At 49.7% G+C, this 59771-nt stretch overlaps 3 protein-coding genes and 3 long non-coding RNA genes across 12 annotated transcripts; 3 read left to right on the top strand and 3 right to left on the bottom strand.

The window, feature by feature from the left end:
* Positions 1 to 7304: 7304 nt before the first annotated feature.
* On the bottom strand, positions 7305 to 11931 carry Dok3 (docking protein 3). The gene is given in 6 exon segments (XM_028863524.2): positions 7305 to 8190; positions 8295 to 8467; positions 8558 to 8654; positions 10668 to 10933; positions 10936 to 10972; positions 11847 to 11931. Coding segments are annotated over 6 exon segments (1329 nt in total). The 5' UTR covers positions 11913 to 11931; the 3' UTR covers positions 7305 to 7500.
* A 188-nt stretch (positions 11932 to 12119) lies between these two features.
* LOC119087994 lies at positions 12120 to 13229 on the top strand. Its single transcript, XR_005091548.1, has 2 exons — positions 12120 to 12204; positions 12629 to 13229. It is a non-coding gene; the product is annotated as an uncharacterized LOC119087994 (long non-coding RNA).
* A 594-nt stretch (positions 13230 to 13823) lies between these two features.
* Ddx41 (DEAD-box helicase 41) lies at positions 13824 to 19809 on the bottom strand. Its single transcript, XM_028863516.2, has 17 exons — positions 19619 to 19809; positions 19433 to 19543; positions 19004 to 19163; positions 18850 to 18924; positions 18661 to 18721; positions 18414 to 18550; positions 17481 to 17553; positions 17211 to 17364; positions 16997 to 17133; positions 16050 to 16212; positions 15505 to 15636; positions 15189 to 15260; positions 14990 to 15086; positions 14702 to 14851; positions 14544 to 14615; positions 14321 to 14431; positions 13824 to 14150 (listed from the first exon to the last, which is right to left on the bottom strand). The coding sequence occupies exons 1-17, from the start codon at positions 19643 to 19645 to the stop codon at positions 14014 to 14016; spliced, it is 1869 nt and encodes a 622-aa protein (XP_028719349.1). The 5' UTR covers positions 19646 to 19809; the 3' UTR covers positions 13824 to 14013.
* A 76-nt stretch (positions 19810 to 19885) lies between these two features.
* On the top strand, positions 19886 to 21807 carry LOC119087995. Its single transcript, XR_005091549.1, has 2 exons — positions 19886 to 20080; positions 21356 to 21807. It is a non-coding gene; the product is annotated as an uncharacterized LOC119087995 (long non-coding RNA).
* A 1433-nt stretch (positions 21808 to 23240) lies between these two features.
* Fam193b (family with sequence similarity 193 member B) lies at positions 23241 to 57793 on the bottom strand. 7 transcript variants are annotated; one of them, XM_037205692.1, is made up of 11 exons: positions 56390 to 57793; positions 50796 to 50856; positions 40905 to 41147; positions 39084 to 39318; positions 37692 to 38079; positions 34703 to 34886; positions 33602 to 33841; positions 26975 to 27980; positions 26750 to 26825; positions 25700 to 25813; positions 23241 to 23613 (listed from the first exon to the last, which is right to left on the bottom strand). In XM_037205692.1, exons 3-10 carry the CDS (start codon positions 41016 to 41018, stop codon positions 25717 to 25719), a joined length of 2340 nt encoding a protein of 779 aa, XP_037061587.1. In that variant the 5' UTR covers positions 41019 to 41147; positions 50796 to 50856; positions 56390 to 57793; the 3' UTR covers positions 23241 to 23613; positions 25700 to 25716. The 7 variants fall into 7 exon arrangements, with proteins under 7 accessions (XP_037061587.1, XP_028719325.1, XP_037061586.1 ...); XM_028863492.2 differs by lacking the exon at positions 50796 to 50856 and having other exon boundaries at positions 57466 to 57778; XM_037205691.1 differs by lacking the exon at positions 50796 to 50856 and having other exon boundaries at positions 41042 to 41147; positions 56390 to 57557.
* LOC119087993 lies at positions 24873 to 26404 on the top strand. Its single transcript, XR_005091547.1, has 2 exons — positions 24873 to 25514; positions 25913 to 26404. It is a non-coding gene; the product is annotated as an uncharacterized LOC119087993 (long non-coding RNA).
* Positions 57794 to 59771: the final 1978 nt, after the last annotated feature.

Genomic DNA, 59771 nt, shown 5'->3' with positions numbered 1-59771 from the left:
CTCCCAGCACTATTGGGATGGATTGTACCCCCTTCACACCCCCACCAGAGTACACAGTCCCTCCTATGGATTGGGGTGGGAGGAGCTGCCATGGGGTGTTCTGAGTCCCTCCTTTGCCCTCAGCTCTAGACACGGTGGCTATGACAGGCAGAAGGACAAGCTGCGTTCTCCCTCGGGTTTAAGTAAGTGGTGAGGTGAGCATCTCCCCCTGCCCTGCCCTCCTGCCATCATTACATCCCCGCTCACCATCACTGTCCTGACTGGTCAGACTCCTTTGAAGAAATCCTCCTCAGGAGTCTGCTCTCCTTCTGTCTCCATTGCTTCCCTCTGGTTACCCCTTGTCTCCTACAGTACCCTTGCAGCTTTCTCCAGGTCTCCATGACCTCCATGAAATCAGCTGTAGCCTTCAGGATCCATCCTGTCCTGCTGGAGGAATGCTGGTCAAGGCCAGGTTGGCCACTTCTTCTCTTTCTTTTCTGTTCTGTTAAGATCCAATGCCCTCTTCTGATCTCTTCAGTCACTGGGCACACATGTAGTGCACATATTTACATGTCGGCAAAACACTCATACACATAAAGTAAAAGTAAAATAAAATAAGGTCCCCCGATGTAGACTGGCTGGCCCTGAACATGCATGGATTCCAGATTCTTCTAGCCTCTACCTCCTGAGTGCTGAGATCACACCACCAAGCCCAGCTGCTTCCTCATCTAAAATCACCTTTCTCCCAGGTTTCTAAGGCTTTCTTTCTTCAATAACTCCTCATCTGCCTCCTGTCTGGGCCATCTGATCACTATACTCACATCTTAAGAGCCCATATTGCCTTTGGCTTTCAGGAACACCGAAAATGGCCAACCCGTACTTCTCCCTCAGGAACTGCAGACGTCAATAATTGATACCTTGTCTGGATATCTGCTAGGCAACTATCCCAAACCCTATGTCCCACTTCAAATCTGTGCTTTCTTCTGGCTCCTTCCTGGTCCCAGTCGATGACGTCATTCACCCAGTTGGCTCAGCAGAGCCCATGATGTTATGTCTTTTCTCATCTACGTCATCTCCCCAATTCTGCAGATTCCACCTTTAAGATGTTTTCACAGTTAATCATCGCTGCTGTTCCACTGCCATCTAAAGCTTCAACACCTAGCAGTCTCCTACTGGCCGCCCCGATTTCACCCTTGCCTCCTCCCATCTTCAGGCAGTCGCCTATGTGATATTCTTAAAGCAGAGATCACACCTCATCTTTTAGCATTCCAGTGGGCTCACGCTACATTTAAAATAAAACTAAAATCCTTAAGACCTACGCAAGACTAAGAAACTGGGTCAAGTGTTAGGCCTGGCGGCATAGGCCTGTGTAATCCCAGCTACTGGGGAAGCTGAGGGGGCGGGAGGGTTACATGTTCAAGGCCAACCTGAGCAATTTAGGAAGACCCTGTCTCTAAATAAATAAATAAATAAAACACAAACAGAGGAGAGAGGAAGTTGTGCTTAGCTTCCTCGGCAAGGTGCTAGGTCTAAATCTCTAGTACCAGGAAAGGAAGAGGAATGGACGGGGTCAACCTCCTTCCGTTCCTGCACACGGCACTGACACCTCCCTGGCCTTCTCTCTACACCTCCAAGCACATTCTTGCCTTAGGGCCTCTTAGCATTTCACAATTCCTTTTGCTTAAAACATCTTTTTTTTTTTTTTCCTGGAGATCTAAATAGACTTAAAAAGATTTTTTTTTCTGTGTTTGAACACTGCCTTCTCCAGGGGGTCTTGTCTGACCATCTAAAACACTGGTCCCAGCTGGAGAGATGGCTCAGTGGTTAGCAGCACTGACTGCTCTTTCAAAGAACCCAGGTTTGCTTCCCAGCACCCACACGGTGGTTCATAAACATCTATGACTCCAGTTCCAGGGGATTTGGGCTCCCTGTTCAGGCCTTCATGTGTAAGGCATGTACATGGTGTGCAGATATACAAGCAGACAAACACTTATACACACAGAAAATAATAAAAATAAATTTTAAAAAATTTAGCCAGGTGGTAGTGGCGAATGCCTTTAGTCCCAGCACTTGGGAGGCAGAGGCAGGAGGATAGATGAGTTGCAGACCAGCCTGGTTCAGGCCAGCCAGGGCTACAAAGAAACCCTGTGAAGTTGAGGGGGGACGACACATGGCATCAAAAAATTAAGACAGCAGTCTCAGTACCACACCTGTATCACGGTCTAGTCCCTTAACCTACTGTATTTCCCCACAGCACTTCCCACCCTCTGACATACTGTGTCTTTATTTGTCCCATGAGATCTGGGACTTCTCTGTCCTGTCCACAGTGCCTGCACGGAGTTGATGTGAATGAACAGAAAAAAGGAAGGTTTGCAAAGGTGAAATAAGAAATGAGCAAAAAAGGAACTGGCAGTCTGGTGGCTCCTGGTCTCCTGCTCCACACAAAGGCCTGGGACTAGGTGCTATGTCGGGATCTTCCCAAGAACATACAGCCTTAGGACTGGAACAGGTACTGGACTAGAAAGGATACAGCGCCCCCTGGTGACTGGTGACCTGAATCCCTGAAGCTCCGTGGCCAGGGCCCCACCCCCAACCTCCTTATTTATCTATCTATCTATCTATCTATCTATCTATCTATCTATCTATCTATCTATCTATTTTGTTTGTTTATTTTTTTCCTGATAGGGTTTCTCTATGTAGTCGACTGTCCTGGAATTCCCTCTGTAGACCAGGCTGGCCTAGAACTCACAAAGATCAGCCTGCCTCTGCCTCCCCAGTGCTGGGATTAAAGGCCTAGGCCACCACTGCCCAGTATGGCCAAGTCTCTTAGTCCTAAAAGGCCCAAAGACTATCTCTTCTAAGCTGTTTGGAACATGATGGAAATATCCATGGAACAGAGGCCTTAGTCTAGCCTTTACTATCTGAACTACTGCTTTGTAGGCCCGGCTGGCCCAGAACTCTTTAACATGTCTCAGCCTTTAGAGCTGAAATTACAATGGGCCATGACCCCCAGCTAAGGCTTAGAGTGTTGACTCTTGCAGTGTTGGGGATCAATGCAGGGTCTTGTACATTCTGGAACAACTCTCTACCACTGAGCCACATCCCCAGCCCTGAGGCTTAGGTTTTCAATTAAGGAAAAGGTTACCAAACTGAGGATTCAAGAGTTCTGCATTCTAGTTTTGGTCATGACCATGGCTCCAGTGAGTCCCAGGATTTAATGAACTAGCAAGTGCTCTAGCCACTGTGGGAGACGGTGTCCCTGCCACAGCAATTCACACAGCAGCTCCCTGGACCCCTCTGCTCTGCGACACTGTGATCAGTTGTGGAAGATGTCACGTGTCAGTGCTTGGTGAGTGGTGTGTAGACTTGCCTCTCACAGTTCTAACATCCTTCTAGATTTCGCTCCCTGAGCTTCAGCCCCAGACCTAGAAATGACTTTAGATATCCAGATGTGCATTGTGCTGTTGGATTCTTAAATCTGGAGTGTTGCGGCTTAGACTGCTTGTTTAACTAGGTAAAGATGTGTTGTTGTCCCACCTGGCCTGCCTAAGGCACCTAAATGGCCAATAACTAGGCAGAAGAGGGAGGGTAGGCGGGGCTGGCAAGCAGAGGGAAAAGGGGAGCCAGCCTGTGGCCAGACAGACAGACACAGAGGAAGCAGGAAAGCAGGATGGACATTATATAGATGGGGTAAACAAGCCTCGGGGATCACGTAAATTAGTAGAAATGTGTTGTGGGGTATTTGTGCACTGTGTGAAGATATATTGCTGTGATTGGTTTAATAAAGAGCTGAATGGCCAGTAGCTAGGCAGAAGAGATAGGCAGGACTAGCAGGCAGAGAGGAAGTGGAAGACTCCACTGAGAAGCAGAATAAGTTGGGCCCACAAAATGGGAGAGAGGTAAAAGCCACACGGTAGAACAAAGATTAATAAAAATATGGATTAATTTAAGTTATAAGTGGGACAAGCCTAAGCTAAGGCCAAACTTGCATAATTAATAATAAGTCTCCATGGTGTTATTTGGGGCTGGCAGCCCAAAGGTAAGTCCAATTATAGAAATGAATTATTTTAAGTTAAAAAAAAAAAAAAAGGCTAGTTAGAAACAAGCCTAAGCTAAGTCCACTGAGTCTCTATGTCATGATTTGGGCGCTGGCAGTCCAAGAAAGCCTGCTGCACTGGAGTGAGTGGAAAGCATGTGTGTAATGTGTGTGTGTGTGTGGTATGTGTGTGTGGGGTGATGTGTGTGTTGTGTGTGTGTGTGTGTGTGGTGTGGGGAGGTGGGGGGTGATGTGTGTGGTGTGTGTGTGTGTGTGTGTGTGTGTGTGGTGTGGGAGGTGGGGGGTGATGTGTGTGTGGTGTGTGTGTGTGTGTGTGTGGTGTGGGGAGGTGGGGGGTGATGTGTGTGGTGTGTGTGTGTGTGTGTGTGTGTGTGGTGTGGGGAGGTGGGGGGTGATGTGTGTGTTTTGTGTGTGTGTGTGTGTGTGTGTGGTGTGTGTGTGGGTAGATAGGGGTGATGTGTGTGGTGTGGGGATCAGGGGGTAATGTGTGGTGTGTGTGTGTGTGTGTGTGTGTGTGTGTGTGTGTGGTATGTGTGGTGGGGGTGATGTGTGTGTGTTGTGTGTGTGGGTGGATGGGGTGATGTGTGTGGTGTGGGGGTGGGGTGGGGGATAATGTGGTGTGTGTGTGTGTGTGTGTGTGTGTGTGTGTGTGTGTGTAGAGATTCATTAGAGATAAGAGACCAGGGGAGAGCTGCATTATTCCACGGTGTTGCAGGCATTTGTGAGACACCTCACGTGGGTGCTGACATACAGACCCAGGCCCTCTGTTCTGCACTCTTAACCATTAAGCCATCTCTCCAACCCCAGAAAGTCTACGCTGAAGATGGACATGCCTTTGGAAGTTATCAGCATTTACATGGCCTTTAAATTTGAGTGACGTGTGGGACTGGGGAGATGACTCAGCAGGTAAGAACACTTTTTGGTCTTGTGGAGGACCCAGGTTTGGTTCCTAGCACCCACCGGGTGACTAACATAACTGGAGTCTGTAACACTGGAGCATCCACGACCCTCACGCTCTTCCGGCTGTCGTGGGCACTGCTTATCCTTGATGCACACATACACAAAGGCAAAGAACACACGTACACATAAAATAAATATAAATCTTAAGAAAACGAACCTAGCGATTAACTCCCTTATGCCAGTGGTTCAGCTCAGGATGCATGTTAGAATCATCCCAGGATTTGAAAGACGAAACACTGAAGCCAAAGTTCCATGTATCCAACTGATAAAAATCAGAGCTCTGTGTGTGAGCCTAGGCATGGGTATCCTTCAAAGGTCTCCAAGTGATTCCGCACAGAGCCAGACTTAACTACACTTTTAGCTGAAAGAACTCTGAGAAGAACGGTAACAGAGAAGAAAGAGCTGGTTCTGCAGTTCAGTGGAAGAACATGGGCAGCGTGGACGAAAGGCATTGGCTTCAATCCTGAGCACCGAAAGTGACTCATTATGAAGGAGACATGATAAGGGAGCGGGAAAGCTCCTCGAAGCATCGGGAAGGGGCAAGGAATGCCAAGAAGCAGGGTCTCAATGTGCAGCCTGGTCTGGTAGGTAGCTGTTGACTTTGAAAGGTTATGTAATGGAACCGTAGACAAAGAGGAAACTGAAGTTAGGGAGAGAGGGGTGGTGGTGGGGAACTGGAAATGAGAGTAATTCAGCTCTTTTGAGGAGTTTCGCTGTGGCGCAGAACAGAGAAACGGAACGGGGAGGCGGCAGAAGGAGAGTGTGGGGTAAAGGCAGGTTTCTTTTCAGACGTGGAATCAGAGAGCATCCATCAGTTTCTTACGGCCGGAGATGGTGATGGCAGGATGCTGATGCTGGGGACTGAATGGATGCGTGAGGCAAGTCCAAAAGAGAAACTCACCTTCTTTGCATATGGATGTGTGCAGTATGTATACATGTGTGCTTTGCATATGCATGTGTGTAGTATGTGTACATGTGTGGGTATGTTGTGTGTAAGCCAGAAGGTGACACTGAGTGTCTCTCTCCACTGCCTCCCACTTCATTGAGAGCCTGTCACTGAAGCTGGATCTCACTGACTCTGGCTAGTCTACCTAGCCCGTCTACCATGGGGATCTTGTCTCTGCCTCCCAGGAGCTGGGATGACAGGTAGCAACATACCTCAGCTTTTACGTGGATTCTGGGAATCCCAACTCCAGGGACACATTCTTTATCCACTGAGCTATCTCCCCACCCACATTCTCAATAAAACGCTTTAAAAAAATATCTGTGTGTATTGGATGTTTTAACTGCATGTATGTCTGTGCACTGCATGTGTGCATTGTCCGTGGAAGCCAGAAGAGGGCATTGGTTTCCCTAGAACTGGAGTTGCAGATGGTTATGAGCTCAGGTCCTCTGGAAGAGCAAGCAGCCAGTGCTCTTAACTGCTGAGTCACCTCTCTAGTGCCCCGCCCACCCCAAGTAAAAATTTTAATGATTAAGTCTAATTTAAACTTTAATCTTTGATGTTGGTTTTTTTTTTTTTTTGTGTGTGTGTGTGTGTGTGTGTGTGTGTGTGTGTGTGTGTGTGTAAGATTGAGCGCAGGGTCTATCTCATACTAGGTAAGTCTTGTACCACTGAGCTCTGCCTCAGGTCCCACAGGACTTTATTTTTTAATTTTTATTGCTTCTTTATAGTTGGTAAAGCAGGCAGAGGGTCTTCAGGTGTGTCTGCAAACTGGTTGAGTTCCATTAGGCCCGAGTGTTTTGAATGTGTACCCTCTAGAGCCCTTGTCCTGTCCTTCCCCCCCACACCACTCCCACCTCTGCCTGTCGCCTCCTCCACAGCTTCCCTGCCTTGCTTTCCTCTATCCCCCCAGATCCAGCCTTCCTATCGTTCCCTGCCAAGTCTGTTATCTCTTCAAGGATGACACCCAGTTTACTGCAGGGCAACAAGCAAGCACCTACTACTCTACCCCATGGATGGCCCTCCGGAGCCTGGAAGTGCCAGGCTCCCGGCCTGCCTGGTTGTGCTTGCCCTTCTAACTCAGTGTGGGGCACTTCTGTCGTCAACAGATCTCGTGTCTCCGTTTGGCTGCCATTCCTGCTGCACAGAACCGCACAGAGCCCAAACTACCTGTCTCCTGTCTGTCGGCTCAAGTGGATTTCAGCCCAGTGGTGACTGAAGTCAGGTGCAGGACACTCAGTCTCCGGGGCCCAGCATAAAGGCCTGGAGTTTGCTACAATGAACACAAGGGTCCTGTGTGCCAGTAGAGACCCAGGAGAAAGAGAGATAGTGTGGACTGTGGGCCATAGGCAGAACCAAACGGGGGGGGGGGGGTGGTAGGCAAGCTTTATTATTGGTCGATCTGTACACTGTCCGCTGGGAGGGGGTAGGGCAGCGTGCGGCTTCTCCCCAGGCTGCCTGTCCTGTCCCTGCAGGTCACAGTAGACAGGGGATAGGTCTGAAGTTGCTTCCCTCCAGTTCCTGGGAGGTCACCCCTGTCCTGCTGCCACTGCACAGGCCTTCAGGGCCGGTCACAGGGAGCAGGGCCCTTCTTCCGTTCCCGAGTCAGCAGGGTCACCAGCTTGGCCTTAATGCCTGTCTGTGCACCGGAGCGGACAGTTCCTCCAGCCTCGTCTAGCTCCAGCTCCAGCAGCCTCCGGTACTGGGCTTCCAGGTTGCTGTCCTGGGCCGAGCCCGGCCAACTCAGGTCCTCACTGTTGTGATAGATGGGGCTGGCCAGGGGGCTGTGGCCACCAGGAGGGCCCTCTTGGGACGCGGGACCCCCATTGGACAGCCCAGGACTGGCCTCCAGCAGGCACAGGTTCTCATAGAGGTGCTCCCCAGTGGCTGTGGGCCTGCTGGTCTGCTTGCACACGGATGCATAGAGACTGGATACTGTTCCTTCTTGCGTGGGACTGAGCAGCAGTGGCAGGCTTTGGGGCCCAGGGTCAGTCACAGGCAGCTTTCTGGAAGTGGCCAGCTCAAATCCTGGGGCCACCTCCCGAAGCTCTCCAGGGGGCTCTAGGGAGGGCAGGGAGAGGGCCCGAGGCAATGGGCAGGGTGGGGACGTGGCTAACTCTGGAAGCCGTTCCCGCTGGCGGGCAATGGCGGCAGCCACGGCTCCACATATGTCTGGGGCACGTGGACTACTGAAGGCAAAAAGGCCCTCGCCCGAGTCACAACGGCGGCCAGCCTCAAAAGAGAACACGCCCTGCACACAAGCGACACAGGCGGGGGTCAGTGGCCGAGGAGCCAGGACACCGACCACCTACCACCTTTCCCGACAGGGACCCGTCCCGTTGGTCAGCACCTCACCTTGTCAGAGCCGAACTTGCGCAGGAAACGGTAGGGCCAGCTGTAGCAGGCCTGGGGGTTGGAAGTCTCCCGAAGCTGAATGTCATCTTGGCCCAGCACCAGGAGGTAGGGTCCTTTCAGCTGGCAGCGGGTGGTGGCCTCTGTCCGCTGCACTACCACTGGGAACTCACTCACTGTACTCAGGAAGCAAGGACAATGTGTCAATTCTCAGAGACCACTGCTGGGGTGGGTGCGAGGCTGCCCGAGGGTGTCCCCTGAGTCACCTTCCTGCCAGGAGGAGTAGATAGAGTTTTCCTCCATGGGAACAAAGCCCCTTTTTGGAGTCTCAGCCTGTCCTGATCCGGTACATTCTCCGGTGCCCTGAGGAATAGATTTTAGTCAGCAGTTAGAGCCTGCCTGGCTCCTTTCCCCCACTCCTCCCATGGGGTCAGCGGGCAATAGCTTCCATGCGCCTGTCCCGCTCTGCCTCCCACTCTGCAGGGGCAGCGATCCCCACTGGGCTTCCCAGTGCTGGTCCTGGAGCAAAGCCATCTCTGTAGTACTGGCTATTCCTAGTGCACCAAAGCACCGAGGGGTGTCTCTATAGCCCACGTGTGCGGCCAGGGGCTGGGCTGCCTTCCATAGGGCTCTGACAGCGTGGAGCAGGTCACCCCTGACCTTCCCTGGCTCCCATCCCACAGCCAGTCCCGAGGTTCTTTCTGTTTCTGATTGCCCACCAGAACTACCTTGACCCACAAGCATGGCCAAAGCCAAACCCCGCTTCCTTTCAACCCGTGCATGTCTTAATTTAAAAACAAGTGGTACAAGTCGACTTTACTGTTTTTCAAGTGGTTTACTTATTTTTATTTTATGTGCATTGGGGTTTTGCCTGTGTGAGGGTGTCAGATCCCCTGGAACTGGAGTTACAGACAGCTGTGAGCTGCCATGTGGGTGCTGGGAATTGAACTCAGGTCCTCTGGAAGAACAGCCAGTGCTCTTAACTGCTGAACCCATCTCTCCAGTCCCCAACTTTACTATTTTAAGGTACCCAATTCTGTGGTTTTTAGTCTATTCACCAGGTTGTGTAGTCATAGCAGCACCTAATTCCAGAACTTGTCATCACCACAGATGACAGTCCAGCGCCCATGAGCCGCCGCTGCCCACTCCCCTCCCACGGTCCCGGCAACCATGCACCTGCATTCTGTCCGTATGGATTTGTTTGTTCTGGATAGATCACACGAATTTAAAAAGCATATGTGCTACCTTCTTTCACATTGTATTTTTTCAAGGCTCCTTGTCTTTTTATTGTTTGTTTTTGAGACAGGGTCTCAAGTAGCCCAGGCTGGCCTGGAACTGGCCATGTAGCTAAGGATGACCTTGAATTGCTGAACCTTCTTCCTCCACCTTCCAAATGCTGGGGTAACAGGCCTGGGCCACCCTGTCCAAATTAAGGTTTTACTTATGTCTTCATCAGGGGATGGTCCTATGTTGTCTCATCTCTTGGCAATGGTGGCTGCCATGAGCACTGGTGGCCACATTTTGCCTGAATACCTCTTTTCATTCTCTTGGTTATACATGAATCAGGAGAATTACAGCCATATTGTAACTCCATGATTGGTTTTAAAAAACGTTTATTACCTACTGCTATGTGTATGGGGGTTTTGCCTATATGTGTTTGTGTACTACATGTGTATAGTTCTCAGGGAGGCCAGAAGAGGGTGTCTGATCCCCTGGGACTTACAATTGTGAGCTGCCAAGTGGGAATTGAACCTGGGTCCTCTGCAAGAGGAGCCAGTGCTCTAACCACTGAGCCATCTCACAAGCTGCTCCATGATTCCTTTCTGAGGATCTAGCAGGCTTGTTTGTTTTCCTATCATGAACTCTGCGTCTTCACAACCATTATCCCCTGGCTTTACGACTCCAGAGCCAGCCTTTCTGATCAGTCTAAAACCTCCAACCCACTCGTGGCCCAAGGTGGTTTCAAGAGGCTCTCACTGAATTTCCCAAATCCACTGACTTGTACGCCTTGGCTGCTGGCTGGCCCATTTCTGCTCTTTAAACCATCATCGTGTTTCCCTGTCCCAGGACCTTTGCCCGTGACACCAGTGTTATCAATATGTGTCAGTGTGTCGTAGACACCCTTCTCAAGCCTCTGCCTGATGAGTCCTCACCTGTCATTTCAGGGCTCAGGCCCACTGCCTCCTCCTTAGAGAGATCTCCTGATCTACCGTTTGATTTTCTAGCATGCATGGGGATCTGGAATTCATTCTGTGGGTTCTGAGCTGTTGCCCCGATTTGCCAGGTTTTGGCATGCTTACCAAGTGGCAGGGTCTAACTAAGCAAGGACCTGAGGGTTGAGGTGGTCCCCCGCAGGCCAGTTCACTTGACACTCACCGGGAAGGCCAGCTGGCAGATGGGGCCCATCCATGACTGGCGGTGCTGGGCGGCCAGCAGGTGGCTTCGTTCAGTGGTGGTAATCAGGAAGGCACCAGTGTCCCTGGGACAACTCTCACAGTCCGCAGGCAGAACAGACACACAGTCAGCCAAGCGTATGACCCGACGTTCCCCTCGCCGGCCAGGCCCCGTGGCTCTGTCGCTTGCTGGCCCCAGGCCACCATCACGAACATCCCAGCTTTCCAGCCGAGCTACGCCTGATGGCCTCCTGCATACAGCAGAGCCCACACTTTGCGCCAGTATTTCTGTAAAGAAGAAGACCCTTGGGAAGATGGCTCCCCCTGCCACCTGGCTCTGTACAGCTGCTGAGCAACTGGCCGCCTGGCTTCTGCCTCCCTAAGACTGTGGCAGGAGGAGGCCTTGCTAGGGAAATGGTAAGCAGGAAGAAGTCTGTATTTAGGGTTGGTCAGCTCTGAGTTCAAATCCCACCCTGCCCTTTTCTGAATGACCCCATAGCAATAGCATGCTTCTCTCTCAAGGCCATGAGAATGTGAGCCTGGGACTTCGTCTGGATTATCTGCAAATCTAGTGGTTGGAGCAGGCCAACTGACATGGCTGTTATCTATCTGCCGCCGTCCCCCAACCAGAAAGGGCACTTAGGCCGGGGCTGGGTGCGGTGGGAAGGAGGCCTCAGCTTCGTGCTGGTAAGGAAGGAAACATGCAAATGATATCTAGCAAAGGAAACAGTTTTTCTAGCCAGAGAGCAGCTGCAGCTGAACTGTGGGCCTACAGTCTGATGCTCAAGGAGGAAAATGGACCCCAGCCCCTTTCCTCCCCAGCATCTGGATCGAGACCCAGTCTTTGTCTGCAGGCTGCTGCTCCATCCTTGGAAGGCTCCTGCCACTCAGGTCTTGACCTTCTCCAGGAACTTTGGAGCCATCACACACATAGGTTTTGATTCTTAGGACCCTTCCGTGGTCTTGGCATCTCTACCACTCTCTGGGGCAGTCTTAAGGGATGCTTCAGCCCTCATCTCAGGCCAAGAACCCCCATTCCCAAATCCCCAGGTTTCAGCCCGCCCAGACTCCTTTCCCAGTTCTCTCACTCAGGTCTAGACAGGCTATCTAGCTGAGCAGAGGTTTCTCTCTCTGCCCGTGGCTGGCAGCCTGAGGTCCCCACCTTGCCAAACTTCACGTGCTGCTGGTATAGGATGCCGTCCTTGACAGGGGTCTCCAGAGACTCCATGGCCACAGCTGTTCTGAAGATCCGAGGAGACCGGTGACAGGCTGGACAGGAACTCCTCTCACTTCCCCTTCTGGCCACTTCCCCCTCCCTCTGTCCAGAGACAGCTGCAGGGCCAGGGGGAGGGGAGCCTGGTCTTCACTGAAGGGATAGTAGTCAGGACCAATCTCTCCCTTAGGGTTCTGGCTGTTCCAGAACCACACCTGCCTACTGGGAGCTTGAGGCCACTGGGGGGCCACTGCCTCTTGCGCATGCACCTGGATCAGCTGGTCCTGAGTGTCTGACCACAGGATGGGTGAGTCACGAACTCTGAACCCTCCCCCACCCCCAGGCGGCTGTGCACCCCGAGGATGGGAACTGTACAGCCCTGGCCCTATCCTTGGACCCTCCCCTCCCCTCTCCAGATTGCTGAACTCCTGGCTGCCATTCTGAGGCCTACACGCCTCTCTAGCAGGATCAATCCAGGGCCTTGGGTATGCTAAGGCAATTGCTCTGCCACTGAGCTACACTCCCAGCCCAAACAGAAATATTCCTAAAATTCACTCTCTTCTCCATCCTTACCCGACCTGGGCCCACCCTGGCTGTCCACCAACCCCATTATTCCCTTTCAGTCTAGCCTGGGCCATTCCACCCTGTGTGTTCTTGCCTTGACTTCCTGAGCTGTGTTTCTTCAGATCAGTCCCTTCTGGGTACCCTTACCACTGCTCTTCCTCCCACAGCTGGCTGCTTCTTCCTGGAGGCCTTCCCTGACCACTCTTCAAGGTTCGAGACTGAAGCAGCCCCACAGCACGTCCATCAGCAGCAGTCCACAAGGGCTCCAGCCAGGTTTACTGCTTGTCACACTGAGTGTGGGTGGCAGGCCCCCAGGGTGCTCCCCAGGGAGGTCACATGCTCCTTAAAGCTTTGCTTCCTGCCCAGTGTCTCCCCCCCGCCTTGCTGGAGCCCTCTGTTGTGCATGAGCATGAATTATGGGAAGTATCTTGTCACTCGTGTAATGTCACGTTGGGAAAGAATGCTGTAACCAGGCTGAGAAATGCTCTTTAGGGGTCACACCGTAGACATGGAAATACATTCAAGGGGCCTTTTGGTTCCTGGCTCTTGCCCACTATGGTCCAGGCAGCTCCAAGCGTACACAGCCTGATCCTATCCTTTGCATTCTCACTGACATTTCAACAATGAGGAAATTAAGGCTCAGATATGTTAAGTAACTTGCTGGAGGCCACACACTAGGTGACAAACATGGGTTGAGCAACTGCTGTCTGCTGAATCAGCATGTCTTACAATGTCCTGGCGCAGAGAAGCCGAGAAGCCTGGCGACTGCCGTGCGCTTCTTTGCCCCCTCTTGCTGCAGGGTCAAGTTCTGGTTGGTGGGCTGGGCTACAACAGGCATCTGCATGTAAGACTCTTACCTGTGGCTCCCAGTCAGGGCAGCATCTGCCTGGCTCATTTCTGTCCTTACAGCCCAGAAGAGACTGGGGTGGGGCAAGGCAGAGGGAGAGGGTGTCTGTGGTCGGAATGGCAGTTCTGTGGCATCTACCACTTCCTCAGCAGATGGAGCCAAGGATTTCCGACTGGGCGGCTGCACAGGCAGGGAGGGGTAGCCAAAGAGGCTTCAGAGGCCCTGGCACAATCACGGGAAGAGGGAGACGAGTGGCAGGGTCAGAGGGCAGAGAGACCAGGGACCCAGCCATTTCCCCATGACCCCAACTGTGGCTCCTCTGAGCTATTGGGCATTCCTGACCAGATTCCTGACCAAGCCCCGAGATGGGCACACCAGTCAGTCAGTCAGTCCCTTCTATAGCAGGCTGGCAACTCTGGGAGACGTTGATGTCTTGCCTCAGGGTGGTACTGGAGCAGAGGGTGAGGCTTGTTCAGGAACTGGGGGACGGGTGGGTGAGAAAGAGGAAGAGCTGGTCCGAGATAGAGGGGATTGTGCTTTAATGGCAGCTGGGGAAGGAGAACAAAAATAGTAATTCTGGGGGGCACTGGGATGGCCCAGGCCAGCTGGGCCAAGGGGGCTGGCTTCTTGTCTTGAGGGCTGGTGTATGCATGGCTGGAGTCTTGCGACTGATGCCTCTTGAGGAGAAGAGGGAAGAGAGACGGCTCAGAAGTCCATGGAGCTGTGGGCCAGGTAGTCCTTGCGGCCAATATTGCTGACCTGCTTGGTCTGCATGGCTTCGAGTTTGGGGCAGTCAGTGATCCGATGGCCAAGGCCTCCACAGAAGGCACAGCCACGCTCTCCTGGGAGTGGAGAGAAGGGTCAGAAAGGTCACAGGACCAAGTTTCAGGCCCTAGATCTTGACCCCAGGCTGGCCCTACCAGCCTGGGCTGGTTTCCTGGCATTTCGGTCTACTTGCCTTACCAGCCCCAAGCCGCCCAGCTGTACACTGGAGACGGGGTTCAACACTTACCTCCAATGTCCAGCATGGACTCATCCCCACAGTGCAGCACTTGTAGAACAGGTGGGACCTTCTGCTTGGCCTCCAGCAGCAAGGCTTTGAGGTCCATGAGCACTGACTCATCTAAGGAAGAGGGATAATGGGCACCATCAGGCTCCGTCCTGGAGCTCCATCCTGGATAGCGACATGTGGAGGACCCAGGGTAGAGCCAAGGTAGCTATGGTGACAGACTCACCACAGGCCTTGTTGATGAAGGTGGTGGCAATGCCCGTGTTTCCTGAACGCCCAGTGCGGCCAATTCGGTGCACTGCAATGAAAGGAACCGCTTCTAGCCCGCTATCTGGACGCCTCGTCCCCGTCCTGTCCAGCCCATCAATATCACAAGCTCCCTACCATAGTTCTCGATTTCCTCAGGCATGTCATAATTGATGACGTGCTGGATGGCAGGAAAGTCCAGGCCTTTGGAGGCCACATCTGTAGCCACTAAGACATCCTTTTTGCCTTCCCGGAATGCCTCGATGGCCTTGGTCCGCTCTTCCTGGTCTAGAGTGGATGATGTATGTGTCAGAACTATAGTAGGAATGTTGGGAGTAGCACAGGCTGGCCAGGCAGGGGCAGGGAATGGGAAGGCAGGGAGCTGTCACAGCAGCAGGTCTATGCCAATGTAGTAACTATCCTGACCTTTGCCCCCATGAATGGCCACAGCCTCGACCCCCTTGAGCAAGAGGTATTCATGAATGGCATCCACATCTGCTTTCTTCTCAGCAAAGATGAGCACCTGCCCAAAAAGGTCAACTCTAGTCAGAGGGCATCATACCGCATCCCCCCACCATCACCTCATCCTGAGAAGCCTGGGACCAGCTAGTCCAGCTGTACTCACAGGAGGGGGTGTCTTCTGCAAGCACTCGAGCAGGTACACCATCTTGGCTTCCTCCTTCACATATTCCACCTCCTGCCACCACAGGGGTCAAGTCAGGTGATCTCAAGGTTAGGCTGATCAGTCATAGCCCTGACACTGCAGCTGGGCTCCCAGTGTGGGGTAGCTGACCTGGTAGCCTCTTGCCACTGAGGGCTGGGCAGCCTAAGAATGGCCTTGGCTAAAGGTCACAAGGTGGACTCTTCAGTTAGCATCAGGGGAGCGTGGCTAGCTTTAGCCTGTACTGGTAAGACTCTGCCCATTAGGAGTGCCCGCCTACCTGGATGACATCCAGGCTGGCTGCTCCAGCACGTCCCACATTGATGGTGACAGGCTTTACCAGGGCACTCTTAGCAAAGTTCTGAATCTTCTTCGGCATGGTGGCACTGAAGAGCAGAGTCTGTCGCTGGCCCTGAGGAAGGGTGAAGACTGGGGCTAAGGCAGGTGGTTCTCAACCTGTGGGTCGTGATCCCTTTGTGGGTCCCCTATCAGATATCCTACATATCAGATATTTACATTATAATTTGTAACAGTAGCATACTTATAGTTATGAAGTAGCAACAAAAATAACTTTGGTTGGGGGTCACCACAACACGAGGAACTGTATTAAGGAGTTGCAGAATTAGGAAGGTTGAGAACCACCGAGCTAAGGGCATGCAGGGGTAGATGGAGGGTAAAGGGGGATGGGGTCTGAGGATGTCGACCCTGAAAAGCAGAGGACATGACAGTGCAGAGAGCCTCTGCAGGTCAAGATGGAGTGTGCAAGTGTGTACACTTCTGCGCAGGGGTGCCTGAGGGGAGCAGGGGTTGGCAGGGGTCGGGCACCTTGAAGTAGGAGAAGATGGTCCGGATGTCACCCTCAAAGCCCATGTCGATCATGCGGTCAGCCTCATCCAGGGCCAGGTAGCGACAGATGTCCAAACTGACCATTTTCTTCTGCAGCAAATCCATGAGGCGTCCAGGTGTGGCCACCATCATGTGCACACCACTGAGAACAAAGAGAAATCCTGAGGTCTGGGCTACCTGGCTCTCCCTGTCACCTCCCAGAGGCTACCCCTCGCCTTCTGCTTTGGCCGTTTCCCTCCCTGCCTCTCAGCACTTCCCCGTGCTGCCCTATATGCAGCACATGCTGCTTGCTTGGGAGGGAGGGACTGCACCTTTCTGGCGGGCACTTATCCTGACACACCTTCCCCAAGAAGGCTGTCCTGAGCCTCTCAAGAGAGCCCTGGTTCCTGTGTCCCTTTGTTGGCCTTGCTGGGCTCCCTTTCCTGATAAGGTGACTTTATCTTTTCTGTGCCTGCATCTTCCCCGAGCGAGCGAGCCTGTGGACACCTCAGACACAGGGATGGGTTCTAGCATGACTACGGTCTCAGGGCCTGGTCCAGAATGCTGCACACGTCGACTGGGGATTGTACAACTACTACAGAGGTGCTACTGGGGTCTAGCCCCACATCAGTACCTTAGTGAGTAGCTCTGAGTTTTCTGGACACCCTAGGTTTCAATCTGTGAGCATTCTGCCTGAACTGCCCTGCTGCAAAATTCAAATGGCACCTTCCCTGCAAAGTCTTGACTTCTTACATCCCAGAGAGTGGGACATCCCATCTACTACATTCCCACAATACCTAGCCACATCCTTCCATCCCACCCCAACCTGTCTTCCCTCAAGGGCTGGACTCAGAGCTCTGTGAGGATTATGCAGAAGGTAAACTAAGAGTTCTTTTGCTTCTCGGGGAACTCTGGGAATGCCCGTGGGACGGGGTGTTTGTACATACTGTCGGATGGTCTCCATCTGCTCTTTCACTGACATTCCCCCGATGCAGAGAGCACAGCGCAGTAGTGGTGAGCTGTCCTCCTGCAGCAGACGGCAGTAATACTCCAGGATGCCATGGGTCTGCCGGGCCAGCTCTCGCTACAGGCACAGAGACAAGGCTGGTACCAGAAGTCATCCCCAGGCCTTATCTTGACCCCCAGGCTAGCCTATCTTACTGAGGGGCAGATGATGAGTCCATAAGGCCCTTCACGCTTGGAGAAAGGCAACCGCTTCTCTTGTTCCAGGCAGAACATGATGACAGGCAGCGTGAACACCAGTGTCTTGCCTGACCCCGTAAAGGCAATGCCAATCATGTCCCGACCGGACAGACTGTTGGGAGAGGAGAGCTTTAGGACTGGGCCCAGCAGAAGACAGCTGGACAAATGGGCACCGCTTCTCTGCTCTTCCCTTCCCTCAAGGACCCCATGCCCACAGCCCATACTCACATGGTAGGGATGCCCTGGATCTGAATAGGTGTTGGGTGGAGGATGCCCTTTTTTTTTAGGCCTCGAAGGATGGCTGTAAAAAATAATGGGTATTAGCAGGGCGGTGGTGGCGCACGCCTTTAATCTCAGCACTCTGGAGGCAGAGGCAGGCGGATCTCTGTGAGTTCGAGGCCAGCCTGGGCTACCAAGTGAGTTCCAGGAAAGGCGCAAAGCTACACAAGAGAAACCCTATCTTGAAAAAACCAAAAAAAAAAAAAAAATGGGTATTTAATTAGAGCCCCGGATCCTGTAAAATTAGCTTTTCCCTATAGTTGCAAATCATGAAACAGGCTTGAAGACAGGAAACAGTGGGTCCAATGCCCAGTGGCTGACTGGGGCCACATCTACCTAAGCATAACATAATGTTCTCACTAAAGCTCTATCTAAGCAGAAGACTGAACGTGTACAGCTGAGGCATCTGAAAACAGGCCTAAAGAAACCCTTTCTCTAGCCAGGACTGGTATGCACACCTATAACCCTGAAGCTGGGAGGCACAGCTAGGTAAATCTCTGAGTCTGAGGAAAGCCTGCCCGTATCAAGTTCTGGGACAACTAGGACTCCATAATGACACCTGGTTTCAAACCTACCCACCTTCTCACCTCCACACAGGGCATGGGAGGTCATGCCTACAATGTTAGCACTAGCATTCAGTAGGGATAAAGTAGGACTGCTTTGAATCTGAGGAGGTCAGCCTGGGCTGCAGAGTGAGATCCTGTCTCAAAAGAACTTCCCCCCCAAAACTGACCACCATCACCACCACCACCCCCCACCCACAAAGTGAAATCCCATCTCAAACCTTCCATCCCCACTGCTGAGCTCAGCTGGGGCTGGCACACAATCTCAGGGAGGCATGATTATAAAAGCATGGCATCTCCCCTCTCCTCACATGCGTACCGGCAGGAAACTTCATTTCCTTGAAACTCTTGATGGGTGGTGGGATACCATCTCCTTCTACCAGGATGTGGTACTTCTTCCGAACTCGGTCATGGCGCTCTTCAGACATGCTCAGGACATAACGTGGGGGTGTCCAACTACGGGTGCAGCGCACAGGAGAGGTCAACACGGGCTCTTAGTATGGCTGGGCATCAGGGCATCACTGCCAGTCTTCAGCCACACAGATACGTTGACTGGCAAGACATACCTGGTTTTGATTGGATCATCATATGTGATGCCTTTGGCCATTTCCTTCACTGACATCAAGGCTGAGGAGACAGACATAGCTCAATGGGGTTCCTGCTTCCCAAAAGCCAGACCCCCTGGGACACAACCTGCTTGAGGTTGGGAGGAGGTGGCTCAGCCCACATCCTTTTGTACCAGCTATAATCATTACCTCTGCCTTCAGCCACACTCTCCAGAATCTTTTCTTCTTCCTTCAGTTGCTTTTCCTTGGCCGACTCCTTGCGGGCTGACAAAAGAAGCCAAAGATGTCAGAGAGAGGAGCGCTGCGGCCCAGGCTCAGCCTCTCTCCTTCCTGCTCAGCCCACCTTCAGCCTTCTCTTTGAGGTGCTGGTGCTGATCCAGGAGGCTGACATTGGACTGAGGGCCCAGCGGGATGTCGTCCTCATCTCCTCGGGGCTCACTGCCACTGTCCTGCTGCTCTTCCTCCGCAGCTCCCTTGCGTCTTCGCTGCAGCAGCTTCTGGAGCTGAGGTCCCACCAGTGTCCCTCAGAGTCAAGCCCAAGACTCGGAAGGTGGGGGGCATAGCACCGGGATGGTCGGCGCCGGGACCCTGGCTTTTTCCGGGAGGGGGGTCGTGTGCACTGAAGCGCACGTCTGTCCGGAGCTCAGCTAGGTCCCCCGTCCCTCATCTGCCTCAGAACCGCGCCCCAAGGTACTACTCCGGCTCCCAGGTGGCCCCTCCCGCTGACGGCCGGGGACACGCCCCCGTGGCCCCCTGGAATGCCGCCCCTCACCAGTAGCTGCCGGCGCTGTCGCAACGGCACATAGGGAACGTAGTCCTCGTCGTCTTCATCCTCGTCCTCGGAGCGGCTCCCTCCCGCGGCCGCCTCCTCCGCGCGAGCCCGCTGCAGAGACCCAAGTCAGCCCGCGGCCCCTCCCCCTTCGCGCTCCCCCTCGCGTGGACCCAGCCTCACTCCCACCTTTCGCTCGGGTTCCGACTCCTCCATCTTTGGCCGCGCACATGCGCAATGCCAGGGCAAAAAAACCCACGCCTCATCTGAGCTCCAATCAGATGGAGAAAAACTGTAGTCGTCGCCTAGCAACGCCGTGAGCGCCGGATCGCGTGTTGGGACAAACTTTCTCCAGCGCTTTTGTGGGCGGGCAGCAGAGCTTATTGACAGTGTCTGGCAAAGCTTTGTGGGTAACGGAGGACTTGAAGCATGCGCAGAAGATTCAACACGTGTGATGAAAGGATGAACTCGTTGAGCAACAGCCAACAGCAAGGCGTTCTTCCCCCGCACCCTGTGTGTGTGGGGGTGGTGGTGGTGGAGGGGGGGAGTGGAGTGGAGGGGGAGATGCTGCGCCCTCTGGTGGCCAAGAGCCCCAGCCTTGCAAGAGGGTTTCCCCGGGCTGCCTAGGCCAGGACTCCTCATCTGCATGAGGTAACTCCTCTGTCCCAAGGGTCAGAAGTAAAGTAATGGTCATGGTGGGTTTTTGGTTTTTTTTTGTTTTGTTTTTGTTTTCTCTGTGTAGCTTTGGCGCCTGTCTTGGAACTCACTTTGTAGGCCAGGCTGGCCTCGAACTCACAGAGATCCGCCTGCCTCTGCCTCCTGAGCGCAGGGGTTAAAGGCGTGTGCCACCACCGCCATGCAGTGTTTTTTAACTGTGGCCCTCCCTGTATGTGTAAATGACATAAATCTGAGTGACCGCCTGGGAAACTAGACATAGCTGAGAGGAGACACCGCTCTGGGCTCCTGCGGAAGTGAGGAATCACCACCAGGAGAACAGGAAGGAGGCTGAGAGTGTACAGCAAGTACAAATTCTTCAGGGCACAGAGATCTCTGTGGCTGGAGGGAGGGAGGGAGGGTGAAAGGAAGACTGGACTTAGGTTGTCCGAGTCCAGATCCACTTTACGGAAGAACAGCAGTGGTGCTGGCCGCCCCTTTGTAAGCCTGTATCTGTACAGCAGCATGGATCACCATGCAGTAGTGCCAAAGAGGGAGCGGAGGACAGGCCACAGTGAAGACAGAACCTATTTACTTGCTTTGCGTAACTTGTGATCTTCCTGCCTCAACCCCAGGAGTGCTGGGATGGTATATGCCACAATACCTAGCATGGAATCATCACAAGGGCAATGCAAATCGATTTTTATGATATTGATAGCAAATGGTTTCTCTTGTAGGATGCAAAGGATGAGCAGGAATTGAAAGAAAAAAACCAAAGCCAAGTATGGCGGCACGCACCTCCCCCCCCCCCCCCCCCCCCCCCCGAGACAGGGTTTCTCTGTGTAGTTTTGGTGCCTGTCCTGGATCTCGCTTTGTAGATCATGCTGGCTTCGAATTCACAGAGATCTGCCTGATTCTGCCTCCCGAGTGCTCGGATTAAAGGCGTGCCGCCGCCGCCGCCACCACCACCCGGCAAATGTGTAGCCCAGGCTGGCCTCGAACTCATGATCCTCCTGCCTCCACCTACTGGTGTGGACTACCACAACCGGCATGCAGCGGCACACACCTTTAATCTCAACACTTAGCAAGGCAGAGCAGTAAGATCTCTAAGTTTGACTACATAGTGAGAACTTACCTTAAGGAAAACAAAACAAAACAACCTCTCCCATCCTGGAATTCATAAAGGAGGAGTAATTGTGGAAGAGGGGAATGTGAGCGGAAGAGAGAACTAGGACCACAACCTCACTGGTGACTGCATCTGTGTCTTTGTAGGTACTTGACCAGACCTTCACTTGCGGCACAACTGGAATTTTAGATAGCTGTTCAAAGTGTGAGAAACACAACTAACAAACAGAGAAAGGCTTCACCTGCTGTCTGTACCCTGCTCCCTTTCTTTAGAAGGTAACCAACGATGATGACGCCGCCACCTAGTCCTATGGTGGGGAGAGAGGGAGGGTCCGCCTGTGGAGGGCTCTCTGTCTACACAGTACACCATTAGACCTGTGCTACCCGCGGAAGCTCACCTAAGAACAGCCTTCAGGGAGCAGTGGCTCAGGAGTTAGGAGCATTTGTTCTTGCAGAGGACCCAGGTTTGATTCCCAGCACCCACGTGGTGTCTCACAAACATGTGTAACTCTAGTTCCACAGAATCCAATGCCCTCTTCTGACCTTGGACACCAGGCTCATGGTGTAAGCAAAACACTCTACACATAAATCTTAAAAAAGGCACGGTGTGGTGGTATACACCTTAATTACAGCTCTCCAGAGGCAGAGGCAGGAGGATCTCTCTGTGAGTTTGAGGCCAGCTCTATCCACATAGCAACTTCTAGGACAGCTGGGGCTACATAGACCCTGTCTCAAAAAACAAAAACAAAAAAACAAAACAAAACAAAAATTGCATTTAATAGAAAATAACTACTCTAGGGCAGTTTGGACATAATATATGTGAGGTATTTTTAGCAAACCTATTAAATTACTAATTGGGAAGATGGAAGTGGATTCCTTGACTTTATAAATGTGTCTATGGGTACATGTTTCATTCCCATTAGGCAGGCAATCAGACCTAACTCATAAAAATTCAGTTTGCCCTTAACTGCTCCAACTGTGCTGGGTGTGGTGTGAGTGGGTCTCAATTGGCCATGGCGATAGGTGCGAGGTAGGCAAAGGCCTCAGGGCCTTTCGTAGACCTGGTCTCATACAGATGGAGGAACACCATATTCAGCCTGCATCCACATGGCCATCTTGAAAGGGGAAAACTAAGTGTAAAGGTTAATGTTGGAATCAACTAACAGATATACCTCTGGATGGGTCTGTAAAGGCATTTCCAGGAAGGATTTACTGAGGGGTGAAGACCCTCCTCCAGAATGGGCAGCACTTTCCTAGGTGATAGCCTGGACAGAAGGAGATCCAAGGGAAAAGCTTTTTGCCTGTCTGTTTTCACCTAACGGGTGAATGCATCTACTCTGTTATTGCTACTGCCGCTGACATCAGAGCCTAGCTTCTTCTGCCTTCCAATATGGACTAAAGATCAGGAACTCTCTTGGGGGCTGGAGAGATGGCTTAGCAGTTAAAAGCACTGTCTACTCTTCAGCGGACCCAGGTTCAATTCCCAGCACCCACATGGCAGCTCACAACCGCCTGTAACTCCAGTCCCAGGGAATTCAATGTCTTCCTCTGGTCTCCATGGCAAACGTGGACAAAACACCCATACACATAAATAAAAATTAGTAAAAAGAAATAAAGATCAGCGGCTCTCCAGGAATCCTCTAGGCCTTCAGCACTAGATTGGAATTGCTTCATGGACTGAGCAGTACTGGGTTCTCAGCTTCTCCAATGTCCAGAGAGGCAGCCACTGTTGAACTACTCAGCCCATATAATGTTCCAGGCTCATGTACCTGGGTCCTCCCAATAGAAGGAAGGGCTGGGACAGTGGAGTCCAGACTGTTCAGTAGTTACTTTACTGTCTTGTCTTAGTTTCCTCTTCTTTATGTTGGGCTATCAGTCCCATTTAGGATTGCTTGGAGGACTCTAAGGATTAAGTGAAAATATGACCAATTGTTTATACTGCTCCATAATGTTGACCAAGACAGATCTTCTGTTTGAGTACATATATCCCACCCACTCCCCATTCAGACCAGCAAATCACCATCACACTAACTCTGTGTCCAAATGTTGCTTTATCTTTCTGCAAGAAAGATATTCACAGTATCAAAAGTAAAGAATTAAAAAAACAAAACAAACAAAACAAAACACAAAGAGAGCAGTATTGGGCCAGCAGTACCATCAGCCCTTGGCTCACAGGCCAGCCCATTCCTTGGGCTCTGAGTGTGGAGGCTGCGTAGCACCAGGAAGCGGCTCTGCTGAGGTCCTGTAAGGCCCCAGCACAGCATGGCATCCATTCAGCTTTTGGTTGGTCAGGGTGGTGGGAGCAGGGAGGGTCAAGACAGGTAGAAGGGCACACGGAGAAGAAACTACATCTGCAGCTTGAGTTGGGGCCTTGAGATGACCTGGAGAAGTTGACCTGGGCAGGGCTGAGGGGGGAAAAATGGCAGAATTACAGTGAGCATCAGCTCTGTCCCCACCCCCTCCTCACCCTGGCCCCAGCTGGCCCTGCTGGCTCTGGGCTGGGGATGGGTCACAGCACCAGTCTCTCCCCAGCACCCTGCTGGCTCTGGGTCCCTGTGGAGGTGGTAGTAAGTTTTATTTTTGTTTCTTGGCCTGAAAACAAGCAACAGACTTCCCGAATGAAAATTTGAAAATTTCCAGTGGAAAATGAAGCTTAAAATTGTTGAGGGACAGAGCCCCAGTCCTGAGGTTCTGTCAACATTTGGGACAATCCTTGAGAAACCTGAGGCCATTCCTGCAGCACATCTGTCCAGGTCAGGGCTGAGTGAGAGCTTGGTTGCTGGTTCTCTCACTGACAGACACTGGTAGAGGCCAGTCCTGTATTCAGACTTCTAGTCAGGTTCCAAGGAAACAACCTGGACTAGGGTCCTGAGCCTGCCAGCACTGTAGGCTTCAGATCCTGTCAGAAGAGACTCAAGGACACTCACTCATGAGGGTGGGGAGGAGGGTAGTAGCTTTCCTATCTTGGAAGAGATCAGCCAAGGCAGAAGATGGATGGATTAGGTTTCCCAGAAAACCAGTGAAAATGGGCTTATGTGAGGAGGTGTGACCCTTTTTCTTTCCACAGGGGCAACAGATAAACGCCTGGGGTCTTTGTTATTCCTTGCTCTTGTGGTGGTGAAGAAAGGTAAGAGGATGCCTTAGCCTTCAAAGATGCTCTTGGGGTGTGGTTATCCTGGTGTGGTGGAGGACCAGACTCCTCAAAGCACAGGAAGCCTGAGGTGATTCTGAAGGAAACAGCCTTCACTTGGAGGCAGCACATGCACAGCACAGGCCCTCAACTCTGCAGACTGTCCTGGCTGTAGGCCTCTGTCTGTCCTCCCCCGGGGAGTTGGTCAGGGTTCAGGAAGCTCACTGCTTCACCCCAGAGACGAATTTTTTTAAAGAGCAGAGGAGCATAGAGACAGATGAGGACACCAAGAGTATGCATATAGAGATGAGGCCACCTGTCCAAGCCTCCCACTGTTATTGAGGGCAGCTAAGTAGCTGTCAGACAGAAAGACCTGATCTGGTACACAGCACAAGATTAATACATGGAACTGTGGGGCTGGAAAGATGGTTCAGAGGTAAAGAGCACTGGCTGCTCTTCCAAAGGAACCGTGTTTAATTCCCAACATCCACACGGTGGCTTATAACTATCTGTAACTGGGACCCAACACCCTCTCATTGACAGACACAAAGGCAAAACACCAATGCACATAAAAATAAATCACTAAAAAAAGAAGACATGGAACTGAATAGCCTTGGGCCCCAATACTATGTACAAGCTGCCTATCTCTTCTTCAGTCAAGCGTCTAGCCTGGAGGCTTTCTCTAATTTTGGGCACCCAGCCCCAGAACATTATCTAATATGTCAACAGTTCAGATAAAAGGACTTGTGCAGGTGGCTGGAGGGAGGCCAGAGCTGCTTGTGGGCCAGTTTCTTCCCAAAAGGCAGCTTACCTACTAGTTCCTCAGGGAACTTGCCCCACTGGGGAAGAACCCTCACTAACACCTCCATGATTATCAATGACCTAGGAGGTCTTGCTCTAGCTCACTTGCCCCTCCCTGTTCCCCAGGGGCTGCTCTCTTACACTGCTTAAGGTGGATGGCATTCAGACAGTCTGCACTGAGGAAGCAAATGGGACTGAAGCCCAATGCCCAAGCATGTGCAGCTCCATGAAGTCTACCGCTGTCTGAAGGCTTCGGGAGGGAGGCTGAAGGAGGCCCAGCCCTGACACCCTAAGAGGCAGACCTTCAGGAGAAGCAGCAGCAAGATTCAGGGAGGGCCTAACCAGGGAGATGTGATGGAAGAGCAGAGGCCTTGGGTGAGCAGACACACAGAAGAGGACAGGGTGCAGATCATCAGCAGCTGCGCCTGGACAGATGGTTGCTACAGAGATGAAAAAAGCAGGGACGGCAAGCCCTGAGCCCTGCTCTGCAGACCCAGAATCCAGATGGTGTAGAGGGGCACAGAAAGTGGCAGGGCTTGGGAGGAGTGGGGTGCAAGTACCAGTTGAGGTCTCCACCTCACTGAGCTGTGCTAGGAGTGGTTTTCTTGAGGCTGAAGTTGGTCCAGTTCACAGCAACTTTCTGACGAGTTTGCTTTGCAGAATCCAAACAGAACCTATTGGGTTTAGGAAATATGGGTAAAACACAGTAATAGGTTCTCCCCTGTCCTCACTGGACCCCGCCTCTAGACAAAACCTGTCTGTCTCATTCACAGAAACCAACCGGAACCCAGAGGGGTGGTGTACACCGTAATCCCAGCACTCGGGACTGCTGTGAATTTGAGGTGTGGGCTACAGCAAGACTCTTTAAAAAAACAAAAAGAAAGAAACAAGTTGGCTTCCAGGTGTTTGACAGGCATGAGAACTGCCCATGAGGCCAGGGGACAATGCAAGACACCTGCTGTGAGACACAAACTGTCATCATCTCTGCCTTAGCCTTGCTCTGCTGAGCTGGTTTTTACCCTCAGACTTCTGTCAACACTGTTACCACTTTACCTGGTGAGCTCAGCTCAGTCTTACCCACCTTTCCCAGAAAGGCCTCCTCCACTAACCTCCAGGTTGGTGTGATGGCCACCAGCATGCTTTTATGTCTCTACCAGCATGGGTCAGTGGGCTGTGTATTTCTGAACCTCTCCCTGTCTAGACTGTTCCTAGATCTTGACCCACTAGAAAAGAAGTACAAATAAAACCTAAGCCCTTGGGAATCAGAGAAGGGGATCTCTGTGAGTTTGAGGCCAGCCTAGTTTACATAATGAGTTAGTTCTAGGGCAGCCAGGGCTACACTGAAACCCTGTCTAAAATGAGTAAGAAATACAAATGTATAAAGCTGGAAGAAGCCCTAGTTTTTCTGTCCCAACATGGCTCCTTCTCCTTATGCCTTGCACCTCAGATGCTGTGTCTTGCCAAGCAGCTCCATGGGTTCAGGCTACATAGGGGGCCTGGAAGGGTGGTGAGGACCCCACAGACTTTCTCAGGCCTGAAACACAACATGGGGCTTGGGCATGGACATAATCTCCCCTCAGTCAGGGGAAAAGCAGGCAGTACACACCTACCTCTTAAAGTACTCCACTTCTCGGTCTGTCTCATCCATCTCCACCCCATCCATGTCCTTGGGCAGGAACACATCGTCTAGGAAGACACAGCCAGGAGGGCTCAGTGCCCATGGCCAGGCCTCTGGGGTCATGCTGGGAGCAGTGCTGCCCATACACGGGGACTGCCCTCCACCCCGTGGCTTGGTTGGGGTGGGGGTTCTGCCACTTGGTTCCTGGTGCACTCACCCAAGGAGGAGGCTGCCTTCTCTTGTTTGCGGCTCCGGCGGCTGCGGCCCTTGCCCTGGGACAAGCTTTGTGGCCTTGCTAGGCCTGGGGTCTGCACAGATTCCTGCTCCAGAGTCCGAGCCTTGGCCTCACCTGGCCAATTCTGCCAGGAACTACCCTTCTTGTCAGTTTTGGGGTTGTCAGCCCAGCTTGGTCCTGGCCGGCTCCCCCGGCTGTCCTCTCCAGGTTCTGCACAGTTACCCACTTTGGCAGGATCTGGGCCCTTGCCTGGCTGCTTGGGGCTAGATATCTGGCTCTTGGCACTGGGAGCCTCTAGGTTGGCTGGAGGCCAGGGGCCTGGACCCGCCTCACTCTTCTTTGCTTGACTTCCCTGTCTCTTGCTCTTTCTTGGCTTCCCACCTGTGGCCACAGGCTCAGACAGCTCCTGTTTCTTACTGGGGACCTCCTTTGAACTTTCCTCAGAGCTAGGGTTGCCTGGCTTGGGCGTCTTGACCCAGATCACCCGGGACAGGTTGGGCACAGTGTTGAGTCTTCTCACGAGCCCATTCTCAGGGATACCAGGAGGGGGGCCCCTCACCTCTGTCCATGGTGGGTGAGGGTCTCTTCCTTCTGCCCATGGTGCAACTGACTCACTTGGAGCTTGTAATGTGTGGCTGTGAAGGGAGCCCAAAGTCAAAGGGGACAGGTCAAGATTGATGTCAGGCTGTTGCTCAGAGGAGCCGTTGAGGTCTGAAGGGGTTAGAGTCTGGGGCTGAGGTTCCACAGCCCCCTCCTTAAAGCCACTGCTATCCACGTTGAGCTCACACATGCTGAAACTGGCACAGAGGGAGTCTTTGACGGTACTCTTGATCTCCTGCAAGCGGCTGCTCAAGAAGCTATTGACTCGGTCCAGCTCCTGGTCAGGCCAATCTAGGAGCTTCTCCCTGGCAGGCCTTAGCTCCTGGCTTCCAGAAACACGATTCACCTGCTTCAGAGCTTCTGTTGCCAACCGGGCCTTCTCTTTTTCCTGCCAATAGAAGAGGCAGTTTCAGCAGAGGTCTGCCAGTGACCAGGTACAATATGACACCTGACACATCAGCCTGGGACCTAGCTTTGCCACTCACTTGCTGAAGGCAGAGACTGGTGATCTCCACATGGTCCTCAATCCTGCGGGAATGAGGGGACAATGAAACCAGACAATATCAAGTCTTGGGGTACAAGTACAAATAAGCTCCCGAGGGTAGGGTTTTGACAGTTTACCCATCAAGAGCCTGTGTCAGTTCTGGGTCTAAGAATGCTAGGATCTGCTTCCTAGGCATGAGTTGGCATGGGGAGCTTGAGTAATTCACCCACTCCCCAGTTAGGCACCAGTGGACTCATCTGCAAAGTAGACAATAACTCTAGAGTAAAGAACAAAGTGGGAGCCAGGCCATGGTGGCACGCACCTTTAATCCCAGCACTCGGGAGGCAGAGGCAGGTGGATCTCAGTGAGTTCAAGGCCAGCCTGGGATACAGGGTGAGTTCCAGGACAGACACCAAAGCTACACAGAGAAACCCGGTCTTGAAAAACCAAAAAAAGAGGAAAAAAAAAAAAAAAAAGAACAAAGGTCTCTCACTGCTCAGCCAGCTCCATATATCCAAGCCCACATCTAAAGTGTCCTATAGCATACCATGATCAGTGACGGAGTCCACACAACAAGATGCAAAAGCAGCCCGAGCCCAGGTGAAGACTAGGAGGTCCCAAGAAGTTAGGTCCTGTAATCACCTTTGGCAGACTTGAGTCAGGACAATGGAAACCAGTCTGTGGCTGAGCTATCCACATTTGTCTGCCTAGATGCAAGGTACTAGAGGCTAATGAGGCCTTTACAGGGACCTAGGAGTCAGATGGGAAGGATATGGCAGAGCACCACCTCACGTATTTCCAGCTGACTTGCAAACTGAGGGGGAGACAGGAAAATGAACCTGGGGAGAGAACACTTGCCATCACCTCAAAATTCGCACAAACACGGTGGGCAGGCATGTATTCTCATCTCTTCTGAACAGTGAGTACATACCTAAGCGCAGCCTTCCTTAGAGTTCCTTGGACAAATCACTTCCTCTCTTTGAACTTCCAAGTTTGTAATTTAGGGAGAAAAAGTTGCTCTGAGGACAGCTGTAAGGGTTGGTGCCAAGTCTCCTTCCCCATGTGCCAGGACTCTGCCTACTCAGGTGAGCAGCAATGTGGCCTGGAGCAGTGTTTGCAGGTGAACTGGAGACCGTAGGGTGGTCTCTCCCTGTATCCCTGAGTCAGCACAGTCTGGCTTCTGGTTGTTATGGGTAAGGAAGTTTTTACTCACTCACAGAAATGTTTGCTATGTGTCCAGAACCCCCGAAAAGCGCTGGTGTGGACAGCACCTCCCCATTACCAACACTGGCATCGAAAGGAGAAAGCACACAGGCGCAGCAGCTCCTCCCAAACCTGGCCCCGTGCAGCAGGTCACGTTTAAACCCTCACCACTGCCCTTGCTGCTGCTGCAGTGTAATGCCTAGTTCACGGTGATGAACTTCAACTTTGGCAGAATGCGAAACTGGCTCAACGGTAGGTGGCTGGTAAGTGGCCAAACCAAGACAAGGCACAGAAGCCCCAGACTTCTCAGTCCCATCTGCTCACTGACTGTGAGGCAGTGGCTAAGCTTTGGGAGTGAAGCTGGACACAAGACACAGTCTCTGTTTCCCAGCTTCAGTCAGCCAAGGAGGAGAGATACATATAAGTGGACTGCTTAATTCAGTGATAGTGCCAAATGCTACAGGGCAGAAAGTACAAGGTGCTTTTAACCCAGCCTGGGTTGTCTGAGAGCGTTCCTAGAGGGGCACTGAAGGGTGAGTGGAATTATCCTGGAAAAAAATGAGATGAGCACATTCTAGGTTGAAGGAACAAGTGTAAAATATAGGGAAAATGAAAAATCACATCATTAGGAAGCAAAAATTATGCAGAGGTACAGCTAGAGCCTCAAGTTTTGTTTTGCATTTGCCAGGGGAGGTGTGGTGTCTAGAGATCTTAGGAGGCAGGAAGGTAGGCTAAAAAGTAAGAGGCTGAAAGATGGAGCTAGTATGCTAAGCAGCAGCTGGATCCTGAGGAGCTCTGCAGAAGTCTGGGTTTGAGCCTGAGGCAATCAGTGCTTACCAACTGAAGGCTTGAAAAACAGATGTTGTGGATAGAGAAAAGTAGACTGGTTTGAGTTGGGGGTATGGGGTTATCATGGATAGGGATTTTTGGGGTTAGTCAAGAAGGTAAAATGACACATGTCCAGAAAACATTACCAACTACTACAGCTGCCACAGTGGCCCCCATGAACCCAGCACTCAGGGGCCAGGCATTCTGCCCAACGCTCCATACATCATTTCATTTCATCCTCACAACAATCTATGGCTTAGGTTCCTGTTATTCTCATTTTATAGATAGAAAAATTGAGGCTGAGAGATTAAGTGATTTGCCCAAGGTCATACAGCAAGTGTGATCAAGCTGAGCTTCAAACTGAAGTCAATTCCAAGGCTCACTCACTGCTTTCAGTCACAGTGCACTTTCCCATGACAGTGCCTAGGGCTAAGGTCAAGCAACAGAGTGAAGTGGTCCCCTTTACTAAACAGATAATAGAGAAGAGAAGGCAGGCCTCTTTCATGATATACTGAGTGTGAGGTACCTGCAGGATGTCCCCAAAGAGGACCAATAGTTAGCAGAGATACCAATGTCAAGGTAGTGTTGACTACCTAGATGGCTTTTCTTTCCAGAGAGGTGCTCTACAAAGTCTAGGTGAGGGACAAGAACTCAAAAAGGAGAAAGAGGTCAGAGAGGCAGGTGAGAAATATGGAGAAGATGGCCCCTTCCTAGGCCCTGCTTGCCTGAAAGCCAGGGAGCCAAAGACAAGGTTTAAAGGGGTGCACAAACAAAATGTCAAAGGTCGCTTAGTGGACAACTCTGACAGGCACATAACCAAGACATAACTTGGATTTGGCAATAAACTGGTGCCTGAAGGGTGTGGGCAGCAGTCTTTGGTGAGGTGATGAGTGGGAAGTGAGAACAATGGACATGGATGTAAGGCTGTCAAAAATTACAGCTATGATGAAGACAGCAAACAGGGAGAGCAGGAAAGGCTCCAGCTTCTCGGAACTGTCTGCCTCTGAAATTCAACAGTGGGCACAAAGACATGTGATGGGAGCTAGGCCAGAGGAAAGACTGCAGATTTCTTTGCTAGAGTATGGGTTTGAGCCTCAGACAACGTTTACCAATCAAAGGCTTTGGAAATAGAGCAAGCAGCCTAAGCTGGGGAAGCAAAAAAGGACTACAGGGGCTGGGGTGGGAGGACAGCCCTTCCTTTAGATGAGGAGGTATGTCCAATGGCTTTTTCCCTGATGAAAACAGAAGTTTTAGTTATTTGCTAAAAAACAAGGGAGGGCAGTTGAGAGCCTGGAGAATCAGAGGTTTGACGAAAGGGCCACGTGAATGGGCATGACGAGGAATAAAAGGATAGGGAGCGGCCAGCCAGGCGACACAAGAGCTAAGCAAGTGGGAAAGCACCTAGCTGAGTGTCACATAAGTCACAAGCTACCCTCTGGGTGTAGAGGGGAGAGCAGGGTGGGGTGGGAGGCGATTTTCTGAGCAGGTGTGACAGAAGGGAGTGAAGAGAGCCAGTAAGGAGTGAGAAGGGTGTCGGTCACTTCCTCCTTATCACTACTTCTCAGCTCAAGTGAGCGAGTGCTAGACTGGCCTGGGGAGAAGACAGAGGGTCAGATGGCAGCATCAAGAGGACAGAGGAGACTGGCTGAGGCTGCAGACGGCTTAGGAAGGGGTGCAGCTTCAAAGGAGCAGGGACCAGTGCCTAAAGGCAAGAAAAAGGAAGTGGGGTGAGGGAATGGGAAGGCCCTGCTTTACCCATCTCCTAAGGTGGTAGAGAGTAAGCAGTCATCACTCCATGCCTACCAGGGAAGCTGAACCTCAGAGGGGAGGCTGATCTAATACCGAGACCACCTGTGTATGTTTGTCCTAGCCTACAAGGCTGGGTCTAGTAGATAGTGAGCTGGAGAGCAGAAGGGTGTGATGAAGGGCAGCCTAGATACGCAAGGGGAAGGGGAAGTATAGCAGGAGACTTCCCTGAGAGTGTCTGCAAAGGAGGAAACATCTCAAGTGTTTCACCTGGAGTGACAGTCATTCAGGAAAGGTCCATGGGTTTATAAAGAGCACAGCAGACCTGGGAACTACTGAGCAAGCCCTCTGGGGACGGCTTGAAGAGGCCAGAGACCACTGTAACCTACTGAACACCTCAGGAGAGCAACTTTGGGTGGGAGCAAAGGAAGGTTGACCATTCTCTGAAGGTAACAGCAGGACCTTTCGGCTCACTACTTCAGGCTGCAGAAGGATCTTGGTTGTCCTTGGGCTGGAAAGATGGAGAATCACTTCTGCCTTCTAGAGCTCTAGGGTTGTTTGACCACCCAAGAAATGGAACTGGCTGACTATCAAACCAAATCTCTTCAGATGGTGGCTCCTGTGCATGGCACCGTGCAAGATGCAGCTGGAGGCAGGCAGGCGAAGTTAGGAAGCCGCAGGTGGCAAGCCATCCAGCTCAGGGCTCCTCTAGCAGCAGGGCTGTCCTGAACAGCCCCGAGGACTGGTTCGTTCCCATGGCTTCAGTTATATCTCTGCTCTGACAACTAGTCTCACACCTGCACTTGCACTTGACTGTCTCACGGGAACCTGAGTCAACGAGCCCAACTGCATCCAGTCTTCCTTCTCAAACTGCCATGTTGCCTCCGGCACAAGCACCATCAGCATTCTGGGAGACACCCGACTGTGTGTCATCCTCTCATCAGAATACCCAAGCCTGTCACTTCTGCTGCCCTCACATCTCTCCAGTCCCACTCTCAGTCACCTCCCCCTTGGTCTCGTACTTCCCTGCCCTCATCTTCCCACATGCTTTCTATACCACCACCGCACTGCAGTCAAAATACAGCCTTGACAAGTGTACTATCTGACGTCACCCACCCGCTGACACGCTCTCACCTGGAGGCTGGTCAGAGCTGATCTTCAGCAGGCTCTGAGACTGTCTTCTGCCTCCACTACCTGCCCACTTGTCTGCCACTTCCAGCTGTGGCTTGACCACGCTGCCTGTGAGATGTGCTGTGCCTGCTACCAGGAGAAGGGACCCCTGGTGAATCTGTCCTCACTCCCAAGGACTCAGATGGTGAGTCAACCTCTAGTAAAGCCACTTCTGGGCGAGAATGGGCACTTCCCTCCCTCTGGCACTTGTCCAGGTTTGTGTTAGTCTCCTCACTAGACTAAGCTTCTCTCTGGTGGGAACTTAACTGTTACATTTTGGCTCCCAGTATTTGTGGAAGTAATGCTGAATGAATAAATGACCAACTGTAGCAAGTCCTCAGCTTGGAGGACTTGAGCAAGCAGCTTGCACCTAAGACATTTCCTTCTCCAAATTCTTGCCCCCAGGTTTTCCCTGACCTTGATGCCTCCCAGATTCATCCAGACCTTCCCATAGCAGTTGAGCCATACCAACGATTTTTTTGGGCAGCCAGCACCGATCACGCCCCGAGGTCTCAGGGCTTGGAGTGAGGGATTCCTGGGGAGGAGAGGCAGGAGAGTTGAGCTCCCCCCACACCCACCTTCTTTTTCAGCTTGTGCCGGGCCCGCTTGGCGGCCCTGGCGCTGTTGGGGACTTTGGGCTCCGTGCTGTTGATGAATTGCAGCAGCTCATCCACATCTCGGTGGTCCACCGCTGGCTCCCCAGGGATCCCGCCCAGGGTGCCCCCCTTCATGGGCAGCTCCTCTTTCCGCCTGGTCAGCCTCGAGCGGAGCTTCTCCCGGATCTCAGTATAATTCCGACTCGTCGGGGCAGCGGGTGGCTGGGGGAGGGGAGGTGCTGACATTACACCCTAGGCCTGGGAGGCCCATAGCACTCCCACCCGCTGGCACCATGTATGTGGTGAGAAGCCAGACGATTATTCTCTCTAGCATCAGCCACCAAGGCCAAATGACTTCATCCTCAGTAGGCTCTGAGCTGAAGCAGTGGTCGGTGTGAAGACGGCTCGGTGACCAAGGACTGGGGAGCCAGGGAAGCAGATTTGAGCCCGGGCTTCATCACTTGGAAGCTGTATGACCTTGGGTGAGCCACTGAGTCTTTGTGAACCTCAATTTTGTCACCTCTAAAATGAAGATAACAATTCCTAGCTCAAAGGTGACTAGTAATTCTGAATTATTTCCACGTCTCCTATTCTCAACTGCTCTGCCCTAGCCAGCAGCCTCTTCCTTCTCTCCTTCCGAGACTTCTGAATCGCTCCCGTCTAGGGACAGCATGTACCCTGATCTGAGCCTCCTTCTTGGTGCCCTTTGGGCTCATGGCCTGAACCTCAGCTGGCTGCCACACTTGGGGAACTTTTTGCTCCCACACTGCCTTCATCTTGCACAAGCATTCACTTCTCTGTGATTACACACATATATATACTCATCAGAATCATACATAGCTTTCTCTCTGCTACCTCTTTTTCTTTTGCCTAAAGAAAAAAGTCAGTCTTAAGAGAAACCACCAGAACACAGCCAACAAAATGTTAAGAAAACCCAATCTCACAAATGTGCCTTGAGGTTGAAGCAAGCAGATGTAGGTGCAAGGACTCTCAGTCCCAGTGTGGCAATCACTGCCATGAGCAAAGGGTCTCTCCTCTGCCCCCTGGCTGCCCAGCCCTCTCTGCCCAGGCAGGCTCACTCACCGCATTGTGGCCGAAGAACTCACAGTAGCAGCAGTCACAGAACTTCCCATCGCGTGGGTGGGTGGAGGACGAGGTGCAAGAGCTGCGCTCAGAGCTGCTATCCTCTTCCTCGCCCAGACCCTCATCTGCCTCACAGGCCAGGCCACTGTGTGCAAATTTGTGCCCTTTGCACCCAGGGTCCCTGCTGCAACGGAGAAGGGCCCAGAGGTGAGAGTAAGTGGTGCAGGCACAGAATACAGCAGGAGCCAGAAAAGTGTCCCGATCCCCATCACCATTCCAACTGCCTTTCACCTGCCACACCAGTGCCTCTGGTAAAGAGCAGAGCCTGATAAGTGTCTCTACTGCCTCATAGGCCATCACAAATGCAAAGTCTGACTGTGGAAGTTTCCTGCATATACCTCTTTGAGGGCAGTGTGTGGGTACCTCTCTAGCTTGCTGTTTTATCAAGCCTTGCGATAATGGGCTGTTCATCATTTTCTTTAGACTAGGTAAATAGACAGTATGTACTTAAATTCTGGAGGAGTCCCATGACACAGCACGGCAACCTTGCACAGCAAGTGCTTGGCAAGCAGGAATCTGAACTTGTGGGTTGATGGCTCCTCTGGTACAGCCCCAAATGATCAATGAAAACTTTCTACTTTCCCAGGGTCCTCACAACACATCTGTCTGGCATCTGTATCAGCAGGTAGAGCTTCCTTAATCAAGAGCTCTGTGATGAGAAAAAGCAGATTTGTCTCCTGGGAGCTATAAACCACAAGAGCTACTGCCTGGACCCAGAAACGTCCTCAGCATGTTATCTAGCCATCCTTGAAGTCCTAAAAAAATCAGCACCACTATCCCCTTTTAATAGTTGAAGAGACTGAGGCTCAGGGCACAGTCCAAAGTCCAACAGATAGTAAACACAAACCTGTGTTTCCCTGTGTACAGAGTTCATGCTTTCTCCACTTACTTTCTGCCTCCAGACTCTGGCAATAAGTTGGGGCAACTTATATTATATACAATTTCTTCCTAAGGTAAAGATGAAACTGGCCGAGAGGTCCCAGAATCAGAGCTGGGAAGAACCAGAGCCCTATGATGGGTAGGTCAGCAACAGCTGGAATACTGCAGAAGCTGGACCCATGTTTCAGAGGAAATAAGAGTAAGGTGACAGTCTAGGACAGGCCAGTGTAGCCCATGTCTGTGTTGGAAAGGTCAGCAAACACATGGTAGGGTTTAGAAGAGGCAGCAGAAGTTGGGATCAATGGTGCCTACAGTTTATTCCAAGCTCACATTTCTTCTATTACATTAAGCGAAATTCCTTTTAGGAAAATTAAAATATTCAGTTTCTGAAGATACATACAGACCACTACTCTTTATTGGTGGCTACATGGATTCAGAGAACCCTGTAAAAAGCAGTTCCCCCACCTATTCTCAGGGCCTTCTGCATCTACCACAGAGGGGAACCCCCAGCACTCATATGCACTTGGGTGCTCTCTCCTCTCGCTGCCTTCACTCACACTTCACAGTAGGTCTTTCTACAAAGTTGAGGCTGGCCTTGAACTCTAGATCCTCCTGCCTCCACTTCCCAATTGCTACGATTATAGGTGTGCAGCACTGTGCGTGGGAGAAAGCAGTTTGCCAATGTGTGTTAAGAACTCTCCCAAGAAACAGTGATGAAAAAGTCTAATAGAGGAAAAAGCTTTAAGCCAAGACATCTTTAGATGTTGGTTATAATGTTAAAATGATAATGTTCTGCAACTGGAGACCAGCAAAATGAACTATAGTTAATATTCTCCAGCCCCAAATACTGAACATTAGGAACAGAACACAGGAACACACTACTACTACGTGAAAACTGCAAGATCCAAGTGTGTACTGACATCATCAGCACCATGTGAAAGACATGTGAGTTGACAAGTCCAGAGTGGTGGCTGCAGGGCAGTGAGATCTCAGACTGTGGAAGACAGATAAATAGCCAGGGTCAACCTAGAAAACATCTGCCTTCAATACATTCACATTCAAATAAAGCCAACAGAACCACAGAGCTTCCTTTGGGGCTACAAAGGGCCCAGATCTATTCAAACACAGACTTAGGATGCTTATCACAACAGTATTTTTCTTAGTTAAAATCTGGAAATGAAAGCCAGGCAATAGTGGTGCATACCTTTAATCCTTGCGCTCAGGAGCAGAGGCAGGAGGATCTCTATGAGTTTGAGGCCAGCCTGGTCTACAGAGTGAATTCCAGGACAGCCAGGGCTACATAGAGAAACCCTGTCTGGGGAGGAAAAGTTTGGAAATGAGCCAGGTATGGTGGCACACACCTTTAATCCCAGCACTCAGGAGGCAGAGACAGATGGATCTCTGAGTTTGAGTCCAGCCTGGTCTACAGAACAATTTCGGGACAGCTAGGAGTAGAGACTCTTGTCTTGAAAAAGTAAAACAATAACATGGCTAGTTAAGTTTTAAAAGGAGTTTTAATTAGGGAAATGCTCATGATATTTAAAAAGTGTTGCTATGCAGGCCAGAGACGGCAAGAAATACCTGTAATCCCAGTAGTAGAAGGCTAAAGCAGGAGACTCACAAGTTACAGGCTAGCTTGGGCTACATAGCAAGAACCTGTCTCAAAATGAAGAAAATAAAAAAATGCTACATAAAATATTTATCAAATATAGACCAAATTATGTCATTTATATACAGAAGTATCTTCAAGAAAATAGGCCACAGTTCTAGAAGTTTCTCTTTAGGTTGTAAAGACCCTTTTCTTTTTACATATGAATTGTTCTAAGCTTAAAAAAATTATAATGAAAAAACCCTTAATTTAGAATGTATTTATTTTGGTGCTGAGTGTGAACACAGGACCTCATGCACGCTAAGACTGTGGTCTAGCATTGAGCTAGTACTTCCAGCCCAATCCACACTTTGATTTCCATCCTAAAAGTGTTCTTGGCAAGTCTTCCATAACTCTAGGCTCAGTGAGCAGGGAGTGGTGCCTTTCACGCCACTCACTTACCTGTGAGTGCTAGGGAGTGGCTGAGAGCTCGGTGGTGGGAGGAGAGGCCCACCGCAGTGCCCACCGCAGTGCCCGCTGCAGGGGTGGCTGCACCCAGAGAATGGTGGAGGCATCTTCAGGAGTGGCATGCTGGTGGAGGGCAGATGGGGGCTCTGACAAGGCCCTGGGGGGTGGGTGGCAGTGGCAGCAGCCACAGGGCACTCTGAAGCCTGGACAGGGAAAGGTGCTGCCGGGGTGGTGGGCAGCAGGTGTGGGTGGGACGGTGAGCTGAAGGAGCCAGGGTGAGAAGGAATCAGAGATGCTGGATGTGGGGGGTGGCCGGTGGGGCTGTTAGGGGGAGCAGTGAGGTCTGAGTGCTGGTGGTGCTCCGAGACAGGGAAAGCCTCACCTGTAGGTGGAGGGGAGAAAAAGGGGTCAGACCTGGGAAGGAAAGCCCGCAGGCTCACTGCCGCATCATCCTGTTTAATGTGGCCAGAGGGCACAGCCTCTCAGCACAAGGCCCCTGAAAAGGACATGGATAGCAGGTCTGCTGGACAGGTTTGAGTATCCCAAGCCCGAGGAGGCTGTGGCTCTGCTTTGGTGTGAACAGAAGATATTTCTGCCGTTTCTCTGGGTCCTTCTAGGAGCTACTTATTATTGGACATTCCTTAGGCCTGAGAAAGGAAGCTATAGCAACCTTGGGATCTGCGTCTGGGCCACATGGACCAGAGCAGCCAAGGTATGCCTGACTCCTGGGAGGTGACAGATCTCTGACTAATGTAGGAAAAAGCTCTGATGACTCTCTTCAGCACGGACCAAGATAACTGGAGTTATGCATTCAATTCACATAATTTTAGAACAGTACCATTTTGAAGAACTCCATCCTCCATTTAGAATTATGACAGTACCATTCCAAAGGCTTTCCCCTCTGGGTCTCTGAGCATTAGCATTGTTTAAGTGGCCTGCCTGCCACCTGCTAGTCTCCTGTGGTTAAGTACAGTGCTGTACAGCTATCCCTAAGGTAGACAAACAAAGTCCAGTGAGGCCAAGGAAGCAGAGGTAGCTCAGGTTGTCAATGGTATAGATAGCAGGTGTACATGATCTAAGTCTCACTTCCCTATGGGCTTTCCCAGGCCCCGTTCCTCAGACAGTATGAGGACCTCTCCTAGACCCAACGTTAAGCCAATAACAGCTATGGGGGCATTCTTTTTTTCTCTCTGGGCAGTATAACTTCAGAGTCTCGCAGAAGGTCTTCCAGGGACAAAGTCTAGGTTGTCTCTACTGCCATCAGAACAGGTCTACATTTACTTATTTTAATAACCAAGTTTCTCATTGACTGGGCCAAAACAGAAAGGCAAACAGCTATCTACCTAAAGGGGCCCAGTACTTTCCGGAAGCAGCTTAAAGACTCACCAGGGATGGCAGGAGGGCTCCCAAGCGAGCCGCCTGGCACAGCCCCGCTGGAGTGTGGGGAATTCCAGAGGCCTGAGAGCTTATGTGCTGACAGGAACGAGCTGGGATCCCAGTCCCCTGAGTTCCCATGGCAGGAAGAGGAGGAGGAAGATGAGGATGATGAAGAAGAGGACGAGGATGAATGAGAGTCACCCCCACAAGACTGGGATTTGCAGGATGTGTGTGACAAGGAGATCTGGAAAGGAGAAAGAAAAAGGCTCATGGTCAAACAGTGGGGCTGCCCTGTCCTTCAGGCCCTTAGTAACGTTATGACTGAAGCCAATAAGCACAAGTCACGGTGAACTATAATCAAGGGCCAATGAAGTACTTGGAAGGGACTCTAGTGTTCCCAGTTCTGTGGCTGTGTGGATCGCAGGCAGAGAGCGTCTAGGGCAGAGCCTGTCTATGAACATGGGCCATTTGTGTGTGTGAAGAGCCGCCGACAAGATGAAAAGTCTTTGAATCACAAGTGCAGTTTAGCACTCATGCTCCCCCTTCCCCTTTCTCCTTCCTTCCTTCCATTTATTTTTAAAACTTTTGAGGCTTTATGTGTATGAGTGTTTGCCTGAATGTGTATCTGTGCACTGTGTGCACACAGAGGCCGGAAGAAGGCAACTGATCCCTAGGACTGGAATTACAGCAGGTTATGAGCTACCATGTAGGTGCTGAGAATCAACCCCAGTGCTCTGAAAGGGCAGCTAGTGCTCTTAACCAGTGAGCCATCTCTGTAGCCCCAGCCTTTCATTAATTTTTTACTTTTATTTCTTTGGGTTTTTGAGACAAAGTCTAATTCTCTATGTAGCCCTGGCTGTCTTGGAATTCACTCTGTAGGAAAGACTGGCTTCAAACTTACAGGGATCTGCCTGCCTCTGCCTTCCAAGCACTGGGACTAAAGGTGAGTGCCACCACACCCAGCCCTTCCTTCTGTTTATTAGGAATATCTGTATATGTGTAGAATATGTATACATGCATGTGTAAGTGAAGGTGCACATGTGCCATAGTGTACAAGTGGGGACAACCTTGGATGTAGGTCCTCACCTTCCACCTGGTTTGCTACAGGGTCTCCTTGTTGGTTTGCCATTGTGTAAGCAATGCTAGCTGGCCCACCAACTTCCAGGGGCTGTCCTGTTTCCACCTCCCACTTTACTGCAGGAGCATGGGGGTTACAGATATGTACTATCACATGTGGCTTCCTGTGGGTTCTGAGGACTATAATCAGGTCCTCAAGCTTGTGAGGCAGGTGCTTTGGAGCTTTTACCCACCAAGTCATCTCCCTGGCCCTCCTTTCTTGTTATTTTTCTTCCCAGCACACACAAGACAAACATTCTACCACCGAGCTACATTTCGAGCCCCAAGTGACAAGTCTTGAAAATGAACTGATTCTGGGTAAATGCAAGTCTCCAGGGGAAAGAGAAGTGAAGTCTGGCTGACATGCCTCACAGACAGCAGTCTTCCACGGCTCCCAGCTATTACTGTTGTCTTCTGACTGAAGTACATCTCAGACCCTCTGACTCATCTGTGTCATAGTGGTGGCCTTTCCAACAGCCGTAGGCTGAAGGCATCAGGGTCAGGTGACAGGACAGGATCAGGATCTACCTCCGTCCACTAGCAGGCCCATGTCTTCTTCCTTCAGATCTAAACCCAACTTGCAGACATTAAGTGCAGCCGGATGGTTTCTCAGAGCAGCCTGGGCAGAGCTTCCTGAGGCCAGGGGAAACAGCCTGACTCCCTTAGGGAGGAAGCAGTCCTGCTTTCAGAGGTCACCTGTCAGCTGTTACCTACCGCCACTGCACGTTCTCCACCTGTCTGCCTCTCATCTTCCTCCATGCTCTTTCGGCAACTCTGGCAGACCCATAGAGGCATCTCGCCTAGGAGATTCTTGACGAGCTTTGGCATGAAGTCAGGGGGCAGCTTCTCACCCTGCAACACCAGTCCATTTTGTGAAGGGCCTTCTTCCCAGCCTTTGCGCTCGCGGTGACACAGCAGGCAACAAGTCTGCACAGACTGGCTGGAGGTGGGGGGAACCTGTCCAACACACAGACACAGGGGTTCCCAGGAGGGGGAAAGGCTGTCCTTAGAAATGATGCTAACAGTATTCATAACACCATTCATTACGTGCCAGGCACTGGGATAGGCACTTTATCAACATAATTCAGCTTTAGTCCTGTGACAGCTCTGCAAACAAGGTGTTCTTATTCCCATTTTTTAAGATGAAGAAACAGATTTCAAGAAGTTAAATGAGTTGCCCAAGGTTACAGAGCTAGTGAACGGTTGAATCCCAGTAAATCTGACTCCAAAACTCATGCTCAGCTGTCCTCAACATCAAAGAACAGAGAAGAGGTTTCTCCCTCTCTGGAATGCCTAGGAAGGGCCACAGTTCTATGCAGGCTACAGATCAGTCCTCACCTGAAAGGAAAATGGATGTGCTTTTTCTGGAGAGACGAACAATTTCTTTAGTACTGCAGCAGGAGTTTAGAATGACAGACCCTGGTGCCCTTTTGAGTAAGGATGGTGAAAAAAACCTAGACTCTGGGGCCAGACAGACAAGCACTCTCACCTCAGCCTCAGCATGAATCAGCCGACGATGACCTTGAGCAAGTTATTTAACTCCTCTGAGCTCTGCTTCCTACCCACCTTGCAGAGCTGTGCAGAATGCTGCATGCCATAGCTCAGGCCCAGATCATGACTTGGCCTGTTTCTTCCCCTTACAACAGATCGGATCCAGTCATTTAAGTTTTAAATTTTCCTTTCACAGTGGGGTCCTAACTGGGAACCTAATTATATTGATAGCCCAGTTAGCGGTTTTCCTCTGTTTTCCAACTCTAGTCTCCTTCCACTGACCCTGCACATGGCCCTGTCACTTCCTTTGGGCCAATAGGATAGTGTTAACAGACATGCTGGCAGCACCAATCTGAACAGTGTGTATGCACTTCTCCTGGTATCCTTGCATGGATAGCCTGCCAAGACCTTGTGCCTCTGCCACTCCTGCCCATCTGTGGGACTTGAAGAAAATGAGTGTTCTTAACTAGTCAGTCAGCTGACAGATCTATGAGTGAGCCCAGGTGAAATCCCACCAAGCAGTAGATTCAGTAGGAATAGGAAGTGGTAGTGTTTAGAGGCACTGGGTTGCAGGGTGGTTTGTTCCATAACTCTGCATAACTTTCAGATTCACCCTCCACTAGGTAATGTGGAGGGTGCCATTGTTGTTTCATGTGACATCACAATGAGTTGGGATCAGAGTATCCTTAAGTCTGCCATGTTGCCATCATACTAACCTGGGTCCCTGGTTTCTCAAAAAAGAAAGGAACCAGAAGTGACACTAGAAGTATAATGAAACACTTGGGGAAGGACAAGGAATGTAGAAAAGAGTACCACAAGTGGAATGGATAAAAGACACAGCCAAAACACTCTGCCAAGGGGCTGTCTCAATGCACAAGGCAGCTGCTTAATGTTAAGTGTAGACAGAACTCATCTGTCATCTCACAGGCATGGAAGATTGATGGAGGAGAATGGTTTGAGACATTAAGGCAAAGGGGGAGCTTTTCTTTTCTTTCTTTTTCTTTTCTTTTTTCTTTTTTTTTTGGTTTTTTGAGACAGGGTTTCTCTGTGTAGCTTTGCACCTTTCCTGTAGACCAGGCTGGCCTCGAACTCACAAAGATCCACCTGGCTCTGCCTCTGGAGTGCTGGGATTAAAGGTGTGCGCCACCACCGCCCGGCTTTTTTTTAAACACAAGTATTTATTTGTGTGTGTGTGTGCACATTTGGGCACCCGTGTGGCGGTCAGAGAACAAGTTGCTGGAGGTGCTCTCTCTCTCCTTCCACCATGTGGGTCCTAGGGGCTGCACTCAGGCTGTCAAGCTGGGCAGCAAGCTCTTGCACTTGTTAGGCCCTCTCCCAGGCCCCGGAGGGGGACTTTCTGAGAACAGTTCTTAGTACGTTTCTCAAAGCCGTAAGGTGAGTTGTAGTAACTGCAGGTGTGTGTGGGGGGAACCAGTACACAGGACTTCGTTCCTAGTGGTTTAGTGCAGAGCACCACAGGCAACACCAGGATGAGGATCTTCGTTCGTAACAGCTCCTGCTTCACTTGGACATGCATGAGGGTCCTAAAATCATTACACGGGGTGGTTGTTGCTGGGTTTTTTCTTTGTTTTGGTTTTTGAGAGAGGGTCTCATGAAGGTCAGGCGGGCTTTGAACTCATTATGTAGCAAAGAATGGTTTTGAATTCCTCATCTTCTTGCATCTACTCCTAAGTGCTGGGATTATGGGCATGTGCCAGCATGTCTAGCCATGAAAAATATTATGAAAAGAGTATAAATCTTCTTTAAATCAATCTTTTCTATCTCAGTGCTAGAGATCAAAACCAGGACCTGTGTATTTACATTTGGGGGGCGGGTTTCGAGACAGGGTTTCTGTGTGTAGCCTTGGCTGTCCAGGAACTCACTCTGTAGAACAGGCTGGCCTCAAACCCAGAGATCCATCTGCCTCTGCCTCCCAAAGGCTGAGACTAAATGCATGTGCTATCAATGCCTGGTTAATTAATGCTTTTAAACAATAATTCAAGTGCATAATGTATGCTCCTTAGTACAAAAAATGCCTTCTCAAAGATCTCTCAGGGCTAGAGAGATGGCCCAAAGGCTGCTTGCTCTTCCAGGGGACTTGGGATTGATTCCCAGCACCCACATGGGAGCTCACAACTATCTCTTAACTCCATTTCCAGGGTACCCAATGCCCTCTTCTGCCCTCTGCTCTCCATAGGCATGTACATGGTAGTCATACATGCAGGGAAAACATCCATACACATACATTTTAAAATACATTTAAAACATACATGTTTTCTGGGGCTGGAAAGTGGCTTAGAACACCGGCTGGTCTTCCAGAGATCCTGAGTTCAATTCCCAGCAACCACATGGTGGCTCATACCCATCTACAATGGGATCTGGTGCCTTCTTCTGGCATGTGTATATATAATGAACAAACAAATCTTTAAAAAAAAAAAAAAAAAAAAAAAAAGACTGGATTTGAACACATTAGAGGGAGACTTCTTATTTAATAAAAAAACGTTTTCTATCTTCTCTTTCAAAAGCAAACAGAACTCTTATCATTTGAGTAACAAATGTGAGCCAAAGTGACTGTGGGTAGTGCTGTGGTGCAGTGGAAACAATGGCTTTGGTATTAATCCTGAGCTACCATCATTTAAAGCTGTAAGCCAGGCAGTGATGGCACATGCCTTTAATTCCAGCACTTGGGAGGCAGAGGCAGGGGGATCTCTGTGGGTTTGAGGCCAGCCTGGTGTACAGAACTAGTCCCAGGACAGCCAGGATTGTTACACAGAGAAACTCTGTGGAAAAAAGAAAAAAAAAAAAAAAAAAAGGCTATAGGATACTAGCAGGTCCTCCTTACCCCTCTCCTCATCTAAAATGGGATGAAGTCCTAACTTGTAGGATCAGTTTTGAGAAGGAAATGTGATGGAGAGCCGCACCAGTGTTAAACAGGCGGCACTAGGAAACAATGCCCGGTCACTGAACTTGTCAGACACAAGGAATGCGAGAGGACTTGGTAGACACCTGTTCTGTGTGGGGGTGGGGAGACGGGGTTGGGGCTGACATGGTCTCACACTGTAGCCAAGGCTGCCCGCCCTTGTAGAAATCCTCCTGCTTCAGCCTTCTAAGTCCTGGGATTACAGTCATAAACCTCCAGCCGGGTTCTGTTAAACATCTTAACTTCTGCCTTTAACCCCCAAATATCAAACGCTTAAGGCTCCCAAATACTTTGCACTTCCCTCCCTCTCCCTTTGCTAAAGGGAGTCTTTTACTTAAGACCCTTTATCCCCATTTCCTGACAAATAGTTGAGTAGGCCTTCCTTAAAGGCCCCAGCGTCAAGTCCACACCCCTCTAGACAATCAGAGAGAGGTCCTCTCAAAATTATCTCTTCCCTACACCCATCTAGTACACTGTGCTATCTATCTCATTTATTTTCTTGTTTTGTCTTTTTTCCTCCTTTGAGACAGGGTTTCTGTGTAGCTCTGTCTGGCCTCAAACTCGAGATCCCCCCGCCTTCCCAAATGCTGGGATTAGGAGCTTATGCCACCATGTCCATCTTCTTTTGGGTGTTGACACTCAGTGTAGCAGAGGCTGGCTCAAGGCTAACCCCTCAGACGTGCGAAGTGTCCTCGCAGTATTAGAGGTGGCGGGCAGCTTCCTGCAGAGCAGGTCCTCATCTCTCCACCCCGTCCCTCTACCTGTTTGGTTCCAATTTCAAACATGGAAAAATGGGGACCCGCAGTCTTCAAGGATTACAGTATGCTCCCAGCTAGGGAAATAATGTGACTCTTTCTAGAGGTCAAGTAAGCCACAAAATAAATGAACTAGCCATTAATGAAAGTTATTCTATAGGACAGGCTGTCTTTCCTGGTGAAGCTAATTAAGCTTTAACTGAAGCAGGGACACCATCTGCATTGCAGTGGCCCAAAGGTCTAGGTGACAGCAGAAAAAACAACAACAAACATTCAGCTAAAGGGATCCAGACAGTAGGCACTCAGTTTATAAAGCAGCCCTTTGGCTGTTTTGTTCCTAACAAGTCTACTCTAGGGACCAGCTAGCCACAGTGCTCTGTGTTTAGTACACTGAAGTCACGCTTTTCGGGACCACGCAATGTGGAGGGCCACCCTCAAAGCCTCAGGCCCCAATGTCTTTCTATGGATACAATGTGCTGTGGGGCCAGTGAGGAGATTTTCTGTTTCTTTTCTTGTTTTAAGAAAGGGTCTTGGCCGGGCGGTGGTGGCGCATGCCTTTTTAATCCCAGCACTTGGGAGACAGAGGCAGGTGGATCTTTGTGAGTTCGAGGCCAGTCTGGTCTATAGAGCAAGATCCAGGAAAGGTGCGAAGCTACACAGAGAAACCCTGTCTTGAAAAACTGAAAAAAAAAAAAAAGAAAGAAAGAAGGAAGGAAAGAAAGAAAGGAAGAAAGGGTCTCAGGCTGGAGAGATGGCTCAGCGGTGAAGAGCACTGGCTACTCTTCCAAAAAGTTCTGAGTTCAATTCCCAGCATCCACAGGGTGGCTCACAACCATCCATAATGAGATCTGGTGCCCTCTCTTGGCCTGCAGGCATACATACAGGCAAAACACTATACATAATATATAAATCTTAAAAAAAAAAAAAAAAAAAGGAGGAGGAGGAGAAAAAGAAAAGTCTAAGCCGGGTGTGGTGGCACACCTTCTTTTAATGATTTACTTATTTTTATTTTATATGCATTGGTATTTTGCCTGCATGTATGTCTGTATGAAGGTGTTGGATCCTCTGGAGGAAGTTACAGGCAGTTGAAAATGGCCATGTGGGTACTGCAAATTAAACTCAGGTGCACTGGAAGAGCAGCCAGTGCTCTTAACTGCTGAGCCATCTCTCCAGCCCTATGGCACATACCTTTAATCCCAGCACTTGTGAGGCCAAGGTAGACATCTCTGAGTTCAAGGCCAGCCTGGTCTACAGAGCAAGCTCCAAGACAGCCAGTTACACAGAGAAACCCTGTCTAGAAAACCCCAAGGGGTGAAAAAAAAAGGGGGTCTCATTATATAGTCCAGGCTGCCATTGAATTCACAATCTTCTTGCCTCAGCCTCCTGAGTGCTAGGACTACATGTGTGCCACCACACCTGACTGTCTGATATTTTCATCTCTGCTTTAATTTTTATTTATTGTTTTAAATATTTATTTTTATTATTTTTAATTATGTATATGTGTTTACAAGTGCTTTTAGAAGCCAGAGGTATTGGAGATAAATTATAGGCAGTTGTGAGTCACCCCAACATGGGTGCTAGGAATCAAACTCAGGTCCTCTGCATGAACAGTACATATTCTTAACCACTAAGCCATCTCTTCAACTTTAAATTTTAAATTACATTCACTGCGTGTGTGCTTGTATGCATGCATGTGCATGTACATGCACACAATGATACATGGCTGAAGGTTGGAGCACAACTTTCAGGAGCAAACTCTTTTTCTACTATGTGGGTCCAGGAATCTGACTAAGGTTATTAACCTTGGCAGTACAAAACTTTTCTGATGAGCCCTCTTGCGGGCCCCACAACTCTGCTTTAATTGCTAAGGGTGGTAAGACTCCCAAGACAGAGAAATGCTCAGGTCCTTCTAATTAATGCTACCACAGAGAGAAGCTCTCGGCTCGCTCGGGGTTCCTTCTCACTGTAATCTCCTGTTAGTCTTCCAATTCTGGCAAACATGGCACCTTATGCCTTGAATCAGTGAACCTAGGGTTTCAACTTGCTGTTCTCAAAGCTTTTATTGTTATCCTTGAACAAAAACACTGTCATCAAGTGAATGAAAACACACAGTATTTTCTTCGTCATAAAGGCTCATGGAATTAATTCTTAAACCCAGAATCCCTGGGCAGCAACTAATTGTCCTCACTCACCTTAGATTAAATTTCAGAGCCTCTGGGGTATAGGTTTAGTCTTTAGCAAAACACGAAGAAGGAAAAGTCCTAGTGGTTCTGCTGAGATGATTGTTTCACCCTTCATGTGAAAGCATAATCTTTGAACAGTGGACCTGCTCACAGGGCACCCATGCTCTAGTATGGACATCCCCAGACAGAGGAGCAGCGGAGCTGAGGAAGCTGGGGTTGTACCACTGAAACCACTGTCTCTGCTCCCTTACCAGTCAACTATCTCTGCTTGGTCAAAGAAGCATTAAGACAACCAGTGTTTCCTGGATAAGCACGTCAAAGGGAAAGGTTTTTGGTTTTGTTTTTTGTCATGTAATACCAGTTTTACCTTGAAAGAATGTCTTTGTTATCCAGACATGAGTATTAGCAGACATTGTCTCAAAAAGTAAATATATAAACAAAACAAGCCCATTACGTCAAGAAAAATAGCCAAGTATTTGTGGCCAGTGATTAAAAATTCAAGTTTTTGTGCAAAAATTCAAATTTGAAAGTTAGGCATGGTGGCTCACACCTCTAATCCCAGTACTTCAGGAAGCTGAGGCAGGAGGATCACCATGAGTTTGTGGCTAGCCTGAGCTACAGAGTGAGAATCTGTCTCAAGAACAAAAGAACAAACAAAAATTTAGAATTTGGGAAAGCTTGTATCACTTACCATGAGCATTAGAGTATTTCAATACCTGTCTGAGGAAATCAGTGTCATTCACAAATGTTATTTTTTTGGCATGATAAATGAAGTCACAGAATTATACATTGGTAAAGATCTATCTGAAATGTAAATGCACAACAGATTTTATTTATTTCTTTTTTTTCTTTTCGTTTTTTTGAGACAAGGTTTCTCTGTGTAACAGACCGGGCTGTCCTGGAACTCACTGTGTAGACCAGGCTGGCCCTGAACTCAGAGCTCCTCCTAAGTGCTGGGATTAAAGGTAGGCACCACCACCACCACCACCACCACCAGGCTCAGATTATTATTATTTTTTTTTTTACTTTTGTTTGGAGATAGGGTCTACTATGTAGCTTTGGCTGCCCTAGGACTCACTATGTAGACCAGGCTGGCCTTGATATCAGAGATCCGCCTGCCTCTTCAATTAAAGGTATGTACAACCATGCTGGGTTCAGACAATAGAAAATGAATACAAAGTCTTCAACACTGAACTCATGGCTTTGTGCAGGCTGAGCAAGCCCTCTACCACCCGAACTACATCTCCAACCTGAGAGTCCAGCTTTATTTCATTCGTGCGCGTGTGCATGCATGCCTGTGTGCATGCGTGCGTGCGTGCGTGTGTGTGTGCGTGCGTGCCTGTGTGTGTGAAAGCACGACCACTCTCTCTTATTTCCTTGAGCTCAGGTCTCTCACTGAACCTGGAGCTTGTCATTTCTGGCTAGGCTGGCTGGTGGGCCAGGAAGCTTCAGCAATCCTTGTCTTCACAAATACCCACCTCCAGCTCTGTGTTGGGGTTACAGGTATATATGACCACAGTATCTTTTTATTTGAGTGCTGAAGATACAAACTCTGATTCTCACACTTACATAGCAAGCCTCCTTTCCCAGCTTTTCTTTATTAAGAAATTTGCAAAAATGAAAACAGGAACACTTTTCTATTCAATGTATAAAATTAAATATATATAACTATTATTTTTAAATGGCACATACACTGTATTGTGTGTGAGCATCAAGAGGACAACTTCCATGAGGCTTCCTCTCCTTCCACCGTGTAGATCCCAGGGACTGAACTCAGGTCCTCAGGCTTAGCAGTAAATGCCTTTACCTGCTGGGCCATCTTACTGGCCTCCAAATAATGATTTTTAATAAAAGTTGCAATTTATGTTAATGTGGTAACTTATTAAATGTTATTTAATAAGTTTTTTTTTCAATCCTGGAGATCAAACCTAGGACCTACTATGTTCTAGTCAATAATCCTTATTACTAATTATATGGCTTGTGGTGTATTTGGGGCACAACTCAATTTTTCACATTGGCCTTTCTGTCTACAGTTTGGCAAGTGTCAGACACTAACCCTGACCACCACACCAGACAGGTGCCAAGATCTGTTCTGAATTGGACTGACTTTCAGCATTTAGCCTAGTCTCATTCTCCTAAGGGTTCCTCCCAGTCCCAAGAGTTCATGTATGTTTGCACCAGATTTCCCAAGACACATGCTGTATCTAGCCAGCTGCCCTGCAACAGGTTCCAAACCCTATTCTGAAATAGCCCATGAGAGTACTCTCCTCTCAAGATACCAAACTCCAAAAGCTTCCCTGACACCAAGGCAAAGTAGGTGACAATAGCAGCTAAAATGTCTTATGTCAACTACCGTGCTACATGCTGGGAAACCCCTTAGTAAAGTCCTAGCATCCCGTAAGACCCTAGTCAAAGGTCAAGGAAACTCTGTGTACTAAGCTAAGGTAATTCTAGTATAGCACCTGTCACACAGTGCCATATTCCTGGTAGAATGGAGCTCTCTGGAGCAGGGACTGGCTGTTGATCATTTGCATATGTTCAGAAACCACATATGGCTTGTTGCCTGTCACATAGCAGGCGTTAAATAAATGGAATTTTAACGCCCTCTTGGCTCACTGGCTCAGCTACTTAACATCAAAAATAGAATTTAAAACAGCAAAACTAGTTCCTTTCCTGAAATGTTATGCTGAAGGCATGGCTCTGATAAGAAGGCAACCAGAGCTAAGACTCTGAGAATTCTAGAAATCAGAGCTGCAGTTAATGCTCTGGAAGCTGACCAAACCCCACCTCAGTGGTTTGGAACTTTTACTGCAATTCTTCCTCAGATGTGGCCCTTCCAGGAGGCAGACAATGGCTTCACTTTATAAGGCCAAATGGTCGAGAGCCTTCTTTGGGTCACAAGCTGAGTAAGGACAATGCAGTGAGGCTGCTGATCCTAATGACCCCAAAAGCCTATCCAATCCACTCAATCTGCTTCAAAACAAGTAGCCAAGAGAAGGCCCGAGCTGCTCACTTAACCGAATCCTTGGGCCAACCTCTGTTTTACTACCCTTAACTCCAAGAGAGGTTTCTCACAGGGAAAAGAGCATGAACTTTGGAGACATGGTTCTAAGTTCAAATCGTTGTTCGGCCATTTTCTGTATTTTGGAGCATTACTCAAATTCTCTGAGTCTCAGGTTTCTCGATTTATGAAATGGGAATAACACCATACTTCACAGAGTTGTGAGGACAGAAGGAAATAAATTATGTAAAGTACCTGGCCTGGGTCTGGCACACAGTAGGTGCTCAATACCCGTTAGTTTCTTTCCTCTTCTGCCCTGGAAGAAATGATAGGGAAACTTACTAAGTGAGACTTGCCCAAACCAAATTTATTACTTGAAGCACAGGACAGAGGACTAAACAGTGACCTTCAAGGCATCTCTGAACCCCCATGTCATACAACATGGCCTCATTTCCTGATAAAGACCTTCTGTGTTTACAGTACCTCTGGCCCATTTTCCTGCCTTAGTTTCCCCACACCCCCTTTCAGAATAGAAATACCTACTTCTTTGATTCTAAGGGGGAGAGGGGTCAAAAAGGGAGCCAAGAGCTTTGGCTAGAGGATAAGGGAAACGGACAGTTTATGAAACTGCAGCATGTCCCTCCTGCTACTCAGCTAATGGTCGGTTATCTAATGTGATTGAGGAGGATGTATAAAGGCGCAAACTCAAACCCTTCCTAGTACACAAGCTTGCCTTTCCTGAGTTTTTACCTGCCCTTGAAGGACCATTAAATACTCCCTTCCCCAATTACACAATGCACTGCCTCTTCTCTTTTTTCTAAAGACTCAACCCAGGTGTCAATCTCCAAGTGCATTGTCAGAATGAATGGGGCTTCGTTTTAGACTGCCCCATGCTCTTTCACATTTCTCTAAAATAGAGGTGATCTCTTACCTTAAACAAACAAACAAACAAACAAACAAACCAAAAAGCAGGATCTTACTATATAGCCCTGGCTGGTCTCAAACTCACAGAAATCCACCTGCCTCTGCCTCAAATACTGGAATTACAGGCATGCATCACCATGCATGGACCTATCTCACATATCTTAATTGTTTAAACCTGTTATCTCTACAATACCATGGGATTTCCAAGGACAGACGTAGTATTCCAAGAATCACTGTATTCCAATCATTCAGCAGAGGCACACAGTAGACTAATATACAACAGAAGACTAGCAGATGAATATTATTAGCAAGTCAACAACTGAAGAAATGGAGGAAGGCAGGGTTTGTTTTGTGTGTGTATAAAAATGTTTTGCCTGCATGTGTGTCTGTGCACCACATTCATATCTAGTGCCCATGCAAGACAAAAAAAGGTGCTGGATTCCCTGGAACTGGTGTTAACAAACCAGTTGTGAGCCACCATGTGGGTGCTAGGAACTGAACCCAGGTCCTCTAGAAGAGCAGTAAGTGTTCTTAAGCCCTGAGCCAACTCTCCAGCTCCTGTTTTAGTTTTTTAAAGTGATGTGAGGAATCAAACCCAAAGCCTTAATCCTTAGGCAAGTTTTCTATCATTGAGCTATATTCTCAAGCCTCCAGCCCCTTAGAAAACAAAACAAACCTCCCACAATGATAGGCTTCCTCAATTTAGCAGCTCCCAGATCCAGCCACACTCAGAATCTCCTACAACATCCAAAAATGGATCCTGGGTGGGCTCTAGCCCTAGTTGGGTAGATCTGGGATGGAGGTGAACAAAGAACAAAGGATCTGGCCATTAGTTAGGCTAGAGTGAGGGAGACAGGGACTAGAGAGAGCAATCCCAACTGCCTCTTCCAGAGAATTACTTCCTCACACGGCATCGCAGAGGGTTTACCACATCTACTTGGCCTTCCTTACCTTCATCGACTCCTCACTGTCCAAACAACTTCAAGTGGAATATCAGCTGACTTTTCCCTGCTCTCCAAATGAGTCCAGGCAGTGTTCACCTCCCTTGCAGACCAGTGGTTCTCAACTCATGGGTTGCAACCCCTTTGGTGGGGGAGAATCCCTTTCTAGGGTTTGAATATCAGATATCTTTTTTTTTTTTTTTTTTTTTTGGTTTTTTTCGAGACAGGGTTTCTCTGTGTAGTTTTGCGCCTTTCCTGGAGCTCACTTGGTAGCCCAGGCTGGCCTCGAACTCACAGAGATCCGCCTGGCTCTGCCTCCCGAGTGCTGGGATTAAAGGCGTGCGCCACCACCGCCCGGCTTAAATATCAGATATCTTACACATCAGATATTTACATTATGATTCATAACTAGCAAAATTAGTTATGGAGTAGCAACAAAAATAATTTTTATGGTTGGGGATCACTTCAACATGAGGAACTGTACCAGAGGGTTGTAGCATTAGAAAAGTTGAGAACCACTGCTGTAACTCCTTCCTTTCTCCACCTTACTTTCTGGAAATATTCGACCATAAAGACGAGGCTCTGAAGACCATCTCTGTCTCAACTTTCCCTGGATTACCATGTTTTGGTCATCTCAAGCAGCAAGCACCTACAATTATAGCTACAACTGTGCTAAGTGTTTGACAGGTAGGAACTGTTGGTTCCTAATATTAACCCAGTAAGCCTGGATTTACTGTCATTTTATAAAGCAGTAAACAAACCAAGGGGGCCAAAACACTTCCAAAGGCCACTTAAAAGGATGCAGGATTTGAACCTTTATTCAAAGGCAGCCAACACTGCCTTCTTCTGGTACTACTGCAGTTAATATACATATATGCTATACAGTACAAGCTCCTTAAAGACAGGAGCCAGGGTTCATTCACTTCTGATTTTGCAACTAGTCCAGAGCCTGGCACTGTGGGGTCACTTAGTGTTGGCAGAATAAATGAATGCTAGGCAAGAGGACTACTGGGTATGACAGTATGTGTGCCATAGCTGGCCTAAAAAAGTACCAGTGAGTCTGGCATTGTGAGGTATGCGACAGTCATGTATTGAGTAGTAAAGATCACGCATAATACATACCCTAACGTGACTTAATTAAAATGGTCCCTACTCTAAAAAACTCTAGATACAGTAAGTGAAGGTGTTATGACTTTAATCATCCATCTATTATCAGATATTAAGCTAATAACTCTGAGACAGTTTAAGGAAATTAATTTTTTTAAAAACTGGGTGGGCAAGTCTTTATCTTCAAAGGTCACTGGCAGTTTTGCACTGAGTCTTTTCTGGCTTACAAAGAACTATGTGGCAGGGTTGCCCCTTCATATCATTTCCTCCCACTGGCCATGAAAGTGGTGCAGGCCTGAATCAGCAGGGTTGTCTCTGAGGATAGGAACCACCTTGGCCTTCTGTGTACCTCAAACAAAGGCCCTGGTTACAGAGATCATTTTGAAGCTTTTTGAGCGAGTTAAACATAATGAAATGCTTTCAATAAAGTTACTGACTGATCACCTTGGCCAGTTCCTCAAGAGAACAGATTTACTCTGAGCAGTAGAGGAACTGGGTCTCTGGAGGCCCTTTACACTAAACTGGACTGTCCCAGGGGGTGCTGTGGAGAGACAAGAGGGAAAGGAAAGGATGAGCTCACTGCCACCCACCCCAGCTTCCTTGGCGAGCCTCCTGGGTGCTAAGTGCACACACAGGTTACCAGCTGAATGGTGTGAGACAGCAATCAGCTGGTAGAGTAGTGGTAAGGCCGGCTGTGGCCACTCACCACTGCTCCTGCCACCCAGAAGAGACTCTGCATACTAACTAGGCTGCTTCACGGTCTCCTGCTGATGGGACTCAAACAGGGAAAGAAACCAGCTCTGCGACACAGAGCAGGAGGAAATGTGGGGAGTTCAACCCAAGTCAGCAAATTAGTTCTCACGGCCTCCTCTGCACAGCTTTTAGGTTTTCTGAGTTGACCTGCCTCGACCTTACTACCATTCTTTGCTAAAAAGGCAGCACCTGTTTAAGCTTTATCTTGAAGTAAAAGAGGGTTGGAGAGTTTGGGTGACTAGGCCAGATTTAGGGGCTAGAACAACTGAAAGGACTTTTGGGATCCCCAGTAACTCTAAGGGCATGTATCTAAAAGTGTAGGCCATGGAAATGAATAAAGAGGCATGGAAAGAACCAAGTGCCTGGAGCACAGGCTGCCTAAGGGAAGCACATTGCTTAGATACCATAGATGACTGCTTGGGGACGTGGGTTCAGCGTCACCAAGACTTTAGGGTTTTAAGAAGAACAAATGCAAGTATGAAAAATCTTTTCCCTATTGCTATTAAAACAGGAGACGTAGCCTGTAGCCAGTTGTAGGCTGGCCTGCAACTTGCTGTGTAGCTCAAACTGACTTTGATTCAAAGCTATCCTATCTCAAGCTCCCAAGTGCTAGGATCACAGACACAAATCACCACACCATGCCACATATTCGCTTCAGAATATCAGCTTACATTAAGATTAAAAACAAAAATAAAACAGTGTATTGAGTTTGAGACCTTAGAATAAGTCTATGGACTGGAAGTGGTCTCATTTGTCACCCATGGAGTTGGTTCAACAGGTAACATTAACATTGAATTTCACCTTCCTTATCCACTCTACACCCAGACAGAACTGAGTGAGTGGGGTTAGGAACCAAGACCCTTAAGAAAGGCATGACAGTGAACAAAGAAGCAATGGCCAACCTCTACTCTGACACCAGGTACTTTTGACCAGGGCACAAAAGGCAGTTTCTTGAATCTCACCTCTACCCATAGCAAAAAGTGGGTCAAAATCAGAGTTTGCTGGTGTTTCAGTTCCCTTGAGTATGTAAGAGTGAATTTTTATCTGACTGGATTTTTGCTTCATATCTCTAAGTGGGAATCATTTATGTAAATATTTAAATGCTGTGGGTTTCTGTTTCTCTATCTGAAAAACACAGTAACTGTAGTTATACCTCTAGTTTGTTTACTGATATTTGTTAATCACTAGGAACAGGGATCTGACAAGGCTCTTGCATCCTAGAACCTATATTAAAAAAGCAGACAAAGAACTGTATCAGTGGTTACTAGTTATCATAGTACTAGTGCTAGATGCTGAGGAGAAATACATGAAAGGTGGAAAGGTTAGAAACAAGGCATGTCAGTCGCCTGGCAGGAATAAAGGGATGAATTCTTAGGTCAAGCAATAGAGTAGGTAAGAATCTATAAAAACTTGGATCAGAAGAATTAATGAAAGCTATAATTTTGGGGAGAGTTGTATTTCAATAAAACTGGATGTTAAGACACCATCCCAACTTTCTGGCCTCTCTCTGTGGTGGGTGCCTAAAGTACTGTATGTCTGATGGGAAACAAAGAGGACAACAGATAACTCCATGGCTCTCTCTTCTAGATAACAACACTCATGGTGGGGGTGGTCAAAACAGGTTACAAGGGGAGGTGACCTTTGCTGAAAGCTAGAGCCAGCAGGAGTAGAAGACTCTTTGTACGTCTTATTTGAAACTTCTCACAGCCTAGGCTACAAGGCAGCATGATGGGGAGGCTTCTAACATTCAAGAAGTTATGACAATTTCATTAATTAAAAATCTTCTCACATGACTAGAGAAACAAAGGAGACCAGCATCAAAACTGGGTTACGATAAGCACAGGTTCTGAGCAACATCTTCTCTTTCTCATTTACCTACTTAGTTCTATTCTGGAAAGGCAAAGCCTGGAATAGGTCTGGAGGATCACAAAAATGGCTCCTCTGAGTCCCTTGTGTTTACAGTTCAGGGCTTGGGTCAGACACATCCACAAGTTTCATCACAGAAGGAGTGGTGCCCCCAGAGGGGAGCAAAGAGGGCTGTGGGCACAGAGGGGCACGTGGTGTAACTGGGGAGGTCAGGGAAAGCTTTCCAGGAACGGTACCCCAAATGGCACCCCCACTCACATGCACAATTCCAGAGATTCTACTAGAAGGCTGTCAAGAGCCATGCCTTCAGGCTGCACCAGCCTCCCAGAGTCCCCTGCTGCCCGATGCAGTCAGTGTCTGCAGAGCCAAACGCATCTTCCGCCACGCCTCATCCTCATCCGGGCGCTGCATCCGACCCTCCAAGACTCCTGCAGGGGCCTGCCTTCCTCGGCAGGCTCAGCCAAAAAACCAACTCAAAACTCTTTTGTCAGAGCAAGCTTAGGGCAAGCCACCCAGCCCCGGGTGCCACAACCCTCCCTGAGCAACTGTGGCCCACGCCACCACCCCCCCCCCCCACCTCTCCTGTTCTCTCTTGCTCAAAAGAAAGTGACCTTCCAGGTGGCAAGCTGGGGGCTTTCAAGAATCCCCGTATACTCTTACTCTCACAGGATTCAGAAAACTAGGGGGATAGCGGGGGTCGGGGGCGGAGAGTGGGGACGCCTTATGGGACAGGAGGTAGGGAGGAGAACAAGGGTTTCCTCCTCAGTGGAGCTGTTCCAACAGTCTTTGGGGCAGCCTGCCTGTTTGCTCCAACTGTTCTGCTGGGTGGGGAAGGGAGGGAGGTCCCAGAAGGCAGATGCAGAGGCACAGCTGGTGAGGCTAGCGGCTGCAGACAGTGCTGGGAAAGGAATGAAACTGCTGGGGGCCGGGGGGAGGGGGCGCACCGAGGCTGCAGCCTTGCAGCTTCCAGTGCCCAGAGATGATCGTTTAGGGGCCGGGGGAATCAGGTGGGTCCAAAGGGAAGTGGAGGGCAGAGAACTAAGCCGTGGTCTCAGGACCTAAGCCAGTCCCAGTGACCCGAATGGCCAGACCATTTAGCTCCGGAGTAGGGGTTGAACGGATAGATAGCTTTAGAAGGGTGGCAAGAGGGTTGGCTGAGCTTTGGCTGTGGAGAGGGGTCCAGCCTCCTTTCCCGGCAAGGGGGTGGAAAGCTGCTCCGGACTTGGGATCTGGCCCCAGCCGGATAGCATGTCCATGCCCAATCCCGCCCCACTCCCGCTCCCGCTCCGGGGAGGTGAAAGCAGTCGAGCAGTCGGAGTCTTGCTCGTTCCTACCTGAGGGCCCGGAGCCAGTTTGGGCTCGTCCTCCTCCCTGGGGCTGTCGCGATCCGGCTCCGCAGGCGCCTCCGGGGGCCCCGCACCCGCTCCCGCTTCCAGGCTTGGCGGCGGCTGCGGCTCGGGCGCCTGGGGCTTCTGCAGCCCCGCGGCCCGCGCCCGCTCCCGCCGGCCCGCGCCGCCGCTCGGCCTGCTCCGCCTCCGCGTCATGCTGCCTCTCTCGCGCCGCTCCCCTGCTTGCTGGTTCCCCTCGCGCCGCCGCCGCCGCCGCCGCCGCTGCCACCGCCGCTCCCCTCACAGGACAACAGCCAATATGGCGGCACCCGGCACCCCTCCCCGCCCGCTGCCAACAGGTCAGAGGGCACGCTGAGTCCGCGCCGCCGCACTCGCCTCCGAAGCCTCCTGCGCCATTTTTAATAAGGCCACCACCCTGCGTGCCGCGGGAGACCAGCCCAGAGGCGAGGTCCTGTCCCAAGCACACGTCCGAAAGGCTACGACCTGCCGGAGAAACACGTGTGGCACTGTAATAGCGGGCCTACTAGCTTAATTGCCCGTTAAATGATGAGTGAATTAACTAATCTCTGCCGCGATACTTTCACACTCATCGCCTGGCTCCTCCCTACAGCACTTGGAGACAGGTACGAATTATTCCCATTTTGCAACGGAGAAATATGGAGGCTGCAAAATGACTACGTAAGGTTGCTAGATATCATCAGGCACAGCCGATGGGCTCGTGGTCAGCCTGAGGCGAAAGACACCAAAGGAACGTGCGTCTTCACTTGTAATGTGTCAGCCACCGGGAGCCCCGCGTTCTGCAGGACCCAGACCCAGATCCTTCTTGAGTCTAGTGGGGAAAGGTGGTCACTTCAATACATAGTTACTAATACATAGACCAGTGTGACAAGGATGAAATGATTAGGGCACTTACTGAGGCAGTATTTTTTTAAGTGGTATGTGCAGGAGAGGACTTTAAGGACACACAAAGGAGAATTTGAAATATTTAAGCATTTAATTGTTAAAATGTCATCTCCACCCATTTTTTCTGGGGGAGAAAAATACAGGCACATGGAACAAACATTTTTTTTTAAAGTTTCAAATGCTATCTGTCTTATGCTTGGCCAGTGGAACTTTGAAACTTTCTGGTAGTTAGATATGGAATTTATATTGGTATCATCCAGAACTGAATCTGGAACTTTAACTACCAAGAAGTAAATCAAATTTAAAAAAAAAAGTGTGTGTGTGTGTGTGTGTGTGTGTGTGTGTGTGTGTGTGTGTGTGTGGTGTCTCTGCATCACTGAGTGTATGTGGAAGTCAGAGGACAACTTTTGGGAATCAGACCTTAGGACTATCAGACTTGATGGCGAGTGCTTTTATCCACTGCGCTATGTCCCCTGACTCAGTTCTGGTTATTGAAACAGTGTCTCATTTAGTAGCTGCCTTGGCCAGGAATTCACTTTGTAGGTCAGACTGGCCTCCAACTTACTTTGATTCTCTGGCTTCTGCTTCCCAGAAGTGTAGTTACCATGTGTTTGGAAGGGTCTACACTTGGCTGTGTGGTGTGCTTTGATCTTGCTAGGGGGAGGTCTTTTGCCCCACCCTTTGGCATTGTCATAAAAAGCCCTTTTGAAGAGACAGAGCGGGGTGGTGGATTTTGATCCAGGTACTCCCGAAACTATCCTGTCTTTCTGTTCGTCTCCTCTCCACTTTCTAATATTTTCTTCTTCCTCTATGCTCCTCATAGGAACCCTGGAAAAGGTGGGAGCTGGTCTCCCACACAGGCCCCATAAACAAAAAACAAAGGAAAGAAAAAAGCCACTTCCCAATGGAAATAGAGGAAGAAAAAAGGTTCTTCCCAATAAAAAGAAAGAAAGAAAGAAAGAAAGAAAGAAAGAAAGAAAGAAAGAAAGAAAGAAAGAAAGAAAGAAAGAAAGAAATTGAGGATAGCTGAAACTCAGAGCTCTCTCTCTGGCTACACTCTGCCTGGCAGTTCTTTCAGGGATAGGCCTGCCAGCACAGAGCAGCGGCATCTGAATTACAAAGATTGACAGCCAGGCTTCACTGCTGCAGCCAGAGCCAGCACAACCAGCCCAGAGCTGAGAACTTCTGGTTGTTTGTTTGCTTAACTTTAGTTTAAATGGTTGTTGTTTTTTCCTCAGAGTGGGAATAACTCATTATCAAAATTCTCCTCATAGGAAATGTTTTTTTATTTTCCCCTAATAGTGGGAATAACTCATTATCAATGGTTCCTTCATGGGAGAAAGAAAAAATTAAACAACCCCAACTTCTAATAAAAAACAAATTTTGGT

The sequence above is a fragment of the Peromyscus leucopus genome, chromosome 5 (assembly GCF_004664715.2).
Source record: "Peromyscus leucopus breed LL Stock chromosome 5, UCI_PerLeu_2.1, whole genome shotgun sequence".
NCBI lineage: Eukaryota > Metazoa > Chordata > Mammalia > Rodentia > Cricetidae > Peromyscus > Peromyscus leucopus.
This window is presented reverse-complemented; position numbering and strand designations above follow the sequence as displayed.

Coding starts and splice junctions, on each gene's coding strand:
- Ddx41 (XM_028863516.2), bottom strand. CDS start 19,645: ATGGAGGAGTCGGAACCCGAGCGAAAG. Junction 18,551..18,660: donor GATGATCCAATCAAAACCAG/GTATGTCTTGCC, acceptor CTGCACCCGTAG/TTGGACACCCCCACGTTATG. Junction 17,365..17,480: donor ATCCAGGGCATCCCTACCAT/GTGAGTATGGGC, acceptor CTCTCCCAACAG/TCTGTCCGGTCGGGACATGA.
- Fam193b (XM_028863492.2), bottom strand. CDS start 57,675: ATGACGCGGAGGCGGAGCAGGCCGAGCGGCGGCGCGGGCCGGCGGGAG. Junction 39,319..40,904: donor GTGGAGAACGTGCAGTGGCG/GTAGGTAACAGC, acceptor TCTCCTTTCCAG/ATCTCCTTGTCACACACATC. Junction 26,826..26,974: donor GAAGGCAGCCTCCTCCTTGG/GTGAGTGCACCA, acceptor GTGTCTTCCTAG/ACGATGTGTTCCTGCCCAAG.